The sequence below is a fragment of the Cololabis saira genome, chromosome 4 (genome assembly GCF_033807715.1).
Source record: "Cololabis saira isolate AMF1-May2022 chromosome 4, fColSai1.1, whole genome shotgun sequence".
In the NCBI taxonomy this organism is placed as follows: Eukaryota; Metazoa; Chordata; class Actinopteri; order Beloniformes; family Belonidae; genus Cololabis; species Cololabis saira.
Window position 1 is genome coordinate 30,207,664 of NC_084590.1, and position 53,105 is coordinate 30,260,768.

The 53,105-nt window shown below is 40.0% G+C and overlaps 1 protein-coding gene across 1 annotated transcript; it reads right to left on the reverse strand.

Moving 5' to 3' along the window:
• Positions 1-1,482: 1,482 nt before the first annotated feature.
• Positions 1,483-52,839, reverse strand: prkd2 (protein kinase D2). Its single transcript, XM_061719380.1, has 19 exons — positions 51,655-52,839; positions 18,085-18,223; positions 17,626-17,757; positions 17,267-17,466; positions 14,974-15,157; positions 14,809-14,880; positions 14,601-14,618; positions 14,240-14,399; positions 13,774-13,885; positions 12,920-12,997; positions 12,504-12,822; positions 12,230-12,282; positions 12,060-12,132; positions 11,770-11,876; positions 7,256-7,417; positions 6,805-6,903; positions 6,302-6,569; positions 3,642-3,727; positions 1,483-2,986 (listed from the first exon to the last, which is right to left on the reverse strand). The coding sequence occupies exons 1-19, from the start codon at positions 51,979-51,981 to the stop codon at positions 2,762-2,764; spliced, it is 2,814 nt and encodes a 937-aa protein (XP_061575364.1). The 5' UTR covers positions 51,982-52,839; the 3' UTR covers positions 1,483-2,761.
• Between the last annotated feature and the right edge of the window lie 266 nt (positions 52,840-53,105).

The following is a 53,105-nucleotide window of genomic DNA, read 5'->3' on the forward strand; positions in this document are numbered from 1 at the left end:
GCCATTCAGGTTGGGTATCAAGTACTATTGGGCCTTGATGTATCAATCCATGGCTGCTCCAACTGGTTCTTGGGACATGGAAAGTCACTTCTTTGGCAGAGAAGAAGCTTGAGATCATGCATGAGGTTGAGAGACACCAACTAGATACAGTATAGTCAGGCTCACCTCAATGCACAGCATGGGCTGCTGAACCTTGTTGAGAGGCTGGATCGTGTTCCCCTCTGGAGTTCCCAGGGTGAGAGGTATTGAGCCGGAGAGGGCTTCTTTATAGTCGCCCAGCTTGGGTAGCTTTCTTCATTGTTGGATCGGAGAGCAGGCTCTGACTGTGCCTATGGTGAATGGCAGCCCAGATTGCTCAGCATTCTTGGAGTCCTTATCAGGGATGCTGGATGGGGGCTCCATCATTCTACTTGGTGACCTCAATGGTCACATGAGCGATGACAGTAGTACCTGGAGTGGCGTGATTGAGAAGAATGGCCCATAATCTGAATGTGAGTAATGTTCTGTTTTTGGATTTCTGTGCCAGTCGCTGTTCTGCCTCTCCTATATATCAGATAAAAAATGTGTTAGTGCAGTTTAGAACCATCTGGCGGCCTAGTTCATATGACATTCAGGTGTTAAATAAAGTTATCAGGTTTTGAATCCGCCATTTTGAAAGCATCTCACAAGCCCCCTCCATCCGCTTTGTTCTGCTCGTCAAGAAGCATAACCTGTGAGTGTATTTATTTTTCTGTGGTTGTTTGCTTGGTTTAGTGCATTTGTTTTATGTCAGCTACATTATGCTGCTTATTTCATTTGTATAAGAGATTTTTCATTATATAGGACTTTTGCTTTGTGTACTGTTTTTTTACAGTTTTACACGGCTTCCATTAAAACATCTAAAGCCAGCTCCTGCCTTGGGTCCTTTATGGGAGAGTGATTAGCTCGCTGCATAGCTACATACGCAAACGTGTAGTGAGGGCAGAAAGGTCGCAGTTTGTCCACAATGAACGCCATGTCTGAACATAAGACTTTCCACAAATACTCATAGTCAAAACACTTTAAGGACTAGTTCAATGATTAATTTTATAGTTCTGTCATCTAAATTGCAGCTGCATATTTTGGATGCTGGGAAGAAGATAGGAGCAGATCACCACTGCAAGTTGGATCAGATGCCAAGGAAGAAATCCAGACCGATCCTGTATGCCCAAATGTGTAGAGAGGATTTGCTGGGAATATCTGGCTGAAGAACCAGTAAAAAAGATTTGTATTCCCATGTCTGGCAGAGCATAACCCTAAAAACATCAGAGGCAATGTGGCATTTAGTGTCTTTCCAAAGATCACTTAGACATGCAGATTACAACTGCTCTATTCCCTGACCCTCAGCTGCCCCAAACATATAGAAACTACACTGTATGCCTGCTTAGATTTTTGCGAGCTTTCTATTGAGAATGTATGTATAGATGGATTATGACATACCAAGACAAACAGAGAACTGTTGGATATTTTTGTACTAACTTTATAAAGGTTGGGATCTTAATCCAAACAAGTTGTACATAGTCTACACAAATATGACAGCTGCATACATTTCAGGTTACACATTTGTTTATAACAGATCGTCATAACTACAGCATGCTCAATGATAACTCTACATAAATCTACTTCACAGAAACATGCAACATACTGACAGGAAACGTGGTGAAAAACCAAACCAGTTAGCATGAAATCTAGTTTAGCAAACTAAAGTGGTTATTTGAGCTCCTAGATCATAGGGAGAAGCTTGCACCTGCTGAAAGATATGCCCATGATATTGTCTTTATTAAAATTGGTGAACTGCTTGATTTCAGAGTTGGGTGATAGTTGTCATTTTGACACCATGGGATCAATTTTCACTACTTGGCAACAGTTGCTGAAGCACAAGTTATAAAATCTGTTAGGTGCAGGTAATGTTTGAAAAAAAGTCTGATAATGGAATGTTCCAATCATAGAGTTCATTTAAACCCACAATGCCATCTTTGATTGCATACATTTCGTGGCTAGAGATAATTACTGGAAGATTTGCTTCTGCCAGATCAATACTTTCAGTGTTTAGGGTCCTGAAGGACATGGATTTATGGGAATACATTTGAGAGTACATTGCCTGTACAATCAGTATATTAATTACCAGCATAGAGGAAGTCCTTTGTCACTGTAAAGAGCCACATCATCAAAGCACATGGTAAGAATATTGTAGCTGTTCACTGAAGATATTCAGTAAAAATCCATGTAATTCGCTCTGTTTCCTTGACATTTGTCTGTTTTATATAGAAAAACAAACCTGCAACTAATAACTTAGGTTGTACTGAAATAGTATTTCCTGCTCCACTTGAGGCACGCTGAAAAAAGAAATCAACACATGACTACTCCTTTGCGTAACAAATGCAAACATAACGTTTGACTAGTTTTACCTGTGAAAACATGTCACGTATTCCAAACAGAGAGTGTGAGATTGAGTCAGGCAGTCTCCATGGTACAAGGAACACTCAAACAATTTAAAAGATGAATGGGGACCAATAACAGCAAAGGAAACTGAATAAAAGGAAGTTCTGAAGGCTGAACAAAAGAAAATTGATTAATTATATAAAACTGGCACCAAGCAGATTGCGAGCACGGAAAGTCTAAACAGCTGGGCGGTATTCCTGTTAGAACTGAGGGTTTTCTGCAACCTCATGTCTTTTTAGACTCTTGGTAAACCACATCATCCTCTTTCTTCCTGTTATATGAGTCCTATGTCTCTCGGTTCTCAGAGAATGCTGACCCTCTCAGTGAGGCCTTGCACATCTGCGTCCTCCCCACCATCCTCGTCATCGGAGGCCGTTGCAGGGGGAGGGGGCACAAAGTGAGCAGGGTATGGCATGTTATGCTCCCTGGCAAACATTTGCCAGCGGCTGTCGTCACTCTCGTGAGTGATGTAACGCTCTCCGAGTTTAGTCTCCAGCTCCCGCAAGTCCAGCCACGTCTGATAGTCCTGGAAAATGAGGCATACACACAAGAAAGAAGTTTCAGATTCAGGGACTTTTAAATGAAACCAATTTTAAAACTAGCTTTAATAGGTTTACAATGCACCATCCAGTGTGTTTGTCTGCATATGGGCTGATGAAGAAGTAGTAAGCCCAAAAATGTATCGTGGTTTGACCCACCATGACAAATCGCATAACGTGAGACTATTGTTGCAACAGAAGCAGCAGCTCTTTTGAACCAAAAGAGAAGCGGGCCTATTTCTCACAACTACTCTTTCTTTTCTTTTGTCTTTTTTTTTTTTATTTGGAAAGAGATATTTAAGAAGTTCAAAAAAAATTGTGCAAACCTCTCCAGTTGTATCGGCAGTAAACCTTTTACCACCCTTAAGATCAAACTAACCTGCCTAATTTGCGTGCAGATTCCTGGTGGTTAAATCTGTCATTTTCTAAAACTGACATGAATTTTATTGAAATGATATTGAGATCTTGAGGTACTGCTCTGCAGCAATGACGATATCTCTGGCGAGGCTGCTACGACTCATATCTTTAATGAAGTAATATAGACATACTGAAAGTGTGATTTTTTTTTTCTTCATAAATACTGTATGCATGAACAGTACACATTTGAGTGCATTTAAGCCCGAAATAGTTATTTCGTTCTACCTGTAAATATGCATGGCTGAGGCTTTTGTCGACACTGTAGCGTTTCCTCATCTTGACTTGCAGAAGGTTGTTGATCAAGTCAGTTGCTGGAAACACAAAAGCATTCAGATCATTTAGTAAAAATAAAACTGAATTCTTAAAAAAGTTTCTTGTCATAACTCAACATGTTTTTCTTATGCAATGAAATTCTTTCATTGCATATTTGTTTGGCTTAAGGCTTTTTTCCTAATAGGGGAAGTTTTACCTGCCATTGTTTATGTAATAATTGGTCAGGGGTCATGTTCTGGGTCTCTGGAAAGTGCCTAGTGACAACTTCTGTTGTAATAGACACTATATAAATAAAATTGAATTGAATTGAATTTCTTTGCTATTTGCAATGAGGGCAAACAATATGTCTATGAATAAAATATGTAATAAAAATAATTTATAAATATAAACTAAGCAGAAACTAAGTACAACTATGCACATGAAAATAAAATAAAGTATGTTCATATTTGTCCAAATTAGTGCACAACATCAATTAAATACCACTGTGCATCAACATTCAATAGTTATAGTAATGCTGTGGCTTATCAAGGAGATCAAGGTCTTATCACAAAATTACCCTCCCTCATTCTTGAGTTTCCCATTTTGCTTATAATCATTCTTAAAAACAATTTCGACATTTCAAATAAAAAAAAAACATTTCTTTCCAAGGCTACAAAATCTCACTTTTGGTCCCTGCTACTTCTCATACTGCTTTCTGACAGAGTTAACTCTGATTAAGCACTGAGGGAGTCTAAGTGAATATGTTCAACGTGCTAGTGGAAACTGCTTATAACCCATTCATATGATTAGCTGTAATCATTTAAAATTGATTGAATCTGAATCACAACTTACAAACAACCATTGTTTGGGGTATTGGACCAAAATGAAGATTAGATGCATTTGTTGGTTCCTTAGCTCGGCTTTTTTTCCCTTTTTCTTTTTTTTAGTAATGGATAGGCATTACGTCAATTTTGAACTGAAATGACTTAAATTATGAATGAATAACAACAAACTGAGTTGAATTGGAATATAACCTGGATTCAGTTGGATTGTGTCTATTAAACTGTTTCGAATTTTGCAAACTTTGAATGCTTTTAAAGTGCCTTGAAATTAGTTTGTTGTTGGCACTAAACACATTAAACTCATAAGATAACTCATTCAAGAATGTTACAAATGTGTATAAATGAGTTGAAAGGAAACTGGAATGAGGAGAAATTCAAGGAACTGCTTCCTGCTTGTAGTAAGGAAGACATTTCTCTGCAGATTATTGGCTCTTATGCAATCATCTGCTGTAAAATGTAAATGATTAATAAACTAAACTCAGAGAGAAAAAAAACATGACATCAGTGAGGGATACAATTTCATATCTGCCAACAGCCGTCGGGAAGTTCCTCTATGGGAGGAGCAGCGGACCACAAGAACATGCTCATAAGGAAGGTGCAGGTCCTGGACGGGCAGTTTCACTGGTTATCGCCTTAAACGGAAAGTTCGTTTTTTTACAACCTGGACCTTATTTCTGGCATTTTTTATGGTCGTATACTCACCCAGGCAAGTTTGGTGTCATTTGGAGTCCTTCGGAAGATGTTAGGGGGTTTTTTGCGAGCCTCTTCTCCATATAACTGTAGTGAACGGGGCACAGCGAGACACAGACGATGCAGCGTCTTAATAACACATCATTGCCGCGAAACTCGTTCATTTATTTTATGAATCACTAGATCTGCTTCCAGGACCTGTTGTCTACATCCGGGGCTGTGTGTGTAACAAATAAATCAGTTTGTAAACAAGACCTCTGAACTCATGACGTCATCTCTGTGCGCGCACTCTGTCCTCCGTTCAGTGAGCTCTTCAGCCGTATACTCTGGCTCAAAACGGTAAGGACGTCCATCATATTCAAAGTCGTCGTCCACAACCTCAGAATTTGACAAATATTCAGACATGTTTCAAATAACTAACAGTAAACTAACAGTAGCGAACTCCAGCTGTACACAGAGCTGCGTCTGGGATGCGCGCACAGATATGACGTCATGAGTTCAGAGGTCCCATTTACAAACTGATTTATTTGTTACACACACAGCCCCGGATGTAGACAGATCTAGTGATTCATAAAATAAATGAACGAGTTTCGCGGCAATCATGTGTTATTTACACGCTGCATCGTCTGTGTCCCGCTGTGCCCCGTTCACTACCGTTATATGGAGAAGCAGCTCGCAAAAAACCCCCTAATATCTTCCGAAGGACTCCAAATGACACCAAACTTGCCTGGGTGAGTATACGACCATAAAAAATGCCAGAAATAAGGTCCAGGTTGTAAAAAAACGAACTTTCCCTTTAAGAACGTGTTCTGTCTCAGTTTCTCTTGATTTAAAGGGTGGAACACATTTTTCTATGTGCAGTTTCAGACAAATCGGAACCTGTCAACTGAGATATGATCTAAACCGTTTGGATATAGGATGGGGAAAAACAAGACGGATGGCAGGAGCAGCTGGTCAGCTGCAGAATGACGCGAGATAACCTTAAACATCACATAAATGGCTCTGAATGTTAGCTGCTGTTAATTTAAGGGTATTTCAGGGCATGTCTGAATGATCCACATCCTGTGTTGCTGACGTGTGAATTAAACCGTGTCAGTTTACCATCTTTGGAGATCTGCTTCCAGGGGCTGGGTGGGTACATGAAGGCTGCGTTTTGGATCTGGTCATTGATGTCTTCATCTTCATTGAAGGGGAATGTCCCACTGAGACTGACGTACATGATAACACCGACTGACCACATGTCCAGAGAACGGTTATAGCCTTGGTTCAGCAGAACCTCTGGGGCCAGGTAGGCCGGTGTGCCCACCACGGAGCGGCGAAAAGACTTCTCACCGATGATACGAGCAAAGCCAAAGTCACACAGCTTGACCTGAGACAGACAAGTAGTCGTAATGGTGAGCGAGGAGTTGTATAGTGTCGAGCAACAAGTGGTTGAAACACAAACATGTGCAAGTGACTGCACGTTGAGTGCTTTGATGTACTCAAAGTGGATGACGTGCAATAACTCACAAAAAAACAAGTGTGAAAAACATAACTGCTGTCTGTCAGAAGAGGTTTCTTTGGGGGGGGGTTTATCACGTATATATAATTGTTTGTGTGCGTACCTGTGGGGAAGGATCAGCGGAGGCGAGAAGCACGTTCTCTGGTTTTAGATCACAGTGAACAATATTCTTGAAGTGCAGATGTCTCAGTGCTGCAAGGATCTGCATGCACGCATGTCGGTACCCACAACCACATAAAAAAAAGAAGCATATGGCTCAGTCAGAAGAAGCTCCAAAGTGCATTTTAAAGTACGTTTTCTGTAAGACCAGCTTCATAAGTTATGATGCTGGTTTTATAGAAAACTTGGAGGAAGCCATTGCACAGCATTATCAGTGATGCATTATCAAATACACACACACAAACACACACACACACACACACACACACACACACACACACACACACACACACACACACACACACACACACACACACACACAAAACAGGCTAAGTGATTATCAAGACTTTGCAGCATATCTGCAGGCCTGTTATTTCCTTGTGGCACATACACACCTGCGTGATGAGGAACTTGGTGAGCCTCTCAGGCAATCTGCCTTTCTCACTGGAGAGGATCATCTCCAGCATGTCACCATGGAGCTTCTCCATCACAACAAACACTTTTTCCGGGGTCTCAAACATGCACTCCAGGTTCACAATTCCCAGGTGGCGTAAACTCTGTGAGATATTGCAAAGCAGGATGGGGGAAGGTTATTAATAAGAAATGGAAAATATGTTCTGTTGTAAAAAACAAAGAGGACAACACAGGAGAATTATTCAGCCTCCCCCACCCTTATCGCTGATCTCCTACGACAACTTCAAATATTCCTGCAATCACTTTTGCTTCATTTTGATTTAAGAGTTGGGTGTTTTCTGCTTGGAAGACGGAGGGTTAATGAAACGAAACGCTGTAGAAAACAAGTATTGACCAATTGAGCAAGTGAGAATCGCAATAAATGAATTAGCGACCGTCAGATGGAGTAGAGGGACGGATCATTATGTAAGCTGGAGAAGAGAAAGATACAGAGACAAAAGATACCAGACAGTAAATCACAGGAGATCAGATGTAAGAACGGTAAACTAATTAGTATTGGTATTGTTTTATTAGTACACAGTAATGGATTTCAGCCAAGGCTATTTTTATGCTCATATTTATATTATCTAGGGAGGGTTTATTATTATTATATAAAAAATAATATATAGATTCCACTAAATATGACATCCTATTGGTTTGAGGTGGAGGGTGAACTAACTGTGAAACAGGAAGGTTACTGGGTTCACAAACATGTCACGACCAGTTTAACGTCAGATAGACTGTTGTGTCTCTGTCGCCATCTGCTGGTGAATAAAGTTCTGTGCTTTTGGACGTCTTCAAGCTGCAGGGTGTTTTATGTAGGCTACTGTAACAAAGTTTTGTTGGGAGACATGAAAATTACACACCACAGCAAGCGCTTGCTCCACTGTTTTAGACAACTTAATTATTTCTACTGTAAATGTATTATCTAATTGTCTAACTAAGATCCTTTAAAAGATTTTCAAAATGTCTGGCTCGAAAAAGGATGTTAGTTGTTAAGTATTTAATTTACAGCTGGAAAATGGATATTTAGAATTTGATATTCATAAATCTAAAACATGAGCACAATCAAAAATGATTCCTTGAAATATTAAAAGAACATATGTGAAAAAAGTGACGTTTCTCTACTTTCATCCATTATCCTCTGCTTATCCAGGTTTGGGTTTAGAGTCCTGATGAACTTCTCAACCTATTGGAAGGTGAGTTCAAAAATGGAGGAGCTCCTTTCCACACCTTGTATTTGCAATCTCGTCTTTTCAGATACTAGTCACAATTCATGACCAAAGGTGAGTAGAAAAACATATCGACAGAACAGAGAGGGTCACCATGTGACTCAAATCTCTCTTGACCACAACAAACTGGTACAGACAGAGTCTCCACTGTGGTACACACCGCAGAATCCCCTGTCAATCTGCTGCTCCATTCTTCTGGGACTTGTGAACAAGACCCAGAGATAAACTCCTCCACTTGAGCCAGAACCCCACTCCCAACCCGGAGTGGGGATTCCACCCCTTCCCAGCTGAGAACCATGGTTTCAGATATGGAGGTGGTGATCCTAATTCCTGCTGCTTCTCATTCAGTTGTGAACCGCTCCAGTGAGAGCTAAAAGTCCCCACTGGATCACACCTACAGAACCACATCCTCTGCAAAAGGCAGAGATGAAATCCTGAACCACCCTCCCTACCGCTTGGCTGACCCTAGAAATCCAACAGATGAAGAGGGGTAGCCTTGGTACAATCCAGCTTCCACCTGGAACAAATCCACCTTACTACCTGCAATACAGACCAGACTCTCGCTCAGTTTTTATAGAAACAGAATTGCCCACAGCCAGTAGCGGAGCCAGAGGGGGGGCAAGGGGGCAGTCGCCACCAGGCCCTCAAGCTCATAGGGCCCAATGATAGGGCCCCGTTTGTGTGCTACGTTCATCTATAATCGTAAATTCTAGGCTATAATAACGATAAAATGTGCATTGTGCAGCCAGTGTAGGCTAATTCTTACATTACAACTGTCCTGAACGCATCGGGGCTGTGAGCCAACGCTTGGCTGTAACAGTTACAGCCAATTTGCCGACTCGGCAAGTTTGCTGCCATGAAGGAGATGAGCGCTAAACTTTAAAAGAGGACTAAGCATGTACAAAGTGTTGAATGTTACCCTGTTTTTCACATTACCTGGATTATTTTGTTCGGGCCAAGGGTTATGGAAGAGTCAACTGCCATTGGTGAGTCAGTGTAACCTTCATAAATATTTTCTCTACACCGTGTGTCTGTGTGTAACTTGGGTGAAATGTGGTGTGCTTGTGTCTGTCTGTCTGTGTTATGTTTGTGTATTGTTTTTATGTAAAGCACTTTGTGCTGTATTCTATGCATGAAAGGTGCTCTATAAATAAAGTTTGATTTGCCTATTTGAATGTGCTTTGTGTTGTTGTCAACTAGACCACCGAGTCTTATCTCTATTATAGAGCTCAGAAATGATGTTATAGACCGCTGTGTCTATATCTATCTAAATAGATTGTGTAATTTTAGACCAGTTATGTTTTTTTTGTATTTAAGCTGTATCAAAGATGGAACTGAGTCAGTCCGTGACTATCTGAGTTTTCAGCGACATGTGATTGACAGCTGTCAGGCCTGTGTGTGTTTGTTCTTCTAAACAAGTTTGTGACTTTACTCTGCTTTCTGCAGCATAGGCTTGCTTAGCTCAATAAAAGTGAGAATAAATGTTGTTTGATGGGTAGGATGAGGTGTTGTTGAACGTTAAAATGACTATCATAAGGGCCCATCGAGAATGCTCCGCCCCCTCTGTACTGAGACCCACGCTCCACCACTGCCCACAGCAATAGACCCAGCACCTCATACTCTCAGACCACCGTCACAGGATACCATGACGGACATGGTTGAATGCCTTCTTCAAAGTCTTTTTATGGTCATAAATTTGGATTCTAGACTCTCAACTAACCCAAAACCCAACCCTGCATTGTGTTTGGGGCTGCCTAGATTCCTGAAATGTTTTTGTTCTGTTAGGTCATAGACCCGGCTCGGGGTAGAACTATCCAGCCACTCCATCTTTATCACCACTTCAAAGGTTGGGAAGAAGATGCTGCAAAAACAGGTTCAGTCTGTGAGGTTTTTGAAAATGACTTCTATGGAGTCCAGGGACTTTACTATTGTCACTCACGTGCAAGCGTTGGATAGTGTTTTTAGAGCCCTATTATAAAAATAGATTATTAATCCTTTTTGTTTTAATGCGAGAGGATTTAATTAATCGTTTGATAATGATGTTTAAAGAGAATTTTAGGTAGTATACCAAAAAATGCCTCAGTTAAAGACCAACTCTAACTTTTTATCCCTTTTTTCATTAACAGTGACATGTTCTACATAAATTAGGTATGTTTTATATATTGTGACTGTGAAATCTGAATGGTCTAACCCTGACCCATTTTTTTTCTAGTCAAAATTTGTAAATTCCAAATTTCTACTTGGTTTTGTGCTGCATCCTTTTAAAAAGATGTAAACATTGATAAAACATTTCAAATACAAGCAGGAGTTCATGATGTTTGCCTCTAAAAAACATCAACGTTTAGAAAGTAATGCACCAGCTATAAAGCCTGGGGTTTATTGCACCTACATTTCACAGAGGAGTTATGATATTTTCTCTGCCAGCTGGTGGTTTGGGTACTTCAGCATTCCTAACTGCAATATGGTTTTTAATGATCGGGGTCAGTTCAATGCGTGGCTTGCATCAAATTTGTACCTAAAAATTGGATTTTACCATCTTCAGAAGAAAGGAAATGTGAGTTTTTGAGAGTAAAGTTGTCATAGTCAAGTAAGTTTAATCAGTTTATTGTGGTTAGGTCCGTTTGCATTTGTTTTCTCAGATGCGGTAATGTATATATTATATTCTAGGACTTGATTCAGGAGCTCCTGAGTGTGCAAAAGTATAATTGTAGGGAAACACGAAGCTGTACAAATTAAGCACTTCTGCTCTAAAACTGGGTGCTATGAACAGAAATGTAAAGATGTGGTTGAAAAAAGAGCTGCTTTACTTTATCTCTGGTATTTCATAAAATATTGTGTCAATTTATGAGAAAAACATAATGTGTCTCCTTTAAATATTGGTAATGTTTCACTGAAAATTACATTACAATAGCTAACAGTAGCTAATATAAGTCTGAGCTTTGTAATATGAATTTCCATATCTTCGTAGATTGAATTTACTTTGATTTTACTGTTCTGGTGAAAGAGATAAGCAATACAAATGTGAGGATTTGGTTTATCTAAAGAAATGATCAACTAATCCTTGATTGTGAGAAGTGTCTATTTATGAACCAGTGACCACAGACCCGTTGGTTTAGTCATACGGTTTTCCACAAAATGCACTTTCTTTTAGAAAAAGGTCAACATTAACTCAGCTGAGATGAGGTGGCTTGAAATGTACATGCATCAAGTCCGCGGGTGTTTACCTGCAGGATTGCCACTTCATTCCTCAGCTGGCTCTCTTGCTTTGTGGGGAACCGTAGCTTGTCAATTACTTTGACAGCAACGTCTCTCCCCGTCTTCCTGTGTTTTCCTGAGGAAACAAAGTGCACATTACGATAAATTGAATATGACTTTTTTATGTACTTAAGAGCTCTGCAATGAAATGGTTGGGATCATGATGGAATCATTTTGAAACAGGCGTTGTCAATCTGTCTGGCACCTGGCACTCTTGTTAGTGTTGAACGTCTTCATTTCCACTGAAGAAGCTACATACCTCCATAAACTACTCCAAATTGCCCGGATCCCAGCACTTCATCAGCAAAAATCTGGTAAACTGTGCCGATATCCTGTAAAGAAGGAATATTAACTTGCGTTTATACAATGTTTGATGCAAAATTAGCATAAAGCTGGAAGCATATTGCTGATATTGAAAAGAAGTCATACCACATTTTCTTGGATTTGACTGTTGGACACAGATATGCTGACAGAGGCTTGTCCTAAAATAAAAATAAATTAATAACAACGATGATGAATTCAAATATTTTTGGGTATTTTTCTCATGAATGGGCATCTAATTAATTAATTTAACATGCCCATGTTTTTTTCTTTCCACCTGTACTGTCTTTACTTTCTTCTCCAAAAGAACTTTGCTTAATTTCAGCTCAACACACTAAACCAAGTTCAAAGTTCCCGCTCCGTACGTAACCACTAAACTCACTGTGCGGTGTATTCCCCTCAGCTGGCGGTGCGTCCTGAAAGATGACTGGCATGAGGGCCTGGCGAATGGCGCACTCCCACGCCTTTGCCACCTCACGGCCAATGCCACTGTTGGGCGCCACCTGGCTGGGGGAGGGAGGCGTCTGAGGGGAGGTCTGGGGGTTGCTGGGGGACACAGAGGGGAGGCTGTTGGGGTCCTCCCCTACAAAGTAGCACATTGTGCCTGTGATGAGCTCAAAGCAGTGTGGGTTGGTTCCTTGTGGGACGAGACTGAAGTTGGCCGCGGGACGCACTTCTAGGATCTCAGACAATGGGATCTCCTGCAAGATCGTAGATATATTTTTGAGCAAAAAGAATTTAAAAAATCCAGATATATGACTTGGGTTTATAGTTTGTTAGGGAATAAACTATGCTCACCTTGTAGTATTTGTTGGTGGTGTTATTCTGGAAAAGGATGATGCACTTACAGTCTAAACGCCAGTAGTGCCTCTTTCTCTGTCGTGGAGTAAGGGGGACAGAATGGGACAACCAAGGTAAGGCAGGGCAATGATAAAGGCTGTGCAGGGGCGGCGGAGGAGAATGAGGGATTGGGCAAGGATTTGCAGTAAAATTTAGAAATCAACAGGAATAGCTGAATATGACTGTCCATCGGACAAGAAAGAAGAATGAGCGTAAGCTACAGGAGGCAAGAATGGAAATAAAGAGGGAGTGAAAAAGGGTCAGAGATGAAAGAAGGAGAAGGAGAAGGAGAAGGAGCGTTAGTGCAGCCAGAACCGGAAAGGTCCAAGTAAACAAGTGTATTTAAAGATAAAGTTTAGACTTTAGGCACTGAGAGAAAGAAAAGGCAGTAAATGGGCTTTTAGCGTGAATTCATCTGATATTCTCAGAGTGCTGTTTTATTGTCAGAGAAGGCTAACTTCATCATCAATCGTTAGGCATAATCTTACACACACACACACACACACACACACACACACACACACACACACACAACTGGCCACTTACACACCAGAAACACAGGGGAGAGAAACGTAATAAAGGCAAAGACCAATTCACAAGGTTGAAACTGTTTTGAGACGCTGCTAGACAGAGAAATTAAATCAGTCTATTTTTCATTGCTGAGTACAAAGGGACAAAAAGCCTCTGTAATAACAATAATACAAGAAATAACTGAGGACACTGCCTTCATGCATAGAAAATAAAGTTACTGAATTGTGTATGAATTTACATTTCAAAGCAGAGTAGGAAGGGAATTATGGATGTTGTTTTACCAGTGTGTCCTTATTACTGTAGTGAACCATCCATCCTTCCTTGATAGCTGTGCTGGATCGTCGGGTCGTCTGCCTCACTGACTGGACCACCCTCATTAATGGAATGTAAACACTAAAACACCAAAAAACAGAGTTAAGTGATCGTATTCTCCAGACAGATTCTTATTCAGCATGGGAAATATGGTTAAAGATGCGCCTGTACTTGAATCTGCGGGCTAGTTTTAGCTGTGATGAGAGTCAGCAATAGCAGCTCTTATTTTCTTATTCGTTCTTCTTGGTTAATCTTTCTGACTGAAGTTCCTTTTTTTGTTTCAGTCATATTTCAAAATACTTTTAACATAGTTCTTTCCAGTCCACATATTCCTGTCCAGGATTGTCATGAGCTGGATAACTGAGAATGTATAACAGTATTAGCCTTCAGGGGACTTTTTTCAAGTTGAATCCAATGTTCAAAATGTCTTTGTACCTTTGGTCTCCACTGGTTCCACCCTGGTTGTTGTCAGGAGAGAAGGACCCAGGGATGCTGCAGGCCTCATCTGAGTCATCCATTGAGGACTTGTCAGAGCTCTCGTACTCACTGCTGTAGTCCATGGGCACCTCAGGGTCGGCACTCGGACTCAACATGTCTGAAACAGAAATTAAAGAGTGGGTGATATAAGAAGTTGGGATTTAAAGAGGTTGTGTAGAATATTTTGTGAAGAAAAAAAATTGCCATTGCTTGCTACTGTCATAACATCCACTAATACCATGACAGTGAAGCCAGTGCATTAAGGCAGAGTACGACAGCACAGGCAAAGATCATTAATAATTGTACTAGAAATACTTACCACTGTTACTTCTGTTTTCTGAGAAGATAAAGAGATCAGTGTGGGTGAGTTTCAGTATTGTTAGATAATGGTTTATAATATGCATGGTTATTAGTTCTGACATTGGGAGCATGCACATGACTTTTTTTTTCTTTGCAAAATTCATGCAGAGTTAATAGACTTGTAAGCATATTTAAAATGAAGTAACTCGTACTGTATATCCCCTTACCTCCAATGGTTTCTCCAAGGCAGTCATTAGGAACCTTATATGCACAGCGTTTATGGCAGTTGAACTTACAGTCTGAAAGAAATGCAACACAGCTTAATTAGAATTACTTTATTCAATATTCAGCAGGACACTGGAAATCCAGAAATAACTCCTTTCTGCACTCACCTTTGCACTGGAGGCCCTGTCTGAATAGTCCTCTAAGAAGCCTCTTGCAGAACTGGCACACGGTCGGCCGTGTGTATGAGTGAACAGCAAATGTGTGTGGCACCTTCACCTTGCTCATCAGCATCTTGTCAAGATGAACAGGTCGGCCCGTGTAAAACCGCCGCGCATCGCTGGGGGTCCGGGGCTTGAAAAACAGAGAAGAAGACTGTTTGTGAAAATGATTTGGGAACATTATCATTTGTTTTCTTTTACAAGTTTAAAAATGACCAAACTGATGATTATAAAATGTGAAAGAAAATGTCTATTTAAAGATAAAATGTCATCATTTATTATTTAAAACTGGAAAATTAAGATTTAGAATGTTTTCATATTTTTGCCATTGTGGGGATCCACCAAACCCTGCCATTATCTATTTTTTATTGATTAGTGTCGACTCTGATCTCTTTACATTATAAAGGGTCACTACATGCATCCAGATGGTTTATTTATGATAGTAAAATGAAAGTTATTGTTTAGCAGACTATATATGTGTTAAATTACAGTCTTTGCCATTAGATGGTCATAGATTTAATGAGCTTTATCATTGATGACAAATAAAGGTAATTTCAAAGTAAGTAATTTGATGTGTTTAATTTCCAACAACACTACCAATGTTCAATTAATAAAATGGGGAAGGGCTCGAGTTTCTGTTAAGCAATCACTGATGAGAAGGTTCATCCAGTGATCCAGTAGAAATGTTAAATCATTAGCCTAGCATATCTCCCTTTGCTGCAAGAGGTTGTTCACAAGATGCCTCCCTTGTACCCAAAGCAAAAACTAAAGGACTGATACAAAGGAAGCTGAGGCTGTTTCAGGTCATAATATGAGTTCTCCTGGAATTACATCCATTACATAACCGTGTACGTGAGCGCCCCTCGCCAATGTGATGAACAAGTTATTGAGTATTGGGCTATGAAACAGAAATAGCACTGCACAGGATCTGGACAGAGACAGTAACAACAAGTACAATACTACTCCTTTTCTTCAAAATATACCTTTAAGTGATTTTAATAACCATGTTGGAAAACAGCTCATCGTGCACATCCAGTGGCCAGAGAACAACATTAGCTTTGTTTAGATATGTGTTTCAGGCTACCAAATAAACTCAAGTCCAATAATAATTCTCTTTCAGTTTTGTTTTTGCTTTTGCCATGTCCTTAGGGAAATGTGAGGCTCTTCAGCGGCTAAACACTTACAGGCCTGCATCACTAAATGCATCAGTGTTCTGTTTGTTGCTAAGCAGAGATTTTAAGTGTTACTTTACTGAAAACTGCTACCTTCAGCAGTCAACACAGGGGACAAACAGAGCATTATTAGCTATAAAGCTGCATATTGGTGGGCCAAATAATGAACTAAACTCTGGAAGCTAAAGTTTTTTTTGGCATTTCTTTTCATGTTTATCACTATTTTGTTTTTTTTTGTTACAGTCATTTTAAGCTTATGTTTCCCTCTTATATTCATCATTGAGTAAATGAGACAAATCTGTCCATAACCAGCTGTTGCCTTGACTGAGTTCATCTTTTTAAACTTCCATAAATCACAATGACTGCAAACTACGACGGAGTATTAGGGCCAAACTAAGACAAAAAAAAAAAATGAAAATTACGAGAATAAAGTCATAATAATATGAGAATAAAGTCGTAAAATTACGAGAATAAAGTCATAATATTACGAGAATAAAGTCGTAATATTTTGAGAATAAAGTCGTAATATTACGAGAATAAAGTCGTAATACTAAATATATTATAAATATATAAATATAACTTCACAAGATGCTCAATATTCCTCATTTTAACACAGAGAGAAGATGCTCTTCCTGTTAGAGTTCTCATAAATTATATTCTAATAATATTACAACTTTATTCTCATAGTATTACGACTTTATTCTCCATAAATTACGACTTTATTCTCGTAATATTACGACTTTATTCTCGTAATATTACGACTTTATTCTCGTAATATTACGACTTTATTCTATTACGACTTTATTCTCGTAATATTACGACTTTATTCTCGTAATATTACGACTTTATTCTCGTAATATTACGACTTTATTCTCGTAATATTACGACTTTATTCTCGCAACATTATGATTTTATTATCGTAATTTTATGCTGGCTGTTTTAGACCTTAAAGTACTATTTGGAAAAAATTAATAAATAAATTGAAGATTGTTTACAAAGTGTGAAAACCTGAGCAACGACGCATGTTTTCATAAGTGACCACAGAATCATGGGAGTGAATTCAGCAGTACCATTTGCGTGTGGGAGCGAATGAGACTTGTTTCTTCTGTGCAGGTGGAGGCCGTCCCCACACTGTACACCGACTCAGTGGTGGAGAGACGCAGGGACTGGGTGCTGCTCAGAGACGTGGTGGACAGACGCCGTTTACGAGCTCCACTGCAGTTGTTGGGGATGCTGAATGCACAGCGCTTGTGGTAGTTTAGTCCACATCCTGCAGGGGGCATCATGGGTCAGAGAGTCAGGAAGCGGGACATCAGCTAAGCCACAGAATAGTGGACATTAAGCTTATTTGACATATTTGGTGAATGTTACGGTTCTTTTCACAGCAAAACACCCTGGTCCCACCCTGGTCACTCAGTGTCTTTCTCACCATCACACTTAAGTCCTTGTCTGACCAGTCCAAACAGCATCTCCCCACAGTGATCGCAGAAGGCCGGGGCCCGGTAGGAGTGCACGTTAAGTGCATGGGGTCGGATCTGGAAGTCTTCAAAGGTGGCTGCCGCTAAGAGAGATAACAGGGGCCACAATGCGGTAACAGCAGATGTCAAAATACAATCATACTTGTGTAACTAAAGATTAGATCGATAAGATGGAAACAGGATGGGGAAAATAGATGGAGGGTCTTTGTGATGGAGTTACAGTCATGTTTGAAGATGAAAGAACAGATTAACTCTGTGCATGAAAGATCTTATAGTAAAATGAGCCATTGGGAGCTGATCTGTAGCAGAGAAGGAAGAAGGAAGAACAAGATAAGGAAGAAGGAAGGTCATTTGGATTTAGATATTGCACTATATGATGGAGAAAAGAAAAAAGAGAAAAGAAGACCTACCTGAGAGCACCACCTCCACCAGATCTCCTTCTTGAATGTCATTTGCACCTTTGACCAGTTGCAGGATGTTGTTGGAGGATGCATCGTGTTTAAACAGTAAAATCTTGTCATAAATACCATAAAAGCCACACTCTGGGAACTGGAAAAAGAAAAAAAAAAGAAATTAAGATTCAAAAACAGTACAAGTAGAATAAAAGACATAAATGCATCAAAAGATAAAGACCTTTTTAATGTTCCTGCATTAAATCACTGTCAAATGCAGACAAACAGTATAACAGAGAGGAGGCTTCAAGTAGCCACTTTATGATACTGATGTTAGTAATTGTGCTTTTTACATTTGCAGCTATAGCTTTACCAGCAATGTTGACACAGAAATTAAGAGCAACAAATGTTAACATCCATTTCATAAGCCTATATCAAAGTGACAAATGAACGGCTCAGAGAGCAACATATAGAAAACCAGAACAACATGATGGCAGAAAACAAATCATCTCATCAAATGCACACATTTAGTACATTCTGAACATTGAAAAAGCCTTTTAAAAGCTACACTGTTGTATTTTAACAATCATACCTTTATAACACTAATGAGTAGATCTAAATGAGTAGGTGCTTTGAGAAGGTTTACATATAGCCCGCTACTAAACAAAACACAATGACATGATTTATATTAGCCTTTTACAACCTAGTATTTGGATCAAAGAAAACAAGCAAAATGTGAAAAATATTGCAAAATTGTTTTGTTTTGGGGAAATGTTGACTTCGTACACTGTTGCCCATAAAGTTCTGGTGGAAATGATTGTGATAGAAAGAGGAATAAAAATGTGGAATATTTCTGCAAGCCAAATTAGTCCAACTTCATGGGCATACTTGTGTAGAGAATGTGCATACTTCTCTCACATGTGTAGCAAAAGAGCATTCTGACCTTAAAACAGACTTTAGCCCTGAAACAGTCATTATAATATTTAGGATTCAGTTACAGTAGGTACCGAGTAATCGTTCAGATCTCACAAATTCAGCAGGACACAAGCATACACAAACTGAACGCAGGAGGAATTCCACATATCAAAAGGCTCAATTGATTAAAGTGGAAAGTTAAACAATGGAGAAACTTTATCCTTCCTATCAGCCAAATATCACACACACACACACACACACACACACACACACACACACACACACACACACACACACACACACACACACACACACACACACACACAGGTGTTTCCATGAAGCTCTCCCGCACATATGAGAGATGAGAGAGCCAGTCAGAAGTCAGCAGAGCGAGGGAGGCTGTCATAGGAAAACCCTGCTCTCCTGAATAGTTAATACTGTCTGGTTCACTTCAGTGGCCACACCACACAGGACACCAGCGATACACACAAACACAAGTGTTTATTTCAACGCCTTTTTAGGGACATGTGTTAACACACTGCAGCTCTCTTGAAGCCTGGATGTCTGATACTAACCATGACTTTAATTTTAACCCCTAACCCTAAAACCAAGCCTTAACCCTTGAAAGCTTGATTTTAAAGTCATAGAGACTTCGAATCAGGCCACAAATCTGAAAGGAAGTCCCCATGAGTTATTGAATGACAGGTTCTATTCCCCATGATGATACAAACGCATCGAAAGGAAAACTTTCTAACTGTTTCAAATCATGCTTTATTTTAGTAAGAACTAGTGAAACCAGAGTGAGGAAGAGGCGAAAATGGTTTCTAAGTTTGAAAAATTCCTAGCTCACAGGAACATGCAAAGGTGTCTTCCATGGTGTCATGTTGTTGTTTTTCCCATAGTGGAGTAGAGATTCACCATCTGGCCTGGCAACTTACAGGAAGGGGGACCATAGTCTCCACCTTGAAATGACACAATGACACACACACACCTCCTCACTTACCAACAGACACACCCTCCTTACAAACAGCAACACACACCCTGTCGTTCCCCCCATTTCCCTTCTCCTTTTTTTCCCTCAGCACATACACAGTCTGTCTCTCAGTTTCCCATAAGGCTCTCCACATCGCCACATCTGAAATCCAGGCCAGGCTTGTACCGCTGCCAAGTTACACAGTGAGTCCACCACGCCCCGGCTGTGGGCTACTGCTGCTGAACCACACAGACCACAACAAGACACAAAAAACAGGAGAAACACCACTTATGTAACAATAGTTAAATATATATATATATCATGTGATAAAGAATACGACAGCCATACATTATGGAGAAGGTAGAACACATAGTCTGGCAGAAGCAATGAGGTCTGAACAATATACAACTACTTCAAATGAGAGCAGTCTCCATTCAAAAGATTACCTTTTGTCTGGTTTTTTGTTTGTTTGTTTTTTTTTGTTTTTTAAAACTGAGTGCAATAACTCCACCGCTAAAGTCACAGAGAAAACAATGCAGTGAAGGATGTTGTCTTGCTTCATCAAACTGCAGAGATAGCAATTTTTCTAAACTCCAATATCTTTTTTTCTTTTTTTTAGTCTTTCCCAATATGAAGAGCTTTTTCTCCACCTGGATAAAAAGCACAGCACCAAGCCTCTTTTGTCTGCGTGTTCCTCCGTTTTATGTGCAGTTCAGAGTGCTTTTTCCAGAAAGATAATGTTGGCAATTTGTTCTAGTTTAGAAATGAACAACTGGCCATAACAACACAAGAGCTTTTAGGGTGCCAAGTACTGTGTCATCAGTTTTATATATGTGTATATATATACTGTACATATATATATATACTAGCTACAAGTTTGTTCACATTAAAGAAGACGGTGATTACAAACTTTATTTACATTTTTTTCCACTCTTTGATTTTAGGTCTTTAGTGACATTCCAAAAAGGTTGTTCATGATTCATGGCTAATTATGAGGTTTGAAAAAAAAAATTATAAAAATATTACAATATTCCTAAATGAAGAATGGAAAAAGCATGCATAATATATTTAAATATTTGAAGGAACCTGGAGTTATATGAATGCATGATAGGAATAAGAGCAAAAGCCTAAGTTGGGCACCTGTGCCCTCTACTCGCTCAGATGGTACGACATCAAAACAGCCATCATTCATCGGGAGGTGATATAACCACATGGAAGAGGGATTACTTTGGGGGACCTTTGTCAAGAACTATAATAGAGTTACATTCAAAAGTCCACATGAAATGTATTATGAAAAGAGAAGGCTTTTGTTGACCTTGTCCAGACGGAGCTTCAAAGAAAGGGGTGCTGTGTGTTCTGGACCAAACTATGAAACAAACCATTCAGAAATGTTACAGAACAAGAGAAACTTCACTGTCACGACTTTTTCTTTCTTTTCCGATAATGTATTGTAGGTCTGACACATATCAGTGAAAATAAAATTAAGCTTTCAAGAAAGAACTGTGTAAAATCTTACGTTACTAATTTTGTAAAGAAAGAAACTTTTTTTGGTATGTTTTCCTGTTCTTTTCTTACTTTGGGTTGTGTTTGGTGCACAGTTCTCATTTTGTTTCATCAAGTTATAAAATATCCATGTCTGATGTTTCCTTCCTTCTATGTAAATGTGCATGTCCACCTACAAAAATAGCTCAAGAGATGTGAACTACTGTGCAGCAGTGGGTTGTAGTGTACAAATTATGAAACAATATAGCCCCCCACAAATGTGTAGAAGACCCTTCACTTGTACTGCTGAGTCTTTGGACACCCACACTGAAAATTATACTAGCCAAACTCATTTAAAAGTAGCCTACATTTTAAAAATGTTTTTCATAACTTTGCATTGATTTGTGGCAGTTTTATTTTTCTTTTAGGTTATTTTGTCATGTTTCCTTTATTGTGCATCTAATTCTGATCATTTCACCTCTTTTTTGTCATTTTTATCCAGTGTATGCACATTTGGCATCTCATTATGGTGGTAGAGTGTCTTATTCTCGTAACTTTCGCAACTTTTGAGAACATTATTGTCAAATTCTTCACCACAGTGATTTTATTCCACATTTCGACTTGACATACATTTTATGTCATATACCCAATTATCCGGGCTTGGTATGAGCACGATGGCGGTAATCTTGGGTTCAGCATCCTGCAAGGGACAGTTTTGGCACATAATGGGGCTAGGGATTAATCTGGTATCTATCTAGCCAACTGCTTTTTGAGCCTGAGGGCTTGCCGCCTCCTTGACTATTGGACGTGTGACTGATCGACCCTCCCAGTTTTGGTCCACTACACATTTCTACTCAAGTGATAAACATTTGCCTGACACCGACCAAGTGACAAACTTCAGAATCAGCAAAATCCCATAATCACTCAGCTTTTTTCCACTGAGAGGACAGCCTGCTCATGTAAAATAGATTAAACGTAAGCAGTTATGTGGAAGGGATTAATGACTCGCAACTAGGCTCTAAATTTGCCACTTGCCATGGTGAAAGTCCAAGATCTGCATACGATACCAAGGACGCAGACTTCAAGACTTCAAGCCCTGAGAAGGATGCAGAGATGCCCATGGGGATTGCTGTGCTTTCCTACTGTTATATGCAGCAGAACCAGACAACAAAGGCAGAGCTTTCAGGTCAGAGATGTATGAAGGGCACTGATAGTTTTCCATACACCTCTATCATTGAAAGAGTAGGTCTGACTCCATGAGTGCCGAAGTGATAACTCACTTCATCAACCGAGACCAAACACTTTTTTTAAATTCTGCAGCCTATTTTTTTCTCCAAATACAACTGAAGATTTGTCTGAATAGCCCAGTTAACAGTTTCCATTTGTTGAAGTTGCCGTTGAAGCACTTTGTTCGGCTTACAGAGTAAGCTGATGGGGGAAAAAATGTTCCTATGTAATTTTTGAAAATGTTGAATATAATGGTTTTTTGTCTCATTTCTTTTAAATCTGGGTGAAATCACTCTTTAATCTAAGTAGACGCCTATGTAAATGTGTCTGGATTTCAGTCAGTCAGACGATACAGACACTAATAGTCAGAGGCTCCAAACTTTCCCAACAGCAGTCTGAAAAACCCATATGGTCTTTGACAGCAGTGATTCATGTAATAGCGACATGCATCTGTACTTGGGGTTGCCACAATGAAGACCAACTGTTGCCATTTGTAATTACAAACACCCACAGATCCCAGATCAGAGACGACTTCCAGCTCTTCAAAATCCAACCAACGTCTATGGCAGACATTGTTTAATGCCAGTCCATCTGCTATTAACCCCATACTTTCACTGATCGTGCCTTTTTTGAGCAACTCAACAAGGCAAGTCACATTATTCTGCAAATATAATCCATAATGTATGAGATGCACTGACCACAACCGTGGCTGCCACGTCTGTGCAGACCACAAGTCTTTACAGCTCCACTGAAGAGCATTATATCCAAACTCCCCAAAACCGCAGTTCCCACTGAGAAAATAACCATTTTCTTCTTTTCCCCTCTCCCTGTTCCAGTTTTCAGTGAAAGTGCTTGCAGGAATGAGCACAGAAACCACATATTACTTCTCAATGTGCAGCAGCATGGAGAAAAGTTACATGATTTGTCATATAAATATGTAATCTGTAAATGTTTGTGTCTACAAAGAACATTTAGCAGTCAGAGTAAAGATGGGAGTGCTAATTCATGACATGGTATACATGTATGTGTGTGCGTGTGTGTGAGTGTGTGTGAACAGTCTGCAAAAAACAAAACAGCTGTATGATCATACACACAATTTGATGGAGCAGAGTGGTTCCCCCAGAGAAGCGGTGGGTGCTTTCTTTAGGTTGTCAGGGATCAGGTTGCTGGTGTTGCCTGCGCTTTTCCAGTAGCTCTTTGGACCAATGAACCCGTTACAAGTTAAATGACGTATGGACTATAATGACAATCCATTTTTTCCAAATATTTTTATTATGTCTCTGACTGAAATCAAAGCAACAATTACTCAGCAGAATGAAAAAAGAAATAACAGAAAAACTTTTTTCAGATATTTGTAAGCTCATAGCTTCCTCCTCAATGAAGTCTGTTCACACCCTCCGTACAAGACTTTCTAGACATTGTGAAATGATTGTCCATGCCCAGTCTTTAACACAGAAAGATAGTAATTTACACTGTACAATCACTAAGAAAAGACATAAAAGATGCTTTATCTCTTACTCTATGTCGTACTTGATTATTACAGTCTGGTAATGTGTATTATGTGTCCCAGAAAACTATGAATCCAATCCTATTTAAAACCAATTTACAAAACTTAAATATGAAACTTAAATAATACTTTTTAAAACCAGTATTTAATAAGTAATATAACACAATAAGTTGAAAAAAAATCAGCAGTAAATTCAAAAGGACTAATTGCAATGTCAAACCATCGAGCTTTTTATTCCTATCTGGAGCTTTTTCTAGCTCTCTTCAGGTGGAAAGCAGGGAACCACCCTGGAGAGGTCCAATTAGACTGTCTTTTTAAAAAGATGTCTCAGTTTTGTATAACCTCTGCTTTGAAAAATAACAATTTCCCATTTGCAAAACTTTAAAAATGCAATGTTTTCGGTTCTTGATTGCTATGAGATTTCTGGCGGCCAACAGCTCAGTCAATCACCTTTCCCACATTGGCTGTCTTTATGATTTGACCACAGTTTTCAGTGATGACCGGTCTGAAATGCAGGCAGGCCAGTTTTGCAATGTGCTTGCTTCTACAGATTAACGCTGATATGTTTGTTTGGTTGATTTCATATTGTGTTGCTGAAATAAGCAAGATCTTCTTCGAAAAATATGTCGGATGTCCGGTATACTATATAATGTTGCAAGGCTTATGTATTATTCAACATTCACAAGGCCTTTGTAGTTGTGAACGCTAAACTCGTCATCTGCAAGATGAAACCCTGCAGCATTGCAAATGCTGACTCTTGAAATGTGTGCTGAGTCAGATGATCTCACTCCTCTTTCAAACAGGGGAAATGGGTGTTTTAAAGATGCCACATTATTGACTTTGAAGACTTTCAAATTTTGATTAACCAGACCGCAGGTCACTTTTCTACTGCATCATATCTGAAGCATGGAAAAGTTGGCTGACATTCTTTGTAGAGTTTTAGAAAGTATTTGTGGATGCAGACATGAACTATCATCTTGGTTAGTGGTTGTCAGAAGTGGTCCTGGGTGCCTGAAAATGTTAACCATGAGACCCAATGATGGTCGTCAGCCTCAGTTAATGCATGCACAATTGCCGCCTTCAATGATACATAATTCTTCAAACATGAACTAGAATGTTTTACACAGTGTGTGACAGCGAGATACACCAGTCAGTTCATGTGCAAACGCTGTTGAAGTAGCAGCACCGAGGAAGCTCCAGAGGAGACACTGCAATGCAAAAGTATCCAGTATGGCATCTCAATTTGCAACTGATGCAGCCCTCGAGACCATCAGCCCCCACAATCTGTGGATTTGGTTAAAGAGGACAAGCACCTTTATCTAGATTATCTTTATAATGTAAAGGACATGCAATTGCACTAAGAGATAATATACAGGTGGTGTCAGTCTCTGTGTACTCCTAAAAATCCTCGTCTTATCATACAATGATGTCACTGAGAATCCTTCTTGTTGTGTGGAAATCAAAGAATCATTACATTTATATTATAAAAACACAGATATTTTGACACATGCCACTACTAAGCAGGCTGCCATTTCCTGTCTAGTGCACTTGTATCCTGTTGGTTGGTTTCTTTCATGTACAGGTTGTACAGAGAAGGTCACATGCTTATATGTAATAAGTGACTTATTTGAAAAGAAACAAGAACACACAACATGGAACCTATATGTATATATATGATATGAAACAATATGAGGGTATCTAATACTTCCTTCCTCTTTTTATACTGTAACTTTTGTTTGTGAATTCGATCAGCTCTTCTAAATTTGTAGCATATCCAAGAACAATTAAGTTTTACTTACATTGAAGAGAAAAAGCTTATCTCGTCAAACCATTAATGCGTGCAAACAAGCACCAGCTTGCTTGTGACTGTGCAACACAGCTACAGAAGTGTTTGTTCTAAAATTAGACCCCATTCATATAAAGATGCTGCATGTGTGAAGAACACAAAGACTGTATGTCCTGCTGAGAAAGCTTGCTGCTTTTGCCTTTCATCCTCCCCATCACTTCCCCTCCTGCAGCTCAGCAAGAACCACCTTTGACGACCAAGCCGCATAAACATACAAGCACACACACATGCACACAAAATATATTACGTGAGCTTTTGTGCCAACTAGCTGTAGTTCTGTAGTTTATAGTTACCAAATTTAGCGGCACATTATCAATGCAATCAAAATTCAAGCCTCAGATTATTCTTGTATCTATCCAATTCTGTGCATATTTTTTTGTTGGAGGTTTTTTCTTACTTTTTTAATAGTTTTCAAATGCAAAATAGTAGCTTTGACAAGCTAGGAGATTACAATTACACATAATATTCACAATCCTGAGGGACAACTTGCACCCCAGCCAACTGGTTCTTCAACTTGTAATGCTTGTTTTCTGTTGTGTCTTCAACATAAACAAGTGGCATGCTTTCGTGCGTGCAGGGAAACTCCACAAAGTTCAAACCCAGTGCACAATTCACTGACTTCGGTGGTTATTTTGGGACAGGACACCTCTACTTAACAGTTAAGAAGCTGAAAAGTATTTTATTAACAACAAAAAATACAAGAAAAAGGTACTGTAGAAAGAAAGCAACAGCAGGGAATTTAATAGTCCAATGCAAAATATATAAATAACCAGGGCAGAATTAAGGCTGGATGCAAGGAAGTAAGGAATATGACTGTGTGATCAGACAGAGTAACAAAGTACGGAGGGGGTGATGAGACATTGCAAAAAACGTATATGTCCCAGGTAAATGCAATACATGTAGCAAAATGAAGGAAGCAAAACTACTCATGACGTATAAGCTCTGTCTGAAATCACTTACTGATTCACAGCTCTCTAGTCATGGTGTAAGGAACATGTACATACAGTACATGTATGTACATGAGCAGAGCAAATGTCTAAACACATCCTTTGTTTTTCACTGTGTCGTTGTCCTGTGGATGAAACGGATCAGTGCTGGTTGATAGAGGGTTCCACAGAAACTAACTAAAATGAGATGAAAACCCAAAAGAGAAGTACAGAACAGCCAGAAACAAAGACGGTGATACAGATGTCCTTAGCTGCTTGTATCAGTACCATTGTATGTAACATTTGCACCTTTTGTACAGTCATGCGCTGAATTGAAGTAGTGGTTATAGTGGTTGTAGAGTTAGTTCTTAGTTTTTAAAGATTGTTGTAAAATGTACATTTTCATTCTGCCAATTCTAAGAAATGGGGGGATGATAAGCATGTGGTTTAAAGTTCTTCAAAAATGTACGACGTAAAAGGTGCAGAATGGGTTTCTAAGAGTAAGAATGATGGTGTGTTGAAAACAAGGGTTGGCTGGGGCAAATTAGGTAAAGTTAGGAATATTATGGTTTAAATGGTATTCAACCTGCTCTTGAAACACCATTACATATCTGTGCATATCAATTTGTCACTTCTTGGTGACGAAGTGCGAGATAATTTCAATATAGAAAAAAAAGAAAGAAAGAAAGAAAGAAATAAAACAAACTGAACCAGTCTGGCTCAGCCATCCTAATTTTTTTTCCTCTTTGATAAGGACAGTGGGATGCAAGGGCTTTGCAGGCAGATCACTCGCAAAGCCTACGGCACCCTGGCATCACTGGAGCCTGCAACGGAAAAGCCATCAATAATGCCGAAGAAGCTGCAAAAAAAGCCTCAAGATGGCTGTGAGTCATGAGCGGTGAGGAGTGGGCCGGGAATTGATCACTCCTGGTCGGGTCGCCTAGGAGAGGGGCTCTGAAGTTGAAAGAACTAAAACCCCTTATGACCCCACGTACTTCACTGAATATGTATCTAAATGCATCAAGAGATGTATGATTGCCTCATACAAAGAATTAGTTTGACTCTTCTAAGGCCACGTTTACACGTAGCCGGGTATTTACAAAAACGGATATTTTCCCCTCTACGTTTTCAAAAAAATCCTCGTTTACACGGACCCGCATGAAAACGCTCTTAACGTCATGCAAGCCAATCAGAATCCTGGAAAAACATCAACAAATGACACGTGTGTAACTTCCAGTTAAGGGCTGATTTATGGTTCCGCGTTACATTAACGCAGAGCCTACGGCGTAGGGTACGCGGCGACGCGCACGTACCTTGCGCGTCGCCGCGTACCCTACGCCGTCGATTTAACGCGGAACCATAATTCAGGCTTCATGCTGCTGGCTGACGCGCTCACAGGCTTGAATGAGCAGGAGGCTGGACGGGGGGGGGAGTTACTTTTAAGTGTGACTTTAGAATATTAAACAGGTAAAATACAAGAAAATATTGACGGTGGCCAAACTAATTGTAAACACAGGTCGCACACATGACGCTGGTGAGTTTCTGGTGCATAATGTGACGTTCTGAAGCTTAAATCTCCGTTTTCCTCCGTTTAGACGCAAACGGGAAAACGGAGTTTTTGAAAATCTCCACTTTGGCCGGAGTTTTCAGAAATGATCGTTTTTGGTGACTTTGACCTCCGTTTCCGTGTAAACGGACGGCCAAAACGCATGAAAACGCCTCCGTTTTTGTAAATACCCGGCTACGTGTAAACGGGGCCTAAATATGATTCAGGTTGGTGGTACCAATCCACAAATAAGAAACTACTGCTGGATGTCACTGGATAGACATACAGCTGACAGAGAAATGAAAAACAAGACAGCAGTCTTCTTGGTTGCTTTGAATAGTGGCTCTCTAATGCTCTAGCATGAGTAGTGTCAAGCCCATCCCCACCTGTTGCGATTGATTCAGTACGTTCTGTACTGGTGAAAATGGCTGTAAATGGCAGAGGTACAAGACAGTTTTCACAAGTAAGAGTTTTTGCAAAGTTAAAAAGGTATGGCTGGCCAAGCTAAACTACAGAAGAGTATAAGGATGAAGAAAAAATACACTACAGACATTAAAGTCAGAGTTTGTGTTTTTTTCCTTCAGTGGTCCTGTAGCCTTCTGGAAAATGTGACAGATTTTTTTAGTCACTTCTGGGGAAAATAGTCAAACGTGCTCTTGCCTCATTATTTCAGCATGTAGTGAATGATGAATGAATGAATTTATTTCGAACATGTATATAAAAAATAAAAATAAAAATAAACAGTAACATCTTCATATGCACATTCGAAAAGGTTCGAAAAAGGAGTAGGAATAAGTATACACTTCTTCATAGTTCCTACCCCTTTATAACTCATTTTATCACTTTATAACATTATTGCTATTATTATATCTACACAATATCCATATAAATATAGTCTATATAAATACTACATAAACATGTTTATTACTACATAATTATCCATATAAGTATATAGAAAATATAAATATTACATAAATATTATATCAATACATAGAAAATACAAATATCATATAAATCTATAAATATATATACTTTATAAACTACATAAATATCCCTATAAATATATATATATACATATATGCTACATACATAATAAATACATAACATATTTTGATGTTGATGTTTGAGTTATAATTATAACTATCCCTCTCAACATATAATATATATTACATAAATATCCACATAAATATCTAAACATATCTTAAGCAAGTATAATATACCATTTTTCCCTATTTTATTTTTTTATCACACTCCTCGTTAACCCATTTCCTCTTCCATATACCTGTTTATAAATATTTTTTTGTATCTCTTTTTAAACAGATTTATGTTAGTACTTTGTTTTCATTTCCTGCTCCAAACTGTCCCACAGAGTTACTCCACAGTTCGATATGCACATGCTTTTCATTCTTGTTCGTACTTTATGTTTTCTAACATTTAGTTCTCCCCTTAGATTATAGCCCCTTTCTCTCTCTGTGAACATTCCTTGGATATTTTTTGGTAGTAGATTATTCCTTGCTTTGAACATTATTTGCGCTGTTTTGAATTTAACCAGATCCATAAATGTCAGTGTGTGTGATTTTATAAACAGTCGGTTTGTGTGTTCTCTGTATCCTGCATTGTTTACTGTCCTTATGGCTCTTTTCTGAAGTGTGCATAGCCTTATATTTATAAGTAGTGACAAAAGACCGGAGCAGAGAGATGCTACCGAAGGACAGAGGCTGGCTCTGCAGAATCGTTTGGCCCCGTTTTTCAGTGATGACAACAAATGTTCAACAAACCAACAGGACTAAACTTCAAGACGTGCTGTTTATGACATTACACACTGAGCTCTGTAAACAGTGTGACCTCTATAGCCCTACATGGCTCTCTGCTGTGATGTGTTTCTCCAGCAGGAGTTGGTTATCACAACAGGAACCTGATCCAGGCATTTTATAGACAAGAGGAAACACACTGCATCCCTTCAAACAACAGACATTGTTTAAACATCCATGTCTTACTGTGTAACTAATCATAACCACACACATACACACACAAACACGTATGCGTGAACATACTCAAATTCTAACTGACTATAATGAGCTATCATATAGCATATAGTATTTACTGGGTGGATTTACACCTTGTATCTCACACTTCTCCATTTAGACGTGATCCTAATTGTTGAACGGTAACTTTCACCTTATTAGCACATCAGGCAGGAGACTCAGAAAGAGCCTCACCTTTTTGAAAATGATGAGGTGTTTAATGAGGTATTGCCGTAGCAACGAGCATGTAAAGACGTCAATGTTCTTCCCTCACTCGCTCCTGACAACAACTTGGAGCAACGCAGGAATGTTTTCCTTTTGTGCTGACAGTGTAAGTGATGGAACAAACGTAACGCTGGCCCGCTGTTCTAAATTTAACCCGGGTGAGGTTACACGCAGGCCAAAATATGAAGCAGATGATAAAAATGACAACCACCTCTGCCCTCGTTTTATCACAGTCTTGATGGCCTTAAGTAAACATGATGTGAACGTGAGCTGCTCTCTTTAAAACACGCCCAGAATCACAGACGTGAGCGGTGGCTCTACGCCAGTAGGACAAGAAATCAAGACAGACCTATGACGTCAGCTAACCCCAGGGCTTGGTAGACAAAAAGGTGACAGGTGACAAATATGAGAATGAGGCAAAGAAATGAAAGGACAACTAAAAATCTAAATAGCGTAGTAAAATAAACTGCGCTCCCATGAAGTCACAAACATTACGTCTTCTGAAATCACCTGAAGTCTGACACGCTTGTTCTCAAACTTCCTGGTTCTGCCAAAAGTATACTTTTCTACACAGCTACCAAATCTCACGCATATGGTGTCAGAGTCAGCCTGTTCACAAGTTCACATATACCTCGGATAGCCCAGCCAGAATATTGCATTAACATTAATACAGTATAGGTTTCAGCCAGCATCATGAAAAGGAATGAAGTGTGCAACCTCTCTAACATTTGCAAACCTGGTAATTATATGAGAATTTGAAGCTTGCGTACATTCTTGTGTAGAGGGAACGGGAGTTTTGCATACCTGCTACATTGTTGTGAGCGTTCACCAAACGTCCGTCTCTTAACTTGAGCAATGTTAACTTTATGTAGTATCAAGTTGCTACTTCTTGAGCTGGAGGGTACGCAGCATTGTGGTCTATTGGTTCTATAAACACTTGTTCTCTTCCTGAAATTTGGAAGCTACTCCAAGACCCCCCCCAGATACTGCCCCACAATAATTTACTTGATCACAATTAGTGTGGTTTTTGGTAGCCTGTTTCAATTTTAGTTTTAGTCTAGTCTTTGGGTCTAGCTATCATTTTAGTTTTTATTAATTTTAGTCACGTTCATATTCCTTTTAGTCGTGTCAAGTTTCAGTTGACTAAAAGTCTGAGCATTTTATTCTTATTTTGCTCATAATTGTCCATGACCATTTTAGTCTAGTTTTAGTCGAAAAAAACTGATGACATTTTAGTCTAGTTTTAGTCAAAGATTGTATTTAGCCAAACCCATTTTTTTCATATTATATTATTGTTACCTTATAGACTCAAGAACACATTCATTCCAGATACAGAAGACGCTCTAATTTGGGTTTACAACATATTTGTTTTTTCCTGTGATTTTTGTGGCCGCATTTCTCTCCATCTTTTTCTTTTTCGACGACACATTCGTTTTTCTTTTCCACGTCTATGAAGCGAAAGTGTATCCAAAAATCGTCTCTTCTTTTTCTCCCAGCCCCAGAGAAGATACCCGCGTCACAATAAACCTAGAAATATCATGAGCTTGTGGACCAGTAGTTATGGGGTCATCTGTAGAGGCATTTTACCCACAAATGAAATCAGTCAGTGATGAATAATGATTTATTTCTGTACTCTATGACATATCACATGCACTGTACTTTAATTCATATCAGGGGGTGTCCAATTCCAAAGGGGACCTATTATGGCATCTAATACCTATTTTAAACAGGCCTTGAATGTCTTAAAAACAAGCTTTTGATTGATTTTGCTAAATAAATTAGAAATTCAGTCTCTAAGCCATGTCTTTATCTTCCCCGTTTCTAACCTCCTTCTCTATGAGGGATTCTGAGTGGGCGGGGCTATGATAATGAGACTCTGTGCTGATTGGCTGCCTGAATGACGCGATACACCACTACGAAAAAATGGTGGAAGTTCCGGCCGGCGGAGTTAGTTGTGGGCGTGGTTTCACGCATCGCTCCCGTCGTTACGTAACGACAGGAGCAGAATCTGAACGGCTCGTAGAAGCCACATCACACTGGATGGCTCATCCGGGCGGCTGTACAGACACTGCAGAATCTGGTTGCTTTCCTCCTTCTCTGAGGGGAGACCACTTTATATATGTTAAAGCAAGAAAAAACGTGTTTTTCCTAATAGGTCCCCTTTAAATGCCAATGCAGAATGTTTATTGTCAATGGTGGGGTTAAACAGAACCAAACGCACAATGGCTAGGGATTGGATAGGACAAATCCATCCATCTATCCATCAGTCATCTATACCCAGTTATATCTATTGAGACTGACAGGGGTTAGCGTTAACCACAGGGTCCCCAGTCTATCGCAGGGCCACATATAGACAAGCAGACCACCCACTCAGTCCCATGGATCATTTAGAACCAATTAACCTGAAATACATGATTTTAGACTGTGGGGGGAAACCGAATCTGCATGTTGTCACATAACGCTCATTGTTCTGATTTTACTCGTGTAAATCAGTGATTGGCCAAAATAATAATATGAGTTCTGTCTGAAATCACCCCCTACTCACCAACAGTGCACCACATTGCCCAGTCACCGTTTCGTACAGCTGTCTAACTATGGACTTGTTATGCCCTGTATGGCACATTCAGTGAATCCTGCAATGCATTAAGAATAGTGCAACCACTCCGTTAAATCCAGCCAATAATAAATAATGAGTTCAATTAATTGTTTTCCAAACAGAACTCATTACATAGTGACTGTGGAATAATGCACAATGATGTGAGTAGGAGTTATTTCAGACAAAATTATTATTATTAATTCATTCATTAATTATTATTATTATTATTATTATTTCTATGCTTTTAAGTCACAAAAATAATTCTGCATGGGTGGGGCTGCTGGTACTCCACCCTGTTTCTATCACTGTCAGGACTCTTAAAAACAGAAACAACTGTGCAAGAGGTTCAAAGTGAGATGACAGCTGCAGCACTAGGATGTAGTTTATCTGTGGAAATAATGGAAATAGCTTGAGCATATCATGATCTTTGAATTAACGTTAAAGACCAAATGCAAAAACTTCTTTCTTCCTGGATTAAGCACATTTCCTGTTGAACCAGTGTACTGTACAGGAAGTGTCAGTATAAACGAACAAGATAAAGACTGCTTTATTTACCTGATTAAGCTAAAACGAATGCACTGAATGCTTGTAAGTGAAGGTTAGTATTATTAAATGCTTGCAAATGGGTGAAGAAAGCTCCTCAGATTAACGAGATGCAACTGATCAGTCATTGTTTAATGTTCAATAAGCTCAAGTGCTTGTTGAAGAAATAATGATTTTCAGCATGAAAGGCGATCAGTTACAGTGGCATGTTAAATAAATGTAACAAACCATAAAGCAGCAAGAGCACAGACTTCGACCCAGAAAGGGTTGCTTTTGAGTAAATCTTCCAAAGTGTTGCTTCATTTGTTGTTCTGATGGTTTGTCATGTTTTCCTTTGACTCATGTTTTTGTCTGTGTGTGTGTTAGCGTGGTCATTTATGTTTGTTATGCCTAGTAAAGACTTAACAGCATTCAAATCCATGGAAACCTCTGGAGATACAAATTGATGTCCTCATGGGTGGAGACTAGTTTTGAGGGCAAGGGTTAGAATAAGATCAGGGTTAGGCGATCCGCTGCAACGATTAAGAGTTGCTACGCATTCGGTTGTGTTTCAGTGTTGCCATGTTATTGTATTACATTATTTAGAGAGTTTTGATGATGTCATGGGTTCACGCTACACGACTCGCCAGCAGCAGAGAACAAACTCTAGGATTTCTTCCCAGCCTTCACCCCCAACTGCCTGGCTTACATCAACTTTTTGAAAGTTTTTATGTCAGACAAGTCTGTCTCTTGCCATCAACGTTACACTAAGAGACTGTAACGTTGACTTGTTTTGCTGGTTATTGACGAGAACTGGCGGCTTCTCTTCGCGCCTTTCGTTCTCAACCTTGTTATGGTTCTGTACACTGGAAACATCAAAGAAATATCAAAGTGGGTGTTCAGAGTTCAACAAAAATCCTACAATGAGATCAGGCAGATTTTACTTTGTTTGCAAAGTGGATAATTACGTGAGTGGTCCTTTTCCAGTCAAAGAAAGTGTGTTTTGATCTCCAGCCGCTCCACAAGTTAATGTATCCTTGCAGCTAAAAACTTCCACTAAACTTCTACGATTTAATTTCTACATGACTGCAGAAACATAAGTGCTGCATATTTCATACAGAGTGCATTAATATGATAAGAAGTGCTTTATGCGTTTATGTGTGAACGCTACACGAGAGAGATGATGCAGAGACGCTACACAAGCATGCACTATTTATTCCCTTTTTTATTTTTGATGTATGTTTGTTTTATTCTTTGTTTGTTTCCTCCTCCGACATCCCTTCCCACCCTATTGCACTGTCATTGGTTGCAGCTCCTTGCAACTGCCAAATCACAAATTCCTACCTTGCTAGATTCCTCCAAAATGTCTGGCATGCTAACTATATGTACCGGTATTAGCTTATTTTGTCAGTGAACCTCACAAATCACAAGTGCTCATCCAAAGCAATGGCCGACCACCACTTGAATGCCTTTTGGACATATTTTGGCCCATTTGTCTGCAACCGGTAAAAAAAGCTTGCCTGTGATGCAACCTTTTTGAAGTCTTGTAGTCTGAACCTGGTTTTAGCAAAACATACTGTGTAGGGTGTGTTGTTGTACATTTGTGTTATCCTGGACAGCAATGCCATAATGACGTTTAAATTCCTGAGCTGCTAGTTTCTACATACCAGAGATAACTGTATAAACCTTAGCCATGGGAGGAGGAACAACCCTGGCCTTACACTCAACCTCACGAACACACGCTAAAAGGTACTTGCGGCACATTTTCCATGACATACAAACTCTCAGCCATGATAACACGCAATCATGCTGATGCACACTGATACAATAATTCCCCTGTGGACAAAAGCAATGATAGACACGACATAAAACTACATGCACATGCACGCTTCAAAGATCTTTTTACTGAATAACTTAAATAACCTTGTAGACCTAAAGAGATAAAAAAACAAACACAAGGTCACATGTGACTTCATGGAAATGAATATTCATTCCTGCAGCAACAAAACAGATTTCCAAGTGCCAAGAACACATGTATTAGGCTAAAACAGGACATGGAAAAAGAGCTGTCTGAAAGACAGTCCCGAAGGCCACTGTAAAGAGTGTGCGTGTCTGTGTTTGTGTTTGCGTGTGCAGGCAGTAAGTGGAAGAAGCTTAGTCTCAAGCAGGAGCTCAGGGACAATGCATCTCATTCTACTCCGAGCATTATGGAGGTTGGAAGGTAATATGAGCGCCGTAACCAGGCATGAAAGGCGGGGGAGGCGTTCCCTTTGCTCTGAACCAGCTTTTGTTGGCAGCGGCTCCTCTCTCCAACAACCTCCACCATCCTCCCTCTTCCTCTGCCCTTACTTGATTTGGTCCTGGGCAGGTAAGCCAATAGGAACGTTGGACTCAGTCCGCTCTGTGTGCCGTAAACAAATGGCCGATTCACGACTAAATGCTACACAGAAAAAGAAAGCTTCAAACAAGATGGATAGATAAGGGTTTCCATTGCAACCTGATTTTCTGTCAAACCTTCCACAGAGAGAGTGTAGCCTGTTTTTAGTCTCACTATGGTCACAGCGCTCGATCCCCAACCCTGTTACATGCCTTAGTGTCTCTGGGCGGGGCACTGAACCCCACATGTACCCCCATTGCCCCTGTGACCCAAGCCAGTGTTCTCTACCAGTCCCAAGCAAATTACCCCTCTTTTACTTTACTTGCATGAACCACATGTTACTAATACACTTTATCCATTAGTCGTGGTACAAAAGAGCAGATATAGAGCACATAAAATACATCAGTTTCTCTCGCTTGCGCTCATTATCAGCTGGCCTAGTTTGAGGGTTTCATCAAAAACCCTTAAACTAAAGATGACTAAAGATAACATTAGAAGTTGCAAGTCCAATATAGGCGGGTTGGAAAAACAAACGACTTTACGACATGTAGTTGAAGCAGTCAATAGCAACTGATTGCTTTTGAGACTTTCCATGACTTTCCTAGTTGCCAAAAGCAAACTGTGAACTGATTTCTAAATGAATGACTCAGGCTAAATTTCCCTGGAAAGTCCAACCGAGGTGATGTTTACGTTAGTGCTTTGCCTCACCGCCTCTCTTCCTGGCTAGTAGTGGGCAACAACACCTGAGCTTTTCAATTAGAAATGGAGAGCTTACACAGCAAAAACTAAATTCTAAGAAGAAAAGATGTTTCAAGAAATTTCAAAGACTTTTTATGACTATTTTGCCAGTCTTAAGAATTCTAGTCAAGAGAGTGTTTCTCACCCCATCAGTAAAGATATTTTCTTAAAATAAGAGGATTTTGACTACAATTGAGGAATATTAGGCTTATTTCTCGGGGAGCTGATTTTGCCGTGTATCAGTCAGCTCCAGTTGTACTGCAGCTGTCGCACTGGCAAGTCAAGCAAAGTATATGACCTTAATTATCTTTATAGTCAAACACCAGTAACAGTGTTAACTTTAACATCCTCGGCCACAGATCTCATTCATGTTCAGTCTCTTGCATGTTTTAATCCCACGTTTTAAAACTGTCAACCTCACATCTGTTTTTCTTAAAGGATGCGTGGCAAACCCCTTCGGTGGCACTGGAGGCAACTGCTATTGTTATCTCTTCAAAAGTAAATAAGCAATTAAAGTGAATAGTTTAGGACAAGGGTTTTTTAGAAGTTATACGGTGAACCTTAAAATAAATTTCCTTCTGTCTGGATGATGGACTGATTGGATCAAACAGCACTGATTAGTTTACCTCATTATATTTAACAGCTTTTTTCTCTACAAAAACAGACAGGAATTGTTGTTTTCATTGGCTGTCACAATCATAATAAAATAAAAGATATAACTTCCCATCACTGGTGACGCATCTCCATCTGCACGAACATCAGGAAAAGTACCTCTGGTAACAAGTTCTTTGGAGGTCTGTAGTTATTAAGCTCTTATACAAACCTTATACCAGATTTACAGTATTATTGCATTTAATGAGGCCGATCCGGGTTAATGAGCTGTCCTCCGTTCCAATGACCATGAATCTATTGTCCAACTTCTGCTGAGTTACCGGACCATAGCACTGAATAAATAAATACTCAGGGCAATGTGAGGCATGTTTGCACATTCTCAATGTGCCAGCACTGTCATGGGCACATAAACACACAAAGCTGCAGGCTGAGAGCCACAACAGGCCGCATTACTGCGCTCTGAGTCATCCCCTCCTCTTTTGTCCCTGTCCACCTCTCCACTCCTAATGCTCTTTTATCAACCTACCATCCATTCCCCTGGTGCTGCAGGACTTTGGTCTGCAGCCGAAAGAGGAGAAGAAAGAAAGCGCTGGAAGCTGTGCACTAAACTGTGGTCATATGACAAATATGTGGTTGCATTTGTCAAAATGAGCTACTGTAGCTTCACAAGCTAAAGATTGATTGAGATTTTTATAATCTGGAGGTCATGGGTTAATGTTAACATCCATCCATCAATCCATTTTCTATACCCGCTTTATCCTTTGCAGGGTCCCGGGGTTCTGCTGGAGCCTATACCAGCCAATTTCAGGCAAAGGCAGGTGTTCACCCTGGACAGGTCGCCAGTCCATCGCAGAATGTTAATTCCTTTTTTGTTAAACATCCTTAGACACCTTTCTTCCACAACATTGGACATGATGACAGCCCCTGAAACTAGTTAAAAATTTTCAAATTTTCAAGTAGTGACAACCACCAGAACCCTTTTTCGTGTATGTTCTCAAATCTTAACCAGAATCAGAGCTGCTAATCACAACACTGAAACCATCAATCCACAGTAACCAGTCGAGCTCATGTATCAGCAACTGTTTCATGCATCCACACAAACTCTGGTGTCTCCAAGTCTCAACAAAACTTGAGCTTGAAACCATGCTTTTAGCATGATGAAAAGTAACATATGACCATAACATTCAAAATAAGGGTTCATTGGAGCTCATGAAAACTCAATAAAGGCTTTTCACTGAGCATCGATGTACATAATAATGATGTGACTACATAATCGTTACATAATCAACATTTTTAAATAATTGGCAGGTATCTAAAAAAAAAGAAAAGAAAAGTTCCCATAGCCCATTTTGGGAACTGGAGCCCCAACAAAACACACACCATTTGGTTGGTCCAGACTTCAGTATTGATGTCATGTGTTTATCTACTGAGGTAAGACTGTGGTTTTCCCATTTCCCCTCTGAACTGGAACTTGCAGGCAGACATACACAAACAGACATCTCATGTGTCTGAGCTACACTAACACTCAGTGCACTTGTGCCCCTGACCGGCCAAGCCCATCCTGTCAGCTCTCACACTGACCCCATTGTCTGCTGCCATCTCAAGAGCACACTCCAACACACACATGTACACACTCACAATACTGGAACAGCAAAAACTTTCTGGCCCCCGTAGTTACTGGAGTCCCCCGCGTTTTCTCTGAAATCCAGCGAGATCTGGAGCCATACCTCAGTAAGGGCATGCCAATCACTGTGATTGGCTACTGTTTAAATCAAAGATCATGTTCAAGATAGTTAAACAAGCCAAAAGCATGACGGATATTATTTATAATTCAGAGGCTTTTGGGCGCATTTCAGAGCTATTCATTAACTTGAGATCCTCACCCTGCGCATGTATAAAAGTTTGCAGGCGAATGTGTTTATCGACCATTGATTTCCATTGTGCTCGCTCTCTTCCAAAGCCTTGAGCTGCGCTGCTTGTCTGAGTCGTGCTCACACATTGTTAAAGGCCACCAAATGCAGCTCAGCTCCGCTGCTTCCAATTGGATTACAGCACAAAACGTTTTTCACCATTACTAATCGCTGGATTAGTATCATAAGGTCTCCTTTGCTCAGAATAAGAGAAGGAATGTGGGTGTCTGAGAGGCCGAATCAGCCTTAGGAAAGCTTCAGGCATGAAGCAGGTATGATGTGAGAAAACATTTTAAAAATATCTGCAATGGGATCCAAGTTACAGAATGGAAATGGATTTTATCACAAATGCCAAAAAAAAATTATTTCAAATAATTTGTTGGATCAGAGAAAATGGCGAGATGACTGACATGAAATCAGACTTGGAACTGGAGCTGATAGGCTAACTGACTTGGACTTTTATCTGCACATGTTGCACTTTGGCAAACAACTACCAGCACTTCGCGTTTGTTGGACCAGCAGGGTGTTTATATGTATTGTTGCATTGTCGACTCTGTTTTTCTGTTTGTCTTCCTCTTTTGAATGTCATGAGCTCTTTGGCAACAAATCTTCCCCAGAGGGGACAATAAAGGTTTCAATCAATCAATCAATCAATCACAAGAAGCAAGGAATGCAAGCTTTCAGGAATCAGACAGGTTAACATAATGTTACGCATACTTTTTTGATAACAAAATTAAAAGTTAATGCACCCACAGTAGTGCCACAATAATCATAACTGAGCTTTCTTTCAAACAAGTTTTATAAGTTTGCTTAAATCCTGTTTCGTCATCTGAGAGCGTAATCTTGCTTCATAACACCCAGAAATCTAGTGAGATCACATCACCCCTGACAGAAATGTGGGTCAAATATATAAGTATAACAACAATAAACAAGGATTTGATCACAATCTCAGTGACTGCTTTTGTTTTAAACACTTAAAATGTTCGTCTATCATCCCACCTGTCTCCCTCTTCCGCTGATAAACACCACTGTTGCTGCACTCCGAGCAGCACTACTGTCAGCGTTGAATAGTCAAATGTCTTTGTGTGTGGACCAAGCTTCCCCTGCAGCTCTGCCAACAGCAAGAGGACGCCAAGCACGGTCAGTCATGCACAGCTGTTCCGCTACCATGCAAATTAAGAGCGTTAACACACACACACACACACACACACACCCACAGAGTAGGGAACTGATACATGGTACTCATTTAAGAATAAAAAACATTTCCTCTGCAACAGTATGATTCTAGTAAATAAGTCATTATAGCTACTGTGAGTTGTGGTTAACTAAATCTGCTGTATTTGGCCAACAGCTGCATCATCGCAGCCTGATAACAGCTCCGCTTGTCATTTGTCATTCATGCCCACCTGGCAGAGTCCTGCATATTCACAGAAACTTTTGCAGAGCTGCAAAGGTTATTTTTGAGAAGCAGAGTATAATGTGCACGTGTGAGGCATTAAAGAAGCAAGACTTAAGGGTGCAATTATGTTTTATCACTTACAGCGGTGCTGAACATTGTACTGGTTTAATAATAAAAATCTTTTGACCCTTGTGTGTCACACTAGGCCCTCAGCACAAACCGCTGCATCACTGAGCGTGTGTGTGTGTGAAGAATACGTTCACAAGTGAGTGAGGTAAACAGGAGGCAGTGTGTATGATCCTATTCCCGGGGCTAAACTTTTTTTTCTCCAGGGAGAGCGATAAAGAAACTTCCAAAACGGAGGTGGAAACAATGGCGAGGGCAGGGGCTTGCAGTCACAGCTGTGGTGCATGTTTGTATGTATGTGTATGTTTATAAGTGGGAGCCACAGAGAGCATGTGACTGTGGATGCCTACTCTTCCTTGTGTTTTTAATGATTCAAATAAATACAAAACTGACAATACTTTGCTTCAGTCTTAACTTGAATGTTCTCTCATGTCTGTGATTTGATTCATTAGACCAGTGGTCCCCAACCCCCGGGCCCCGGCCCGGTACCGGGCCGTGGGTCATCTGGTACCGGGCCGCACAGAGAGAAAAAATAATTTCTGTAGCCCCGACTGATGATGGATGACTCTCAAACTGATGGTTCACAATATTTTTATTCCTTGGATGTACAATAAATACACTGCAAACACACCGTAAGAGCTATAAAGAAATAAAATAAAATAGAGTTAGTCTTTCTACATTCATATAAGTTTCATTTAACTTAAATACAGACTGACGCAGCTGCTGCTCGCTGGGTAATAACAGCTACAGGCTGATTTATGGTTCCGCGTTACACCTACGCAGAGCCTACGGTGTAGGGTGCGCGGCGACGCCGTAGGCTACGCCGTCGATTTAACGCGGTACCATAAATCTGGCCTACCGCTGACAGCAAAACTCAATATGTACATAAATAAGGCATAACATTTGCAAAGAAAACAAATCCTTATCAGAAGGTGCTTTTTGTGTCAGTTGGGCACCACTTTAGCTTTCAAGACACTAGTTTAGTCTTTCAGACATACTTTCTACTGCTGTTAAACTTGATGTTTACAATTTCTCGGCGAGACGCCTTCAAAATTAAAGCACTAAATATCGGTCTCCTTAATAAATAAAATAAAAGCCTGGCTTTAAATAACGTTAATGAGACATAAAAACATAAAAACACATTTATAGAAATACTCATATCAAAGGTAATTTACAATTTCCATTATTTTATTTTATTTTTTCGAAAATTATGTTTTATTATTATTCATTATTATTATTACTATAGAGAAAATATCACAGTTTTTAACGCCCATCTTGTAATTTTATTTAGTTTTTATCAACTACACCTTTAGATTGGGCCGTGAAAATATTGTCAGACATTAAACCGGTCCGCGGTTCAGAAAAGGTTGGGGACCACTGCATTAGACCATTCATGAGCCCCAGTGAATTCTCCGCGGATTGCTAAAGATTGCTAAATGTGCCACCACAGGTTCATTTGCAGACAATCCGGTAAGGTGATGCAACAGACAGAGAGACGGTGTTCAACAGGTTCTGACTTGTGTTCACAGTAGTACGCACATTACACACCCACTGACATAGAGCCAAATCGCTATGTATTTCTTTAATGAAAGAAAACAAAAGAGCTGTAGTGTTAACAGAAACCGTTAAAATGCCACACCTTTTGGAAAAATAGGAGAAGGCAAATAATACTGACCAGGACTCTGCTCAATTTTTTGGCACCTCACATGCAGAGCATGAATTATCTCTGAGGCAAAATCTGATAAATGAAGAATACGTGGCACCTTTCCTCCTAAAAAGGTTCAGGCAAGAGCATGAATTACTCAAGATTTCTACACTCACTTTAGGAGCGTAAGGGCAAACAGGCCAGGGAAGAGATGAAGCTGTTTGGACAGATGTGGAAAAAAAAGATTTCAGCGAATGTACAAGGGTTTGGATTCAAGAAGGAAAGGAAATTACAATATGAAAGAAAGTTGGCGATAAGGAAGGAAGTTTGGGCCGAAGACGAGTGGAAAAGGTGAGGATGTGCAGGATCAATCAGAGGAGGTTGGGAGACACAGTCATATCAGGAGGAGGAGGAGGAGGAGGAGGAGGAGGAGGAGGAGGAAGAGGAGGAGGTTGTTCTCCTGATGACAGACAGACTAAACCTTACACAGGAAAATAAATATTTTGAGAACAAAAAAAAGAAAGCAGATTGGATAAACAAGGAGATAAAATGAAGAAAGAACTTAATGTTTCAGTGAGGTCTGTCCAACAAACACATCAGGGCTATATCGAGGTTGAACAGAGACAAGGCTCTGGTTACCAGGCCACACTCAGCTCCCGTTGGGGAGGACGTTGAAGCAGGGGGTGCAGCTGGACGCCGGACCACTCAATGGGATTTTGGTGAAACTATTGCCATGTACAGAGCAAATGTAAGCTTATTAACACTGTGAGAAGTGTCGTGATTAAAGCCAGATTTGGTTACATATCTGTTGAGGTCGCAGTTCCGTTCAGGAGAATTGGTGAGCATTGATTTTGAGTGGTTGATATTGGCTTTTAAAGAGTTTGAGGAGTGAATGGAAAAGTGTGTGAATGGAACACCAGGAGGCATCCTGTGAGTGAAGAGAGCTGGTGACTCACCCCTTCTGGGACGGGAGAGATGACCATGGTTGGGGTGTGTGGGGTGTGTGGGCACTAAGCCTCCAAACACCCCAATGTAGGCATTCATGCATGCAAAATAACAGTCCAGCTCATGTGTCACTCTTATTTTACTAATCTAGGACAAGCTGTCCATTGTCCAACTCTCCAACCTAAAGCTAAGTAGGGCAGGGGTTTTGTATTTAGGGGATTTTGGGGGATTGTTGTGTGTATGTGTGTGATTGGAATAATAAGAAATGAAAAAGCTCAGTCTTTGGAAGCTGTTGTTTTCTAAGTGAATTAAGTCACGCTTTCCGATTAATCCCCCCCCCCCACCTCCCCCTTTTCTTAACTTTAAAGAAAATAAACAGCAAAATGGGAATATGAATAGTAATTGAGGCTTACACCTAATCCCTCTGGATTATTCTCAACAGAAACATCACTGAGCTGCATATTTCAGTTGCCTGAAACATTGAACTTTACTGTACAATTTTTATTCAAACTGTACCTGAAACTATGTTATACTCTGATCATTTCAACTGTTGCATTTGTTTATCACCGTGTACATGTAAAGGGAAGCCCAAACTGGCTGATGTTAGCGTTTGAATGAAAAAAGGAAGCAGGTGCACTTTAAATTCACAACATTTAAATATTGTGTGATACATAAAAGCTTAAGCAGGAGGAAACTTATGGAAAGCTGGGAAAAATCCTGTGTAGAGATATTCAGCGTAATTTGCATTGCAGGTTCTCCTGCAGTACCGTATATTGGCCTGGTAAAGCTCAGTCGTAAAACACCCCCAGTGGCTGATGTTTTAAATACTACATCCATGTTGCTCATTACCTCGCTATTTTTTTTTCTATTGAAGTTGTCAATCTTAGGGGGCACTGTGGCGCAGCTGGTAGTGCAGCTGTCTCACAGCAAGAAGGTCCTGGGTTCAATTCCCGCCGGTGATGCTGTGGGTGCTGAAGTGCGTGTTAAGTTCCCCCATGACTTCACAGTAGCTAATGTGAGCTACCTTCACAAAAACATGCAACAGTCCTGGGTTATACATGCCCCCTCTGGCCAGCCGGGGCGCCAGATGGGGTGGGGAGGATCCGGCCGAAATAACGTGATCCTTCCACGCGCTACGTCCGGCCAGAGAAGCCCCACCCTGTCTGGTGAAAAGATGCGGCCTGCTCACTCCTCAGGTTAAGGAGGAGACCTGAGCTCAGTGCAGGGCCCTCCCTGGGTTTGCAGAGGGAGCAATGCCCAGGACTGACTTAGGCAGGAGCACTGGGTGGTAAAAATGGGAAGAAATCTGGGATGAAAATATTTAGAAAACAAAATTGATTGACAAAAGTTGTCAATCTTGAACACCATGTCCATGTGGAGTGCTGAACCGATTCAGGATCACCAGGGAGCTGGAGACTATCTGGAACATGTGGAGCCACAATATACCTGTTTAAATTACAAATCAGTACCCAGCGGGAAGCAAGTCAGGCAAGGAGAGTACGTAAACTGCATACAAAAAGGCAGTGACTACTTCCTGTAAGGCAACAGCGTGAAGACCACACTGCAACGCTAATAAAATAAACATAAGATGCATTCCTGCTCAAATCTGAAGATGATTGGTAGACAGAAAAAATACAAAGTAAGCAACTGGCACTAACAAGCAGCATTTATCAACCCAGATATAAAAGTGACTAGTGTAGGCTAGCACAAATCTGAGTTTGCATTGCTAATGTGTCAAACAGTTGCACACAAATGTTAACTTGGTCTGTAGGGATCGGGTCTCCCCAGCACCACTTAGCCAAGTTTCCAAAATATAAGTAAATAAAAGAAACAACAATGCAAATTCCTGCATTAATTGCAGGAAATGTTATCCTGAGTCTGCTACCATCTGGATACAATCAGCACTCTACATTACCCATAATTAGTTGAAATTCCCAGAGAAAAGAAATATGCAAGTTTAAATCAAAGACTGTCACTAACTTGTTACAGGATTTATTCATTGAATGATGATTGAAAAATAAAAATAAGCTTTACTCAAAACCCATCAAGTCAGACAATACTCAAAAGGACTGGAACTTTAGAACTTATAAATATATTTCATAAAGATGTTAAGGTGCATAGCAACAGGAAATAACAAATGTGGCTGTTGTTCATTATGGAAAGCTTTAATGCTGCTGCATGCTATTAGCAAAGTAGTCAGCACAGTCTCACTACAAGTGTTTTTAGAGTTCAATTTAACAAGAATATTTGAAGATTATTTAACTCAGAGTGCCTGCTAAGCTGCTGTCTAACAAGCAAATTTTCAATTAAATACTGTAAAAAATTCACCTTGGTATAATGTACTCTGTTACTTGTGTAAAGATAACGCTAAATAACTTTTCATAAGACATATTTAACTAGGAGGGAAAAAAGGGAAAAAATTGGTTCTAAATGATCAAACAATAGTTATATTTTTGGACAAAAGACTGATGAAACCTTTAACTTTAGCTAGCCACTAGTAAGTTAACATATTGATACTTGTCATTTCATTTTGTTCATATTTGGTTATTTTATAAAAGAAAAAAAAACGTCCCCTCATTTGCAGTTAAATGACTTTTTGCGGGTTATGTCTGGACAGATGCCAGTTTTATAAAGAGTGATTATGATTTTATTTCATCTTAAACAATTAATGAAATACAGTAATCAGCTGAATCCATTCTCAGTTTTTCCTTCATTTTATTTGCCCCTTTTTTCCATCTGCAAGTTTGGCAACTGGATATGTGAAACAAACCAGTCACTTCCTCATCTGCTCTGAACTGCAGTGTAATAAGGACAGTCTCAGAAACAGAGATTTAGAGGTTTGACATGAAAAGTTTATCTAACAAATAAATGATGGCTTAGTTTTATTGTAGTGCAGATGTCAAGAGTCGAGTTGAGGGTGTCTCTGGAGTCAGGCAAGCGGAGAGATGGAGGCAGAGCTCATTTGCATATTGATAGATCTGTGCATTTTAAATGAAACAAAGCTGTGTAGAGTTACAGCTCGGCTGCTTTGAGGGCAAAGAGGGACTGTTTTCACATTTTAACTAAAGGAGTTAAAATGTTTTTAAAATTTAGAAACTTATTTTAAATTTAAAAAAATGTGGTGATTATTTACTGTTTATTCAATATTTTATCGTGTTTTATTTTATGACAGCTGTTAATTACATTTGCAAAGATTATTTAAAAAGATAATCAATAATTTGAATGTTTAATGCAATTGCTCTTCAAATGTCAATTGTTGAGGTCATTCGGTGCATCTTTTAAAATCTACGTCCCCAGTTATTCTTTTTTTTTTTGGGGGGGGGGGTCTCTGAAAGAATCTGCAATAAGCTTAGGGATCTTTTTTATAAGGATAATTTATTTTCTTGTTCCAGGAACAGCTGAACTGAAGTAAACAGTGATTCTGATGACAAAGGAGCTGAACCACAAACTGGTGCTCACATGTATATTTAGGACTCTGCTGTGGAGCCAGTACATTTCCTCGCCAGTCTCGACTGCGTCTCCTGTCTTGTTTTTTTTTTTTTTTTTTGTGTTGTTTTTACCTTGTGTGTCTGGAGGTTTTTTCTTCTTTATTTATGTTATCTCTCTCTCCCTCTCTATCTCTCTCTCTCTCTGAAGCTGCCAAGCCTCATGAGTGTTTATGCGTCGTGAGTGTGACTCTCCTCCACCCCATGATATCACTGATTATTCGTAAACCGACACAACTGACAGCCATCAGCACTACAGTATTTAAATCCCAATTATCAACCTGCCTCTTGTTAATTCTGTCACGGTGTGGTTGTTGAGGACCCAAATGCAGGAGAGCAGGAGGCAGGAGTTGGCAAAAAGGCAGGATTTATTGAACAAAACAAAACCAAAACGCTGCAGAGCAGGATCACCAAGGTGGGAAAGAAAACAGGGGGAAATGTCAAAACCCTGACAAATTTGATGCAGTATAACTATCTCTTGTTATCTGTGTTATCTGTGCAGTTTCAATTATCTTCTTCTCAATAAAGTCTGCTAAAAGAGCTTTTACTCATGGTCATACCACCCAAGCACAAGTAGATTTCTGTCTTCAGTGATGTTAAGTACCAATAAACTGAGTCTGCAAAATAAATTGATAATTAAGCAAGAAACCCTATAAGCCAAAGTGTCGCTTTTTGTACACATTGTTATAACAAGTTAAAGCTGCACAAAGGAGTTTTTTTCCTTGTTAAATATCATTTTCAATTTCATGTGAAGAAATATTTGTTTACTTCTGGGACAAGTCATCCAACTCTCAGTCTCCCGTCCCAATTATCAGCTAAATCAACCCAAAGTAAGGCCGTCTGTCCATTATACCGCAAGAAGTTGACGTAAGTTCAAAGATAAAATAAAAAGATGAAGTGAGCTGGATACCTACGTACTGATGGGCAGTAGTTTTGGTTTACACCAGTTGCAGCCCAGCAGCACCTCTGCCTCCATCACAATGGAAACACGCAGCTGGAGACATGCCAGAGGGCAGCTGGTCATCACAGCCACAGCATGTTCCTGGTGTGAAGCATGACGTACCAGCGTAGCAACACACGCATAACACGGCTAAATCATCGCATGTGCATGACAAGGAAGGACTCACATGATGAGAGAAAAACAAAGACCATTGTGCAAAGAAAAAAAAATAGCAGATTGGGTAAACTGCCAGGAGAGAGCAAACACTGCTTCCTGGAAAATGTATATTTGTGGGGAGTTTTCCAAAGGTGCTCTTAGCAGCCAAATGAGCGGATCGTCACCTGCCGGCCGGATTGAGAGATAATAAAAACGTGTGACCTGCTCAGGCTACCACCTTTATGTAATCAAATCATGTAAATATCCTACGAGCCTTTTTCCAGTGTATGTGCAGTTAGTTCTCACAAAGACCAGATTTCCCATAACGCACCCCGCTTCCTGTTTCAGAGAGGATGTCACTCCTTCTCCCCCCACCCCCTCCTAACACTTGTCTCTGCACGTGTGCTTTGAGGTTTTGTCTTTCAGTTGAAAAAAAAAAAAGATAATAAATACTTTTAGAGGAAAGTGGGTTGAGGGGTGGGGGGTTTGGTTGAGCGGGTTCCACCTGCTTCACTACAGCTTAGGCAGCAAAAATATAGGGAATATAAGGGAAACTAGGTGTATTCAAGGTAATGATCTTACACTTTATTTACCCCCCCAGTACATGCCTTGGTCTGGCAATGTGTAGAATTTTTTGTCATTGGAATTATTAAATTCTGCTAGGTTTATGACATCCAATGCAAGATAGCAGTGGACTTTCTTTTATAAGTTGTCTTTTAGTTAATTCTGTGTAATTTTCTCAATTGCAAAGCAATTAATTGCACAGGACAGGGAAATTCTGTCTTCTTGTATCATGGAAACTTCAAAAGGGACTTTTGAACCACAGGATTAGATGGGTCACAGTAGGTAGATGACATCATTTTCTAATAAAAGCAAGTTTAATATAACTAATTTACAATTGCTCATTAATATCAACCAGCGTATATATGGTGGCACTTTAAGAGCTAAACATAGGCTGCAATATTCGTCCCACATGGCTTTGCTCCTAGGCTCCACAGTGACCCTACCTGTGTTTGTATATATGGACTCTGAGCTCTGAGTGGGATCTACCTGGACTTTTGATCAGGCTGGTTTAATCAATATATATATATATATATATATATATATATATATATATATATATATATATATATATATATATATATATATATATATATATATATATATATATATATATATTATTTATAGGCATCCAATTTGGGTGAGAACTGTTTTATAGACTGACTGACTAAAAGAAAATACAATATAAATGATGATCCTGCTTATAAAGCCATCAGGAAATATATATGAATGAAAGAATGAATGACAGGTCTTTATCATGACCAAAATTAAGTAAACATACCTTGACATGAACATCATCACCAGGTCATTATTTATTTAACCACAACTAGTCCGAAAAGCAGAAGCGGTGTGTGAAAAGCAGTTCATGATTCATCGGCTTTAGCAGCAGTAACGTAGAGTAAATGTTTTCAGTCGCTTATATCATTCTGCTGGAATTTCGGTCCTCTCTTCTACACAGTGAGGATCAGTTCAGAAAGGTTTGTAGTCATTCGGTCATGAAATATTTTCTTAAGGTCCCACCACAACATTTCAATCAGGCTGATGTGTGGATGTTGACTGGATTAATACCGAGCATTGATTATTTTATTGGTAGATATTTGCTGGAACAGTTTAGATCATGTTGCACGAAGCCGTCTTCAGATTGACACGTATTTAACTCAACAATACTTTATTACGCACAGGATTTGAGGACTTGATGACTTAAGAGGTGGGCAGGTTTTGTGGATGTAAAAGAAGTTCAAATCATCATTCTTCCACCACCGTACTTTACAGTTGGTAAGAGGTGCTTTTATAGATGTACTTGTTTGGTTTTAATCAAACGTGATGCAATCTATTAAGATCAAACATTTCTACTTTAATCTTGTCTTTCAATGGGCCATATTCCAGAAGTTTTGTAGTTTGCTCAGACGCAGCTTTGCAAACCTTAACTGTGATACCATGTCCTTTTTAGAGGGAGGAGGATTTCTCCAGCCCCTCCAAACAAGCCACGCTTATGCAGCATGGTAACAAAGGTCTACAGTGTGTTTCAGCACTTGGCATTTTTACATTTCCTCTGAGCTTTACAAGATCTGACTTTAGGGTAAACTTGCTGGGACATCCACTCTTAGGAAGATTAATGGCTGCCTTGAATGTGTTTCACTCATGAATAATATGTATTCTACTGCACAATGATGGGCTCCAAACTGTTTGTAAATAATCATGGATGCCCTTCCCAGACTGATGAACAATGACCAAGGCCCCATCCACACGAAGACACGCTCAAGTACTTTATAAATCCAGCGTATCCGCCATACAAAGCCAGCGTTTTGGGGGCGTAAACGATCATTCTTGAAACCAGGTTCCAGAGTGGTCCGCAGTCCGCATGCCCAATGTTTTGCCACCTGTTTTCACTTGTTCCGTCACTAACGGGCCGGGCATGTATTTTACAGCATTTTCAGGGCTATTGAGTACGTTCATGCGGACGCACACATTTACTGACACGTCTCCATCTTTACGAAGAACGTTTTTTGAAATTATAAGCTTTTCGTCTTTGTGTGGATATAGCCTAAGATCATTGCTTATATCTTTCCTCCTTGGCATTGTTACAAAACACCTAGATTTTGCAGACCAGTCAAAAGGCTTAAACCTCTGCTTTTATAGAGGGGCCAACACTTGTTGATGATCAATTAAAGAAGTGCATTGTGTTCGCAGCAACTTAATTATATGTAAGGGTGTATTTAGTTTTTCCACCAACTGCTTCAGCATTTCTGCTTAGATTTTGTTAAATAAACAATGACAACGTGTCATATGAGGTTGTTCATGTGAGGGTGGGTTTACCTAATTTGACTACTGATGAGGGCTTTATTTTTCCTCTCTTTTTGTGTCTTGACATGTAAAACATTAAGATTAAAAGAAGGTGTACTTTATTTTTCACATGACTGCATTTGCTCCGTTTCTATAAAACTGATGGTTCTTGAACAACACGTGCGGCCCCCAAGGGTAAACAGCTGGGTGAAACAACCTCTGTCCTTGTCTTAAACACTAACCCATCAAATGCCCCTTTGTTAGGCTCCTTAGCGACAGAAAACATGGCATAACTGAACACATGTTCTCTTCAACTGTGCGAGAGGGAAAAATGCAAATTGCTATAATTAGTGAAGAGTTTTGTATGTTTTCTCAAAGTCTGGGAAAGCTGTGGGTTTCGACACTTTTGTCTGCTTGGATGCTGAAACCCTCTCATTTACCTTTGAAAATAATAGAGTATAAACAGGAACACAAAAACGAGACAAGAATGGGAGGAAAACACCAACCCAAACAGTCAATCTTACAGACATTAAAAACACCCATAAAGATACGGTGTGAGGTCCAACAACTTACCAACTTGGCAAAACATGCACTCTTTTGCATCAATCTGCCCATTTCTTACCTTGGTGTCAACAATAGAGCAGGCCATTTGTTTCACGTAAGCCAGATCAGCAGTCTGGGGCATCAGGACGGATTCTCTGGTCAGACCAATCTGGATGATGAAAGACACTCCCGACGGGGTGGGAGGCAGTGAAGGCATCGCAGCCCCGCCAGGGCACTGCACTATTGCCAGGTCCATCACAGGGAAGCCCCCCTGAGGGAGCATAGAGGGCATGGATATAGGGGTCCCCGGTTGCATCACAGCTGACCCGGGTGGGGAGACCCCCCCAGGGGGGAAGAAGACCTGGGCCATTGACCCCGAGGTCATGCAGGGGCTAGCATTCGCCATTCAGAGTCCAGATGTTCTCGTCTGCTGACTGCCTGAAGCTCTCAGCATACACAATGACAATTACACACCCAGGTGCAGATTAAAGTTTGCAGAAGAGTCCCACTCATTCAAACGATCCCAGTGGAACAGAGGAAGCGTGGGCAGACGCAGAGCCGACCGTCCTGGTTCCTCCGAGTCCTCGTCTTCCTCCTTCCAGTGGATCAAGGAAGGAGTCCTTATCCAGGAAACAAAGTTTTTACCTCCTCTCTGACACTTCTTTCTTGCCGTCAGACTTCTCTCATTGTCCTGCCATGTCAAGCACGAGCAAAGTGTCTGAGACACTCAGAGGAGAAAGATACCCCGGTGGGAGACTGCAAACCTCCTCCTGCTGCTGTTCCACCTCCACTTTCCTCCCTCCTTCAGTTCTTTCGTCCAAAGACAGCTCTGCAGAGGAGAAAGTCCAAACTTGGTTGTGAAACAACTGGCCGTGGGTGAGAGGAAGGAGGGGGAAAAAAAACAAAGGAAGAAAACACAACACCTAACTTTGTTGCACTCTGCTCCAGTGTTGGGTGTCAAAATGGCCTCCTTAAAACAGAAAACCGTGAGAATGAGGGAGCGCAAGAGGCTGCACTCCTTTTACAAGACTTGCTCTGTTTCAGTTTCAACCCCTGTGCAGTCTTTTTTGTGAAAAACCACAGAGCTGTGAGGGTGCCTCCCTCTTCACTCCCTCCTGCCCTCTCATCTGTGTTCTTGCCATTTCCAAGGAGGAAGTGAAATGACTGACACTTCTGAAGCCAATAGACTTTCAGTAAGTCCCCGCCTCTTGGCTCCCTACTCCCAAGCTTTTCACTCCTCCTTTTCTTCTTCCTCTCCCCCTTCCTCGGTTTAGGGTTATTGGGCTTGTTGGCTCCTTCCCTGAGACGAGGTCAGCACAGATCCTGTTGGACTGCCTGAGGGGGCTGCTCCGCGCTCAAACAAACCCTCCCATCACTTCCTCATCCTCCCTCCAACTTCATTACCCACTTTCTATCCCTTTGTAACACTGCATTACTTGGTTTCTTTTACTTATCTAACACGTTTTCTCTTTACCGGGTTTACCAGACACACCTTCCTCATTATGTTAAGAACCACACCCACTTGCAGAG

Excerpts from the sequence above, each read along its gene's own strand:
- prkd2 (XM_061719380.1), bottom strand. The coding sequence starts at position 51,981 with ATGGCGAATGCTAGCCCCTGCATGACCTCGGGGTCAATGGCCCAGGTC. Across the intron at positions 18,224-51,654 it reads GCTCTATTGTTGACACCAAG|TTCCCAGAGTGTGGCTTTTA; the intron begins GTAAGAAATGGG and ends TTCTTTTTCCAG. Across the intron at positions 15,158-17,266 it reads TTCGCTCCCACACGCAAATG|CCCCGGACCCCCAGCGATGC; the intron begins GTACTGCTGAAT and ends CTGTTTTTCAAG.